We start from the raw sequence: 72089 nt of genomic DNA, 5'->3' as shown, positions 1-72089 counted from the left end.
TTCTTTAACCATACAGGTTATTATACAATAGAAGAACTGGATACATTAGTCAAAGAAAATGTTACATCTAAAAATTCTGGACAAAGAAAAATCCATAAAATAAGGGATAGCATGAAATGACATAACCTAAGAATAATAGGAAAGAAGAAGGTGAAGAGTCCTAGCTCAAAAGCCTAGAAAATAATTTCAACAAAATTATAGAAAAAAAGTTCCCAATCACTCTGTAGTACAGCTTGAGGACAGTAAAAGTGATTCCCGGAAAAGTTCTTTTATTGTTGATGACAGCTTTCTCTATCCTGAGTTTTTTGTATTCCAGATGAATTTGGAAATTGCTCTTTCAAAATCTATGAAGGATTGGGTTGAAATTTTGATGGAGATTGCATTGAATCTGTAGATTGCTTTTGGCAAGATAGCCATTTTTACTATATTAATCCTACCAATCCATGAGCATGGGAGATCTTTCCATCTCCTGAGACCTTCTTCGATTTCTTTCTTCAGAGATTTGAAGTTCTTATCATACAAATCTTTTACTTCCTTAGTTAGAGTCACAACAAGGTATTTTATATTATTTCTGACTATTGTGAATGGTGTTGTTTCCCTGATTTCTTTCTCTGCCTGATTATCATTTGTGTAGATAAAAACCATTGATTATTTTTGAATAAATTTTATATCCAGCCACTTGCTGAAGTTGCTTATCAAGTTTAGGAAATTGGGGTCACTTAAGTATACTATCATATCATCTGTACATAATGATATTTTGACTTCTTCCTTTCCAGTTTTTAATCCCCTTGATCTCCTTTTATCTAATTGCTCTGGTTAGGACTTCAAGCACTATATTGAATAGGTAAGAAGAGAATGGGCAGCCTTGCCTAGTACCTGATTTGAGTGGGATTGTCTCAAGTTTCTCTTGGTATTAGGTCCTCTTTGAAGGTTTGAAAGAACACTGCACTAAACCCATCTGGTCCTGGGCTTTTTTGTTTTTTCCAGTTGGGAGACCATTAATGACAGTTTCTATTCTTTTACCGGGATATGGGACTGTTTAGATTATTAATTTGATCCTGATTTAACTTTGGTACCTGGTATCTGTCTAGAAAATTGTGCATTTCATCCAGGTTTTCCAGTTGTGTTGAGCATAGATTTTTGTAATAGGGTCTGATTATTTCTTTGGATTTTCTCATTTTCTGTTGTAATGTCTCCCTTTTCATTTCTGATTTGCTAATTAGGGTACTGTCTCTGTGCCATCTAGTTAGTCTGGTTAAGGGTTTACCTATTTTGTTGATTTTCTCAAAGAACCAGCTCCTGGTTTGGTGGATTCTTTGTATAGTTCTTTTTGTTTCAGCATGGTTGATTGCAGCCCTGATTTTGATTATTTCCTGCAGTTTACTCCTCTTGGATGAATTTGCCTTTTTTTGTTCTAGAGCTTTCAGGTGTGCTACCAAGTTGCTAGTGTATCCTTTCTCTAGTTTCTTTTTGGAGGCACTCAGAGCTATGAGATTTCCTCTTGGCACTGCTCTCATTGTGTCCCATAAGTTTGGGTATGTTGTAGCTTCATTTTCATTAAACACTAAAACATCTTTAATTTCTTTATTTCTTTTTTGACCAAGTTATTGTTGAGTAAAGTGTTGTTTGTTTTTCACGTGTATGTAGGCTTTCTACTGTTTATGTTCTTATTGAAGACAAGCCTTAATCTGAAGTGATCAGGTAGGATGCATGGAATAATTTCAATCTTCTTGTATCTGTTGAGGCCTGTTTTATGACAGATTATATGGTCAATTTTGGAGAAGGTACCATGAGGTGCTGAAAAGAAGGTATATTCTTTTGTTTTAAGACAAAATGTTCTATAGATATCTGTTAAATACAGTTGGTTCATAACTTCTCTTAGTCTCACTGTGTCTATGCTTAGTTTTGTTTCCATGATCTGTCCATTGATGAGAATGGGGTGTTGAAGTCTCCCACTATTATTCTGTGCAGTGCAATGTGTGCTTTGAGCTTTACTAAAGTTTCTTTAATGAATGTGGATGTCCTTGCAGTTGGAGCATAGATGTTCACAATTGAGACTTCATCTTGGTAAAATGCTATCTTTGATGAATATGAAGTGACCCTCCTTATCATTTTTGATAACTTTAGGTTGAAAGTCGATTTTATTTGATATTAGAATGGCTACTCCACTTCTTTCTTGAGACCATTTGCTTTGAAAATTGTTTTCCAGCCTTTTACTCTGAGGTAGTGTCTGTCTTTGTCCCTGAGGTGGGTTTCCTGTATGCAGCAAAATGTTGGGGCCTGTTTCAATAACCATTCTGTTAGTCTATGTCTTTTCATTGGTGAATTGAATCCATTGATATTAAGAGATATTAAGGAGAAGTAATTGTTGCTTCCTGTTATTTTTTGTTGTTAGAACTGGAATTCTGTTCCAAATATCTTCCTTTGGGTTTGTTGAAAGATTAAATTCTTGCTTTTTCTAGGGTGTAGTTTCCCTCCTTGTGTTGGAGTTTTCCCTTTATTATCCTTTGAAGGGCTGGATTTGTGGAAAGCTATTGTGTAAATTTGGCTTTGTCATGGAATATCTTTTTTCTCCTCCATTGCTAGTGGGATTGCAAGCTGGTACAACCACTCTAGAAATCAATTTGGCAGTTCCTCAGAAAATTGAACATATTACTACCTGAGGATCCAGCAATACCACTCTTGGGTATATACCCAGAAGATGCTCCAACATGTAATAAGGACACATGATCCACTATGTTCACAATAGCCTTATTTATAATAGCCAGAAAATGGAAAGAACCCAGATGTCCTTCAACAGGGTATAGATACAGAAAATGTGATACATTTACACAATGGAGTACTACACAGCAATTAAAGCCAATGAATTCATGAAACTCTTAGGCAAGTGGATGCATCTGGAGGATATCATCCTGAGTGATGTAACCCAATTACAAAAGAACACACATAATATGCACTCACTGATAAGTAGATATTAGCCAAGAAATTTAGAATATCCAAGATACAATTTGCAAAACACATGAAACTCAAGAAGAAGGAAGACCACAGTATGGATACTTTGTTCCTTCTTAGAATGTAAGAACAAAATACCCATGGAAGGAGTTACAGAGACAAAGTTCAGAGCTAAGATGGAAGGAAATGCCATCCAGAGACAGCCCTACCTGGGAATCCATCCCATATACAACCACCAAACCCAGACAGTATTGCATATGCCTGAAAGATTTTGCTGACAAGACTCTGACATAGCTCTCTCTTGTGATTCTATGCCAATGCCTGGCAAATACAAAAGTGGATGCTCACAGTCATCTATTGGATGGAACACAGAGCCCCTAATGAAGGAACTAGAGAAAGTACTCAAGGAGATAAAGGGGTCTGCAACCCTATAGGTGGAATAATGATATGAACTAACTAGTACCCCCAGAGCTGTGTCTCTAGTTGCATATGTAGCAGAGGATGGCTTAGTTGACCTTCAATGAGAGGAGAGGCCCTTGGTATTGTGAAGATCATGTGTCCCAATACACAGGGCCAGGAAACGAGAGTGGGTGGGTTGGGGAGCAGGATGTGGGGGTAGGGGGCTTTGGGGATAGCATTTGAAATGTAAATGAAGAAAATATCTAATAAAAAAATAATGAATCTATGAAATTCATAGGCAAATCAATGGATCTGGAGTATATCATTCTGAGTGAGGTAACCCAATCAGAAAAGAACATACATGATATTCACTCACTGATAAGTGGATATTAGCCAAGAAGCCCAGAAGCTCTGAATACCCAATATACAATTCACAAACCACATGAAACTCAAGAAGACAGAATACCATGTGTAACTACTTCTATCCATCTTGGAAGGTGGGAACAAAAAACCCTTGGAAGAAGTTACAGAGACAAAGTGTGAAGTAGAGACTAAAGAAATGATCATCTAGAGACTAACTCACCTGGGGATCCATCCCATTTACAATCAACAAACCCAGACACTGTTGTGGATGCCAACAAGTGCTTGCTGACAGGAGCCTGATATAGCTTTCTCCTGAGAGGCTCTGCCGGTGCCTGACAAATACATAAGTGGATGCTCACAGACATCTATTGGACTGAGCATAGGGTCCCCAATTGAATAGCTAGAAAAAGGGCCTAAGGATCTAAAAGGGTTTGCAGCCCCATAGGAGGAACAACAACATGAACTACCCAGTTCTCCCAGAGCTCCCAGGGACTAAGCCACCAACCAAAGTGCACACTTGGTAGGACTCATGGTTCCAGCTGCATATGCAGCAGAGGATCGCCTAGTCATACATCAATGGGAGGAAAGGCCCTTTGTCCTATGAAGGCTCTATGCCCCAGTGGGGGGGAAATGCCAGGTCCATGAAGTGAGAGTGGTGAGTTGGGGGGGGGGGTAGGGGAGGTGCTTTTTGGAGGGGAAACCAAGAAAGGGGATAACATTTGAAATGTAAATAAAGAAAATATCCAATAAAAGAAGAAAAAAGAAAAAGAAAAAAATTTTCCAGTGAAAGGAAAGAGATGCTGATAAACATACAAGATGCTTATAGAACACCAATCAGTCTAGACCAGAAAATAAAATCCTCCTGCCACATAATAATAAAAACACAAAATCCCCAAAACAAAGAAATATTAAAAGTAGCACATGAAAAAAGACCAAGTAACATAGAAAGGCAGACATATTAGAATTATATCCAACTGCTCATGAGAGACTTAAAAAGCTGAAAAGTTCTGGGACAGATAACTTGCACTCCTTTAAAAACTACAGAGACCAATCTAGACTACTATACCTAGCAAAACTCTCAATCAACCTTTATGGAGAAAACAAGATATTTCAAGAGAAATCCAAATTTAAATAATATCTACATGCAACTCCAGCTCTACAGAAAACACTAGAAGAAAAACTCCAAAAACCATATGAAAGAAAGCACAAGAAGTAAATAATTCCATACCAGGAATAGAAAGAGAAGCACACACACACACACACACACACACACACACACACACACACACACAAAATCATCAACATCAAAATAACAGGAATTCACAATCACTAGTCACTAATATCTCAACATCAATGGACTCAATTCCCCCAAAAAGAGCACAGACTAACAGACTACATGCTACAACTGGACCCATCATTCTGCATACAGGAAACATACCTCAGGAATAAAGTTAGACGTTATCTTAGAGTAAAGAGCTGGAAAATGTTTTCCAAGCAAATGAACCCAAGAAGCAAGCTTGTATAACCATTCTAACATCTACAATAAATTGGCTTTCCAACAAAGTTAACCAAAAGAGACAGGGAATTTCACTTAAAACCCATCAAAAGGAAAATCTATCAAGAGGATATCTCAATTCTGATCATATATGACCCATATACTGGATTTTAATGTATAATTCTACCAGAGCTTCAAAGAAAACAAACCAATATTCCTCAAACTATTACACAAAATACAAAGAGAAAAGACATGCCAAACTTATTATATGAAGCCACAGTCTCCCTGATACCTAAACCATACAAAGACTCAACAAAGAAAGAAAATTTCAGATCAATTTCTCTTACATACATTGATGAAAAAAGAATCAATAAAGGTCTTGAAAATGGAATCCAAAAACACATAAAAAAATCATCCATTATAAGCAAGTAGGTTTTATTCCAGGGATGCAGGGATGGTTCAATATATGAAATTCCCTCACTGTAATGCACCATAGAAAACAATCTGAAACAAAAAAAATAACATGATTATTTGATTACATGTTGAAAAAAGCCTTTTACAAAATTCAAAATCCCTTCAAATTAAAAGTATTAGAGAGATCAGGGATATAAGGCACATGAATAAACATAATCAAACCAATATACAGCAAGCCAATATTTAGCATCAAGCTAAATGGAGAGAAACTTAAAGCAATACCACATAAATCAGGGTCAAGGCAAGGCTGCCCAATTTTCCCCTATCTATCTAATATAGAACTTGAACTTCTAGCCAAAGCAATAAGGCAACTGAAAGACATTTAGGGAATACAAACTGGAAAAGAAGTTAAAGTATCACCATATATAGAAGATTTCTCAGTATATATATATATGCATCCCCAATAATTCTGCCAGAGAACTCATACACCTGATATGCAATGTGGCTTGACCCACAATACAATCAAAGATATCAGTAGCCCTCCAGTATACATATGATATATATATATATATATATATATATATATATATACACAAAAGAACACACTTTAAAAGCAATATAAATAATTTTATAATATTATAATATATAATACACAAATAATATAAAATATCTTGCTGTAACTCTAACTAAGCACATGAAAGACATAAAGGACAAGAACTTCAAGTTGCTGAAGAAAGAAACTGAGGAAGATATCAGAAAATGGAAAGATCTACATATTCATGGTTCATTAGGATTAACATAGTGAAAATGGCCATCCAACAGCAAGCAATTTTCAGATTCAATGCAAATCACATAAAAATTCCAACACAATTCTTTACAGACCTTGACAGAGCAATTCTCAATTTCATATAAAAAGAGGAAAACAAAACAAAAAAACAAGAAAACCAAAACAATCCTGAACCATAAAAGAATGTCCACAGGTATGACCATTCCTGACCTCAGAGCAATAGTAACAAAAACTGAAAGATATTGTTATAGGAACAGACAGGTTGATGGATGTAATCAAGTAGAAGGTCCCAAATAAACCCACACACCTAGTTAGACCTGTTTGTTTGTTTGTTTGTTTGTTTGTTTGACAAAAATGGCAAAACCACACAATGGAAAATGAAAGCATCTCCAACAAAAGTTTCTGGTCTAAATGGATGTATGTAAAATAAAAAATGTAAATAGGTCCATATGTATCACCCTGGACAAAACTGAGGTCCAAGTGGATCAAAGACTTCAACCTAAAACTAATTACACTAAATCTAATATAACAATAAGAGGGGAATAGCCTTGAACTCATTGGTGCAGGAGGCAACTTTCTGAACAGAACACCAGTGGCTCAGTCTCTCAGATCAACAACTGATTAATGGAATGTCTTGAAATTGAAAAGCTACTGTAATGCAAATGATACTGTCATTAAGACTAAACAGCAACTTACACATTAGGAATGTACCTTCACCATCCCTACATCTGAAAGAGGACTAATATCCAAATTTTACAAGGAAACCAAGAAGTTTGACACTGTATATGGTTGGCAAAGGAAGTGGCACTATTAGGAGGTTTGGCCTTGTTGGAGTAGGAGTATCAATGTTGGCATGGGGTTAAGTCTCTCACCCTAAATGCCTAGAAGTGAGTATATGGCTAGCAACCTTCAAATGAAGATGTAGAACTCTCAGATCCTCCTGTACCTTGCCTTCCTGGATGCTGCCTTGGTGATAATGGACTGAACCTCTGAACCTGTAAGCCAGCCCCAATTAAAAGTTGTTTTTGTAAGAGTTGCCTAGGTCACGGTGTCTGTTCATAGCAGTAAAACCCTAAGACAGACACCAACAAGCCAAATAACCCATTTTTAATAGGTGGACAGTGCTAAACAGAGACTTCTCAAAAGAAGAATATCATATGGCCTATGAATACCTAAAGAAATATTGAAAACATTATTAATTAGGGAAATGTGAATCAAATCAAGTCTGAGACTCCATCTTATTCAGAACAACTAAGTTCAAAAACTCAAGTGATATAGTACATACTTCATAGAATGTAGAGCAAGAGGAACACTCCTACATTGCTAGTGGGTTTGTATAGTTGCACAACCATTTTGGGAAATCAATTTAGCAACTTTTCAGAATACTGAGAATAGTTCTACCTCAAGATCCAGCTATACCATTTGTGGTGGTTTGAATGTGCTTGACCCAGGGAGTTGGAGCCTGTTGGAATAGGTGTGGTCTTGTCGGAGGAAGAAGTATACACTGTGGCAATGGGCTTTGAGAGTTTCTCCCAAACTTCTTCAAGCCAGTTATTGGTTTGCCTTCGAAACAAGATGTAGATCTCACAGCTTCTACAGTGCCATGCCTGCCTAAATGCTGCCATGGTGCCTGAATTGAAGATAATGGACTAAACATATGAACACATTCTTCACCCCCAATTAAATGTTTTCCTTTGTAAGTGTTACCTTGGTGGTCTGTGTGGTTTGATATGCTTGGTCAAGGGAGTGATACGACTTGGAGGTATATGACCTTCTTGATGTAAGTGGGGCCATGTTGGAGGAAGTGTATCACTGTGGGCATGAGTTTAAGATGCTCATCCTAGCTTCCTGAAAGTCAGTTTTCTCCTACCTGCTTTCAGATGAAAATGTAGAACTCTTAGCACTTCCACCCCCATGTATGCCTGGATGCTGCCATGTTCCTGCCTTGATGATAATGGACTGAACTGTAAGCCAACCCTGATTTAAATGTTAGCCTTTATAAGAGTTGTCTTGGTCATGGTGTCTGTTCATAGCAGGAAAACCCAAACTAAGGTTATCACATCAATGCAAATCCTACGGCACAAGTTGTGAGGTATTGCTGTGATAGGCTGAATGATGCTGTTGTGTGGAGAAACGTGGATTTGGGGACTTTGGAAAGCAGTGAGATGTGCTCAGTTGAGCCTAGTGAATGGGCTATCCCAAGAGAGATATGGAAGACATTGGTGCTGAGGGATATTTCAACTGTGCAGACCTGGTCCAAGAGGTTTCAGTGGAGAAGGATTTCAGTATGTGACCTTCAAACTGTTTTGTGGCATTTTGGTGAAGAATGTGGCAGCTTTTTGCCCTTGTCTAAAGAGTCTACTTGAGGCTAATATAAATAGACATACATTAATTTCTTTGAGAAAGAAGTCGCAAAAAAAAAAAAGCTCAGTAGAGATTTGTTCTATTGTTCAAGTCTCTTGAAGAGCATTTTGATCAAGTGTAGCAAGCTTCAAAAGGAAAAGTACAAACTGAGTGGTTCAATGAATAAAGGAGCACTAAGAAGTAGAATGCAGCTGAATTCTATGTTCCAGAAGATAAAAGAAAATAGAATGGTGAAAATCACACCCAGCTAACATATTGTTTATGTGCTTACAATTGAACAGTAAATACCTATTTCATTTTAGACATTACTGCCTAGTTATTGTTTTCATTTGGATTTTTAATTTGAAATGAACTACAATCCAGAAAGAGAGGATACAGGTTTTTTATCCAAATCTTAAGAACTAATGACCATGAAAATCTTGGGTGCAGGCAGGTATTACACTCCTTTAATTCCAGAAGACAGAGGGAAGCAGATGTCTGATAATAAAACCACACTGGTACAGAGCAAGTTCCAAGTAGAAAAAGCTTAAGTCCAGCAACAGTGATACAAGCCTTCAGTCCCAGCATACAGGAGACAGAGCTGTGCAGATCTCTGTGTTCAAGAACAGTTTACAGAGCAAGTTCCATGACAGTCAAGCTTAAGCAATGAAGGATAAAATAGAAAAAGGGGAGAAGTATTTGAGTTATGGAAAGGAGTAAAACTTGCCAGGTTCTGCCATGTGGCTCTGACTTTAGAGTCAAAATTGGAAGAGACTACTAAGACATTGATGCTGGTCAGGTGTAGCTAAGAAATTAGATGTGATTAAGATGAGACCACTGAAGTGAAAACTCCTTGAAGTATTTTCTGAGAGCACACAGAAGCTCTCTTCCATAGATAGCCAAAGTTATACCTTGTGTGCAGCTTGCCTTGGTAATGTTTATGAATCACCCAGGTTGTACTGGCTTTGAAGACATGAAGGGATCATGGAGTGCAGCTGAGGCTTGGCACTGTAAGAGGCCAAGTATGTAATTGGTGAAGGTAAAGCCTCATTTGCAGTTGATGGCCCAGGACTCAAGGGGTCATGCAAAGAATTTGAGGTGTGGTACCGTGAAGGGAGCCTATGGTTGTTATTAATGAAGCCTCGTTGTAGCATAAGACCATGGTATATTATAGATGCCAGTACCCTGAGGAGTGCAATCAAACAGACCCTTGAGTGCTACAGAGAACATTGCTGGAGACATGACCTAAGCATGTTGGAGAAAAAAATAAGATCGCATATCATGTGTGGATCCCAGGCATCGAAACAAAAAAAGTGTAAAGATGAAGTCGCGTTGTATACCTCATTATGTAAGAGATATCAGAGATCTGGACTACATGCTGAGAAACGATACTAACAAGAAGTAGAACAAGAGCAAGAAAAGGAAGTTTTTAGCAGTCAATAAAGGTGAATAAAGTTGAAGATATAGTATTTTTACATCAGATATACAGAGTGTTTTTACATCAGACAAGGAGATACATTGCTTGGAATTTGTATAGGTGGTTTTGAGTCTTTGGCAGAGAGGCAATTGCTCCCATAAAATTTCTCTACTGTCAAGTCAGGGTGACTCCATCAGCTCATGACAAATGGGTCACATGAAAGGGTTCACTGAAGGAAGTTCTCAAACTCAAACAATATGTAAAAGCAAAGAGCATTTATTCTGCAGAAACAACCAGCATTCAAGGATCAGTCATTCATATTAAACAGCAACCGCTGATGAGCTCATAGGTTCCATTTAAGGTCAGCTAAGAGAATTTTAAGGATGGTTAGGTCATATTTAATATATTTGGCTAGGAAGGAGCAGGTACATTAACTCATTTCAATATGATGTTCTACTACTTTTATCATTTTTGGTAATGGCTTAGAGGAATTTCAGGAATTGTGCATGGATGTGGGACCATTTACTGTACCATGTGCAATTTACCAATGGTCAATAGCAGAAAGAAGGATTTTCATTCCCCCGTAGCCATCAGCTTTCAGAGAATCCTTATCTAGAATCTATTCTTGGCAGGCCCTCCTTACCTCAGTACTACCGTTTTAATCTTGTGCAGTGTGGAAACTAATGGGGTACAGGGGAAAGAGGGGGTGGGAGGATAGCCCACATCCTATACTCTGGGCAGGCAGATGCGGGAGAGCTGCCAGACGCTTTCCACTTGGCTCGGGGAGAGGCATCTAAGCCACTGACCCCACTCAAATGGGGGGGGTGTACAAGGGGCAGCCCCCGACCGGGGACCCCAGGGTGACAACCTCAGTCCCAGGGTTATGGGAGAGAAGGCTGAGGGAGATATGTTCCCACACAGGCATGAGTCCTTAGTCTGAGCCTTGACTGAAGCACAGAAAGGCTTTCCATCAGATTAGAAATGGCTCATTAGGAAAAAGCCTATCCCATCATCCAAGAGCAGAGAGCCTTGAATAATAGATACAGTCTATGGTTTTAGAGCTTTATTGTAGAAAGGCAGGGGGAAAGAGAAAAGATAAAAGAGAGACAGACCAGCCATGGCCAAAATGAGAGAAGGGGGAGAGAGAGAAAAAGAAAAGAAAGGCTAGAGTAAGAGGGAGAGAACGAGAAGGAGAGAGAGTAAGAGAGTGAGAGGGGAAAGGAGAAGAGAGGATGAGGAGAGGAGAGGAGAGGAGAGGAGAGGAGAGGAGAGGAGAGGAGAGGAGAGGAGAGGAGAGGAGAGGAGAGGAGAGGAGAGGAGAGGAGAGGAGAGTCAGAGGAGAGTCAGAGGAGAGTAAAGGGAGTAAGAGAGTGAGGTGGGACCAACCAGCCCCTCGATTTTTTTCCAATTTTTTATTACATATTTACTTCATTTAAATTTCAAATGCTATCCTGAAACTCCCCTATACCCTCCATGCCCCCGCTCCCCTACCCACCCACTCCCACTTTTTGGCCCTGGTGTTTTCCCTATACTGGGGCATTATAAAGTTTGCAAGACCAAGGGGCCATCTTCTGATACATATACAGCTAGAGACACGAACTCTAGGGGTACTGGTTAGTTCATATTGTTGTACCACCTATAGGCTTTCAGACCCCTTCATGTCCTCGAGCGCTTTCTCTACCTCCAACATTGGGGGCCCTATGTTCCATCCAAAAACTGACTGTGAGCATCCATTTCTGTGTTTGCGAGGCACTGGCATAGCCTCACAAGAGACAGCTATTTCAGGGTACTTTCAGCAAAGTCTTGCTGGCCTATGCAAAAGTGTCTGCCTTTGGTGGCTGACTATGGGATGGACACCCAGGTGTGGAGGTCTCTGGATGGTCCATCTTTTGTCTCAGCTCCAAACTTTGTCTCTGTAACTCCTTCCATGGGATATTTGTTCTCAATTCTGAGACAGGCCAAATGTCCACACTTTGGTATTCTTTCTTTTCTACTTTCATGTATTTTTCAAATTGTATCTTAGGTATTCTAAGTTTCTGGGCTAATATACACTTATCAGTGAGTGCATATCATGTGTGTTTTTTGTGATTGGGTTACCTCACTCAGGATGATACCCTCCAGATACATCCATTTGCCTAAGAATTTCATAAATGCATTGTTTTTAATAGCTGAGTAGTACTCCATTGTGTAAATATACCACATTTTCTATATCCATTCTTCTGTTGATGGACATCTGGGTTCTTTCCAACTTCTGGCTATTATAAATAAGGCTGCTATGAACATAGTGGAGCATGGGTTCTTATTATCAGTTGGAACACCTTCTGGATATATGCTCAGAAGAGGTATTGGGGATCCTCTGGTAGTACTTTGTCCAACTTTCTGAGGAGCCACCAGACTGATTTTCAGAGTGGTTGTACAAGCTTGCAATCCCATCGACAATGGAGGATTGTTCCTCTTTCTCCACATCCTCACCAGCATCTGCTGTCACCTGAATTTTTTATCTTAGCCATTCTGACTGGTATGAGGTGGAATCTCAGGGTTGTTTTGATTTGCATTTCCCTGATGATTAAGGATGTTGAACATTTTTTCAGGTGCTTCTCAGCCATTCAATATTCCTCAGTTGAGAATTATTTGTTTAGCTCTGTGCACATTTGGTTTTCCGGAGTCCACCTTCTTCAGTTCTTTATATATATTGGATATTAATCCCCTATCTGATTTAGGATTGGTAAAGATCCTTTCCAAATCTGTTCGTGGCATTTTTGTCTTATTGACAGTGTCTTTTGCCTTACAGAAGCTTTGCAATTTTATGAGGTCCAATTTGTCAATTCTCGATTTTACAACACAAGCCATTACTCTTCTATTCAGGAATTTTTCCCCTGTGCCCATATCTTCCAGGCTTTTCCCCACTTTCTCCTCTATAAGTTTCAGTGTCTCTGGTTTTATGTAGAATTCCTTGATCCACTTAGACTTGACCTTAGTACAAGGAGATAAGAATGGATCAATTCACATTCTTCTACATGATAACCTCCAGTTGTGCCAGCACCATTTGTTGAAAATGCTGTCTTTTTTCCACTGGATGGTTTTAGCTCCCTTGTCAAAGATCAAGTGACCATAGGTGTGTGGGTTCATTTCTTTGGTCTATTTGTCTGTCATTATACCAGTACCATGCAGTTTTTATCACAATTGCTCTATAGTACAGCTTTAGGTCAAGCATGGTGATTCCACCAGAGATTTTTTTATCATTGAGAAGAGTTTTTGCTATCCTAGATGTTTTGTTATTCCAGATGAATTTGCAAATTGCCCTTTCTAATTTGTTGAAGAATTGAGTTGAAATTTTGATGGGGATTACATTGAATCTGTAGATTACTTTCAGCAAGATAGCCATTTTCACTCTATTGATCCTGCCAATCCATGAGCATGGGATATCTTTCCATCTTCTGAGATCTTCTTCAATTTCTCTCTTCAAAGACTTGAAATTCTTATCATACAGATCTTTCACTTCCTTAGAGTCACATCAAGGTATTTTATATTATTTGTGACTATTGTGAAGGGTGTTGTTTTCCTAATTTCTTTCTCAGCCTGTTTATAATACTTTGTGTAGAGAAAAGCTACTGAGTTGATTGAGTTAATATTATATCCAGCTACTGCACTGAAGCTATTTATCAGGCTTAGGAGTTATCTGGTGGAATTTTTAGGGTCACTTATATACACTATCATATCATCTACAAATAGTGATATTTTGACTTCTTCCTTTCAAATTTGTATCCCCTTGACTATCTTTTGTTGTCCAATTACTCTTGCTAGGACTTTAAATACTATATTGAATTGGTAAGGAGAAAGTGGGCAGCCTTGTCTAGTCCCTGATTTTAGTGGGATTGCTTCCAGCTTCTCACCATTTACTTTGATGTTAGCTACTGTTTTACTGTAGATTGCTTTTATTATGTTTAGGTATGGGCCTTGAATTCCAGATTTTTTCCAAGAATTTTATCAAAATCGGTGTTGGATTTTTTTTCAACTGCTTTCTCAGCATCTAACAAGATGATCATGTGGTTTTTGTCTTTGAGTTTGTTTATATAGTGGATTACTTTGATGGATTTTCATGTATTAAACCATCCCTGCATCCCTGGGAAGAAGCCTACTTGGTCATAATGGATGATCGTTTTGATGTGTTCTTGTATTCTATTTGTGAGGATTTTATTGAGTATTTTTGCATCGATATTCATAAGGGAAATTGGTCTGGAGTTCTCTATCTTTGTTGGGTCTTTATGTGGTTTAGGTATCAGAGTAATTGTGACTTCATAAAATGAATTGTGTAGAGGACCTTCTGTTTCTATTTTGTGGAATAGTTTGAGAAGAACTGGAATTAGGTCTTCTTTGAAGGTCTGATAGAACTCTTCATTAAACTCACCTGGTCCTGGGCTGTTTCTATTGCTTTAGGGGATATAGGACTGTTTAGGTCATTAATCTGATCCTGATTTAACTTTGACACCCGGTATGTGTCTAGAAATTTGTCTATTTCTACCAGGTTTTCCAGTTTTGTTGAGTATAGCCTTTTGCAGAAGGATCTGGTTTTCCTCAGGATCTGTTGTTAGGTCTCCCTTTTCATTTCTGATTTTGTTAATTAGGATGCTGTCACTGTGCCCTCTAGTTAGTCTGGCAAAGGGTTGGTTTATCTATCTTATTGATTTTCTCAAAGAACCAATTCCTGGTTTGGTTGATTCTTTGAATAGTTCTTTTTGTTTCCACTTGGTTTATTTCACCCCTGAATTTGATTATTTCCTGACCTCTACTCCTCTTTGGTGAATTTGCTTCTTTTTGTTCTACAGCTTTTAGGTGTGCTGTCAAGCTGCTAGTGTATGCTCTCTCTACTTTCTTTTCGGAAGCACTCAGAGCTATGAGTTTTCCTCTCCGGAATGCTTTCTTTGTGTCCCATATGTTTGGATATGTTGTGGCTTCATTTTCATTTAACTCTAAAAAGTCTTTAAATTTCTTTCTTTATTTCTTCCTTTAACATTGTATCGTTGAGGAGAGTGTTGTTCAATTTTCACGTGAATGTTGGCTTTGTATTATTTATGTTGTTATTGAAAATCAGCCTTATCTGGGGCACAAGTCCCTTCCGCTCGACTCGTGACTCGAGCCCCGGGCTACCTTGCCAGCAGAGTCTTGCCCAACACCCGCAAGGGTCCACACAGGACTCCCACGGGACCCTAAGACCTCTGGTGAGTGGATCACAGTGCCTGCCCCAATCCAATCGCGCGGAACTCGAGACTGCGGTACATAGGGAAGCAGGCTACCCGGGCCTGATCTGGGGCACAAGTCCCTTCCGCTCGACTCGAGACTCGAGCCCCGGGCTACCTTGCCAGCAGAGTCTTGCCCAACACCCGCAAGGGTCCACACGGGACTCCCCACGGGACCCTAAGACCTCTGGTGAGTGGACCACAGTGCCTGCCCCAATCCAATCGCGCGGAACTTGAGACTGCGGTACATAGGGAAGCAGGCTACCCGGGCCTGATCTGGGGCACAAGTCCCTTCCGCTCGACTCGAGACTCGAGCCCCGGGCTACCTTGACAGCAGAGTCTTGCCCAACACCCGCAAGGGCCCACACGGGACTCCCCACGGGACCCTAAGACCTCTGGTGAGTGGAACACAGCGCCTACCCCAATCCAATCGCGTGGAACTTGAGACTGCGGTACATAGGGAAGCAGGCTACCCGGGCTTGATCTGGGGCACAAACCCCTTCCACTCCACTCGAGCCCCGGCTACCTTGCCAGCTGAGTCGCCTGACACCTGCAAGGGCCCACACAGGATTCCACACGTGATCCTAAGACCTCTAGTGAGTGGAACACAACTTCTGCCAGGAGTCTGGTTCGAACACCAGATATCTGGGTACCTGCCTTGCAAGAAGAGAGCTTGCCTGCAGAGAATACTCTGCCCACTGAAACTAAGGAGAGTGCTACCCTCCAGGTCTGCTCATAGAGGCTAACAGAGTCACCTGAAGAACAAGCTCTTAACAGTGACAACTAAAACAGCTAGCTTCAGAGATTACCAGATGGCAAAAGGCAAACGTAAGAATCCTACTAACAGAAATCAAGACCACTCACCATCATCAGAACGCAGCACTCCCACCCCACCTAGTCCTGGGCACCCCAACACAACCGAAAATCTAGACCCAGATCTAAAAACATTTCTCATGATGATGATAGAGGACATCAAGAAGGACTTTCATAAGTCACTTAAAGATTTACAGGAGAGCACTGATAAAGAGTTACAGGCTCTTAAAGAAAAGCAGGAAAACACAGCCAAACAGGAGATGGAAATGAACAAAACCATACTAGAACTAAAAGGGGAAGTAGACACAATAAAGAAAACCCAAAGCGAGGCAACGCTGGAGATAGAAACCCTAGGAAAGAGATCTGGAACCATAGATGCGAGCATCAGCAACAGAATACAAGAAATGGAAGAGAGAATCTCAGGTGCAGAAGATTCCATAGAGAACATCGACACAACAGTCAAAGAAAATACAAAATGCAAAAGGATCCTAACTCAAAACATCCAGGTAATCCAGGACACAATGAGAAGACCAAACCTACGGATAATAGGAATTGATGAGAATGAAGATTTTCAACTTAAAGGGCCAGCTAATATCTTCAACAAAATAATAGAAGAAAACTTCCCAAACATAAAAAAAGAGATGCCCATGATCATACAAGAAGCATACAGAACTCCAAATAGACTGGACCAGAAAAGAAATTCCTCCCGACACATAATAATCAGAACAACAAATGCACTAAATAAAGATAGAATATTAAAAGCAGTAAGGGAGAAAGGTCAAGTAACATATAAAGGAAGGCCTATCAGAATTACACCAGACTTTTCACCAGAGACTATGAAAGCCAGAAGAGCCTGGACAGATGTTATACAGACACTAAGAGAACACAAATGCCAGCCCAGGCTACTATACCCGGCCAAACTCTCAATTACCATAGATGGAGAAACCAAAGTATTCCACGACAAAACCAAGTTCACACAATATCTTTCCACGAATCCAGCCCTTCAAAGGATAATAACAGAAAAGAAGCAATACAAGGACGGAAATCACGCCCTAGAACAACCAAGAAAGTAATCATTCAACAAACCAAAAAGAAGACAGCCACAAGAACAGAATGCCAACTCTAACAACAAAAATAAAAGGGAGCAACAATTACTTTTCCTTAATATCTCTTAATATCAATGGACTCAATTCCCCAATAAAAAGACATAGACTAACAGACTGGCTACACAAACAGGACCCAACATTCTGCTGCTTACAGGAAACTCATCTCAGGGAAAAAGACAGACACTACCTCAGAGTGAAAGGCTGGAAAACAATTTTCCAAGCAAATGGACTGAAGAAACAAGCTGGAGTAGCCATTTTAATATCGGATAAAATCGACTTCCAACCCAAAGTTATCAAAAAAGACAAGGAGGGACACTTCATACTCATCAAAGGTAAAATCCTCCAAGAGGAACTCTCAATTCTGAATATCTACGCACCAAATGCCAGGGCAGCCACATTCATTAGAGACACTTTAGTAAAGCTCAAAGCATACATTGCACCTCACACAATAATAGTGGGAGACTTCAACACACCACTTTCTTCAAAGGACAGATCGTGGAAACAGAAACTAAACAGGGACACAGTGAAACTAACAGAAGTTATGAAACAAATGGACCTGACAGATATCTACAGAACATTTTATCCTAAAACAAAAGGATATACCTTCTTCTCAGCACCTCACGGGACCTTCTCCAAAATTGACCATATAATTGGTCACAAAACAGGCCTCAATAGATACAAAAATATTGAAATTGTCCCATGTATCCTATCAGACCACCATGGCCTAAGACTGATCTTCAATAACAACATAAATAATGGAAAGCCAACATTCACGTGGAAACTGAATAACACTCTTCTCAATGATACCTTGGTCAAGGAAGGAATAAAGAAAGAAATTAAAGACTTTTTAGAGTTTAATGAAAATGAAGCCACAACATACCCAAACCTATGGGACACAATGAAAGCATTTCTAAGAGGGAAACTCATAGCGCTGAGTGCCTCCAAGAAGAAACGGGAGACAGCACATACTAGCAGCTTGACAACACATCTAAAAGCCCTAGAAAAAAAGGAAGCAAATTCACCCAAGAGGAGTAGACGGCAGGAAATAATCAAACTCAGGGGTGAAATCAACCAAGTGGAAACAAGAAGAACTATTCAAAGAATTAACCAAACGAGGAGTTGGTTCTTTGAGAAAATCAACAAGATAGATAAACCCTTAGCTAGACTCACTAAAGGGCACAGGGACAAAATCCTAATTAACAAAATCAGAAATGAAAAGGGAGACATAACAACAGATCCTGAAGAAATCCAAAACACCATCAGATCCTTCTACAAAAGGCTATACTCAACAAAACTGGAAAACCTGGACGAAATGGACAAATTTCTGGACAGATACCAGGTACCAAAGTTGAATCAGGATCAAGTTGACCATCTAAACAGTCCCATATCCCCTAAAGAAATAGAAGCAGTTATTAATAGTCTCCCAACCAAAAAAAGCCCAGGACCAGATGGGTTTAGTGCAGAGTTCTATCAGACCTTCAAAGAAGATCTAATTCCAATTCTGCACAAACTATTTCACAAAATAGAAGTAGAAGGTACTCTACCCAACTCATTTTATGAAGCCACTATTACTCTGATACCTAAACCACAGAAAGATCCAACAAAGATAGAGAACTTCAGACCAATTTCTCTTATGAATATCGATGCAAAAATCCTCAATAAAATTCTCGCTAACCGAATCCAAGAACACATTAAAGCAATCATCCATCCTGACCAAGTAGGTTTTATTCCAGGGATGCAGGGATGGTTTAATATACGAAAATCCATCAATGTAATCCATTATATAAACAAACTCAAAGACAAAAACCACATGATCATCTCGTTAGATGCAGAAAAAGCATTTGACAAGATCCAACACTCATTCATGATAAAAGTTTTGGAAAGATCAGGAATTCAAGGCCCATACCTAAACATGATAAAAGCAATCTACAGCAAACCAGTAGCCAACATCAAAGTAAATGGAGAGAAGCTGGAAGCAATCCCACTAAAATCAGGGACTAGACAAGGCTGCCCACTTTCTCCCTACCTTTTCAACATAGTACTTGAAGTATTAGCCAGAGCAATTCGACAACAAAAGGAGATCAAGGGGATACAAATTGGAAAAGAGGAAGTCAAAATATCACTTTTTGCAGATGATATGATAGTATATATAAGTGACCCTAAAAATTCTACCAGAGAACTCCTAAACCTGATAAACAGCTTCGGTGAAGTAGCTGGATATAAAATAAACTCAAACAAGTCAATGGCCTTTCTCTATACAAAGAATAAACAGGCTGAGAAAGAAATTAGGGAAACAACACCCTTCTCAATAGTCACAAATAATATAAAATATCTTGGCGTGACTCTAACTAAGGAGGTGAAAGATCTGTATGATAAAAACTTCAAATCTCTGAAGAAAGAAATTAAAGAAGATCTCAGAAGATGGAAAGATCTCCCATGCTCATGGATTGGCAGGATCAACATTGTAAAAATGGCTATCTTGCCAAAAGCAATCTACAGATTCAATGCAATCCCCATCAAAATTCCAACTCAATTCTTCAACGAATTGGAAGGAGCAATTTGCAAATTTGTCTGGAATAACAAAAAACCTAGGATAGCAAAAAGTCTTCTCAAGGATAAAAGAACTTCTGGCGGAATCACCATGCCAGACCTAAAGCTTTACTACAGAGCAATTGTAATAAAAACTGCATGGTACTGGTATAGAGACAGACAAGTAGACCAATGGAATAGAATTGAAGATCCAGAAATGAACCCACACACCTATGGTCACTTGATCTTCGACAAGGGAGCTAAAACCATCCAGTGGAAGAAAGACAGCATTTTCAACAATTGGTGCTGGCACAACTGGTTGTTATCATGTAGAAGAATGCGAATCGATCCATACTTATCTCCTTGTACTAAGGTCAAATCTAAGTGGATCAAGGAACTTCACATAAAACCAGAGACACTGAAACTTATAGAGGAGAAAGTGGGGAAAAGCCTTGAAGATATGGGCACAGGGGAAAAATTCCTGAACAGAACAGCAATGGCTTGTGCTGTAAGATCGAGAATCGACAAATGGGACCTAATGAAACTCCAAAGTTTCTGCAAGGCAAAAGACACCGTCAATAAGACAAAAAGACCACCAACAGATTGGGAAAGGATCTTTACCTATCCTAAATCAGATAGGGGACTAATATCCAACATATATAAAGAACTCAAGAAGGTGGACTTCAGAAAATCAAATAACCCCATTAAAAAATGGGGCTCAGAACTGAACAAAGAATTCTCACCTGAGGAATACCGAATGGCAGAGAAGCACTTGAAAAAATGTTCAACATCCTTAATCATCAGGGAAATGCAAATCAAAACAACCCTGAGATTCCACCTCACACCAGTCAGAATGGCTAAGATCAAAAATTCAGGTGACAGCAGATGCTGGCGAGGATGTGGAGAAAGAGGAACACTCCTCCATTGTTGGTGGGAGTGCAGGCTTGTACAACCACTCTGGAAATCAGTCTGGCGGTTCCTCAGAAAACTGGACATAGTACTACCGGAGGATCCAGCAATACCTCTCCTGGGCATATATCCAGAAGATGCCCCAACAGGTAAGAAGGACACATGCTCCACTATGTTCATAGCAGCCTTATTTATAATAGCCAGAAGCTGGAAAGAACCTAGATGCCCCTCAACAGAGGAATGGATACAGAAAATGTGGTATATCTACACAATGGAGTACTACTCAGCTATTAAAAAGAATGAATTTATGAAATTCCTAGCCAAATGGATGGACCTGGAGGGCATCATCCTGAGTGAGGTAACACATTCACAAAGAAACTCACACAATATGTATTCACTGATAAGTGGATATTAGCCCCAAACCTAGGATACCCAAGATATAAGATATAATTTGCTAAACACATGAAACTCAAGGAGAATGAAGACTGAAGTGTGGACACTATGCCCCTCCTTAGATTTGGGAACAAAACACCCATGGAAGGAGTTACAGAGACGGAGTTTGGAGCTGAGATGAAAGGATGGACCATGTAGAGACTGCCATAGCCAGGGATCCACCCCATAATCAGCATCCAAACGCTGACACCATTGCATACACTAGCAAGATTTTATTGAAAGGACGCAGATGTAGCTGTCTCTTGTGAGACTATGCCGGGGCCCAGCAAACACAGAAGTGGATGCTCACAGTCAGCTAATGGATGGATCATAGGGCTCCCAATGGAGGAGCTAGAGAAAGTAGCCAAGGAGCTAAAGGGATCTGCAACCCTATAGGTGGAACAACATTATGAGCTAACCAGTACCCCGGAGCTCTTGACTCTAGCTGCATATATATCAAAAGATGGCCTAGTCGGCCATCACTGGAAAGAGAGGCCCATTGGACTTGCAAACTTTATATGCCCCAGTACAGGGGAATACCAGGGCCAAAAAGGGGGAGTGGGTGGGCAGGGGAGTGGGGGTGGGTGGATATGGGGGACTTTTGGTATAGCATTGGAAATGTAAATGAGTTAAATACCTAATAAAAAATGGAAAAAAAAAAAAAAAAAAAAAAGAAAATCAGCCTTAGTCGGTGGTGCTCTGATAGGATCAATGGTGTAATTTCAATATTTTTGTATCTTTAAATGCCTGTGTTTTGTTCAATTATATGTTCAATTTTGGATAAGGTACCATGAGGTGCTGAGAAGAAGTTATATCTTTTTTAGGATAAAATGTTCTGTATTTATCTGTTAAATCAATTTGTTTCATAACTTCTGTTAATTTCACTGTGCCTCTTTTTAGTTTCTGTTTTCAGGATCTGTCCATTGATGAAAGTGGTGTGTTGAAGTCTCCCACTATTATTGTGTGAGGTGCAACGTGTGTTTGAGCTTTACTAAAGTTTCTTTAATGAATGTGGCTGCCCTTGCATTTGGAGCATGGATATTCAGAATTGAGAGTACATCTTGGAAAATTTTACCTTTGATGAGTATGAAGTGCAACTCTTTGTCTTTTTTGATAATTTTGGGTTGGAAGTCAATTCTTTTCAAAATTAGAATGGCTATTCCAACTTGTTTCTTTAGACTGTTTGCTTGGAAAATTGTTTTCCAGCCTTTCACTCTGAGGTAGTGTCTGTCCTTTTCCCTGAGGTCTGTTTCCTGTAAGCAACAAAAGGTTGGGTCTTGTTTGTGTTGCCAGTCTATTAGTCTATGTCTTTTTATTAGGGAATTGAGTCCATTGATATTCAGAGATATTAAGGAAAAGTAATTGTTGCTTCCTGTTATTTTTGTTTTTAGAGTTGGAATTCTGTTCTTGTGGCTGTCTTCTTTTAGGTTTGTTTGTTTGTTGAAGGATTACTTTCTTGCTTTTACTAGGACGTGGTTTCCCTCTTTGTATTTTTTTTTCCTGTTATTATTCTTTGAAGGGCTGGATCCGTGGAAAGATATTGTGTGAATCTGGTTTTGTGGTGGAATACTTTGATTTCTCCATCTATGTTAATTGATAATTTTGCTGGGTATAATAGCCTGGGCTGGCATTTGTGTTCTCTTAGTGTCTGTATGACATCTGCCCAGGATCTTCTGGCTTTCATAGTCTCTGGTGAGAAGTCTGGAATAATTATAATAGGTCTGCCTTTATAAGTTACTTGACCTTTTTCCCTTTATGCTTTTAATATTCTATCTTTAATTAGTGTGTTTGTTGTTCTGATTATTTTGTGTTGGGAGGAATTTCTTTTCTGGTCCAGTCTATTTGGAGTTCTGTAGGCTTCTTGTATGTTCATGGGCATCTCTCTTTCTTTAGGTATGGGAAGTTTTCTTCTATAATTTTTTAAAGATATTTGCTGGCCCTTTAATTTGAAAATTTTCATTCTTATCTACTTCTATTATCCATAAGTTTGGTCTTCTCATTGTGTCCTGGATTTCCTGGATGTTTTGAGTTAGGATCTTTTTGCATTTTCTTTGATTGTTGTGTCCATGTTCCCTATGGAATCTTCTACACCTGAAATTCTCTCTTCCATTTCTTGTATTCTTTTGCTAATGCATGCATTTATGGTTCCTGATTTCTTTCCTAGATTTTCTATCTCCAGAGTTGTCTCCTTTTGGGTTTTCTTTACTGTTTCTACTTTCATTCTTAGTTCCTGGATGGTTTTGTTCAATTCCTTCACCTCTTTGGTAGTGTTTTCCTGTAACTCTCTAAGGGATTTTTGTGTTTATTCTTTAAATGATTCTAGCTGTTTACATGTATTTTCCTGCATTTCCTTCTTAAAGTCGTCCATCATCATCATGAGAAGTGACTTTAGATCCATGTCTTGCTTTTCTGGTATGATGGTGTATCCAGGACTTGTTATGGTGGGAGAGTTTGGTTCTGATGATGCCAAGTAACCTTGGTTTCTGTTGCTTCTGTTCTTAAGCTTGCCTCCTGCCATCTGATTATCTCAGGTGCTTACTGCCCCCAATATATCTGATTGGATCGAGTCCTTCCTATAATCCTAGTTGATTCAGGACTCCTCAAAGTCCAGCTTTATCTGTGATCCTTTGATTGTGGGCTCCTGTGAACCTGAGATTCTGGGGGTGTCAGAGTTTTTGCCAGTCAAGCTTCCTCTGAGACCCTGAAATACTGGTGTGACCCAGCTCCTGTTATCCTGGGATTCTGTTGCCCTAAGATCTTGGGTGTGTTACAGTGCCTAGAAGTGGTGTCTCCTTTGAGGACCATGGAGCTGTCTGGTCTGTTTGAAACTAAGGTTAACCAGAACTGATCCAGAGGAACCCGAGCCTCTGGTTAGGAAGGGCTCTAGTATCCTTGTTCCTGTTGTCACAGACCCATCACAATTTGATTGGTACAGATGTTGTGTTCCACTTACCAGTGATCCTAAGATCATGTGGAGAGTCCTCTAGGGGCCATGTGGGTTGTCTGCCAACTCCGCACCCTAGATGACCCCAAGGAGCCCGTCTTATGGTGGGCTGTTATCTATGGTGTTGCTAGGTAACTGGGGAGGAGTGTAGCCTGAAGTTCAGAAGCTTGAGACATTGTCTAAGTGACTAGTAACCACACTTCTCCTGTGGGGGCTGTGGGGGCAGTAACTTTGACAGGAGCCAGAGTTGCAGGAGATAGGAGGGAACGTCTATCATGCCATGTAGGTGAATTATCACCACTCCGGGGTTCAGAACTCTGCTTGACTAGAAACAAGCCTGTCTGTGAATAGTCTAGTGCCCAACAGTGCAGAACTTAGTAGCCGCTGCGTCTCTGTATTTGTGACTAGATTAGCTCTGTCATATACAGAAGATACTTTTTCACTGTATTCCTCCTGACACTCTGGTCCTTACACTTTTTCAACAATGGGAGACACTTGCAAAATAAAAAAAATGTAAAAAAGAGATGGCTATGCACACCACATGAAGTGCCTGATAAAAGTCTACAATACATTATGTAACAGACAAGCATTAAACAGGAAAGCATGGAAAAATATAAGCATGGATCTTACATACACACAAAGTCTGTAAAATAGTAAGAGAAAATATGGATGTTCTAAAGAGCCACCATATCATTGTGAGATTGTAGACTTTTGCTGCATAGAAATACAAGAACCAGGCTTAATTGCCTCCTACAGCAGTAAGTAATCCACATACTTCTTTATAAACACCCCAGGAAATGACAGTGAACCTTACCTGCAACAACATTGCCCCTGCCTGCATCTGTATTAGTGGTGCAAGAAATATGGATCATAGTGAGCCAGCCACCTATATCACAGATCATCAATAGGTGTTTTATGTTACTAAAGATCAGACTATATTAATGACAGGTGGGCAGTAATTTTCTAATTTTTTGAGATTAGCAAAAATTGTAAATATATATATATATAATGAATATATATATATATATTTCTCAGGTATATATATATATATCTGAGAAAGGCACCAAGCATATAAGATGGGCTGACTGTCAGCATATTCAAAAGTATGTTTGGAATTCTGACTGATGTGGAACAGTTGTCCGTGAAGACCAAGTGGCTGAGAAAGAAGTACAAAGGGGTGTGGATGTGAGAGTCCAGCCTGATAAGCAGGATGATGGGCAGGTTCCCCAGCACAGTTGTCAGGTACATGGTCAGAAACAAGTACACAGCTTGGTCCTCTACTAGAATGGGGAGCCCCAGGAGGATGAACTAAGGCATAATGTTCTCATTATCTCTCCTCATGTTCTTTCTCTTCTGCTGAGAATGAAAGAATAAATGAGGAAAAAAGAGATGTGATTTTGCCTACAATGTTGTTGAAACATTTTATGAATCACCAGTACTGCAAACAACACTAATTTAATCCAATTAGTACATCAGTTTTAATCTTAATATAAACATTTTGTCACAGTAATCTGATGATAATGGTTGGGATGGGATGTAATTTAAAAACAAGTGTATGTGTTTTAGAGGGAAACAATAAAACAGCAGAACAATTTTCAAATCAGGCCCAGTTACAGATCAAGATGCCTGGATTTCACAAAACTATATTAAATTAAGGAACTAGTGTGTAATTGTAACCAGCCAGTAGAATATTCAACATGATTTTAATGTTTTGTATGTCTTTTAAGTTTTCTTGACTGTATTTGCCTAATGCTGTCTTTCTATTAATTGCTTCTAGACAGTGGTCCCCATGGAGCTACTTTAGATCTGTGAGATACCAGGACCTGCATAATTACTGAAAGTAGGATGTTAAAGGCATTAAGTGCATGAGTCTGCATCAACAATATAAAGTACCAATATCAGCTTGCAAGCAGCTATGAGTTCTTCCCATAACACTGCTTATCAGTCTGTGTACTCATTCTTCCATCATTCTTCCTATACTGGATAAATGACCCCAATTCCATAACACCCACCCAGAGCTCCTAGATACTGAATCACACACCATAGAGTACACATAGGGGGACCCAAGGCTTCAGCTACATATATATCAGAGAATTGCCATATCTGGTATCAGAGGGAAGAGAGGCTTTCGGTCCTATGGAGGCTGATACCCCAGTGTGAGGGCATGCTAGAGTGGTGAGGCAGAAATGGGTATGGATAGGAGAGCACTTTCATACTGGCAAAGGGGAGGGGGTTTGGGATAGGATGGTTATAGAGGACAATCAAGGAAGGGGTACAACATTCAAAATGTAAATAAATAAAATGGCCAATTCAAAAATAAAAATCTTTTTTTAGAAAGTGAAAGCAATCATAAGCTACAATTAACAAGAAAAAGACGGAGGAGGAGGAGGAGAAGAGGAAGAGGAAGAAGAGGAAGAGGAAGGAGAAGAAGAGAAAACACAAAAAGAGGCAATTCTGGAGATATAAATGCTAGGAAAAACAGAGGAATTACCAGAAACAAACATCACCATCATAATACAAAATAATAAATAAAAAGTAAAATTAAAAACGGAAGAATCTCAGACACAGAAGATATGAAGAAGAAATTGATACATCCCTTTAAAAATGATAAATCTAAAAAGTTCATGATGTAAAAAAAAAAAACAGTCCAGAAAATTTGGGGCACCATAAAGAGGCCAAACCTACCAATAATAGTTATAAGAGAAAGAGAATATTCCCAGCTCAAAGGCCAAGAAAATATATTAATCAAAATCATAGAAGATAACTCCCCTAACCTAAAGAAAGAGAATGCTCTAAATATTCAAGAAGCTTACATAACAATGAATAGATTGGACCAGAAAAGAAAATCTTCCTGCCTCATGATCATCAAAATACTAAATATAAAGAACAATGACAGAAAATTAGAAGCTGCATGAGAAAAAGGCCAAGTAAAATATAAAGTCATACGTATTAATATTACACCCAACTGTAAAAGCTAGAAGGACCTAGTCAGATGTCTTGCAGGCCCTAAGAGACCACAGATGTCAGCCAAGAATATTACACCCAGCAAAATCTTTCAATCATCAACCATGGAGAAACCAAGATATTCCATGACAAAACCAAATTTAAAAAAAAAAATCTTTCCATCAATATAGCCCTATGGAGAATACTGAAAGAAAATCTATAATACAAGGAAGGTAACTGCACACAAAACAAGAAATTAAAATTTCCACCCCAGACAAATCAATCAAAGAAACACACACACACACACATTAACACCACCAACATCAGCATAATAGAAACACACAATCATTTGTATTAATATCTCTCAATATCAAAGGACAATCAATATCTCAATTGTCCAATAAAAAGACACAGACTAACAGAGTGGATTTGTAAACAGGATCCATCATTCTGCTGCATACAAACAACAACAACAAAAATAAAATAAAATAAAATAAAATAAAATAAAATAAAACACCTCACCAACAAAGATAAACACTATTTCAGAGTAATGCTGCTGGAAAAAAGGTTTTCCAAACAAACTGAACCAAGAAGCAAGATGAAGTAGCCATTTACTAAAGTAAATTGTCAAACAAAAGTAAACAGAAGAGTAGGGGAAGAACAATTCATATTCATCAAAGGAAAGATTCATGAAGATGACTCAATTCTGAATATCTATACCCCAAAATGCAAGGCCACCCATGCTCATAAAAGAAACATTACTAAAGCTTAAATCATACATTGAAAGGAACTCATTAATAGTGGCAGACTTAAATACCTCACTGGCATAAATGGACAGGCCATCATAAACAGTGAAATATTGAAACTAACAGATGCTACTAATCATATGGTCCTAAAAGAGATCTACAGAAAATTTCACCCCCCAAAACTAAAACCCATGGAACCTTCTTGAAAACATTGCTTATATTCAGTAACAAAGCAAGCCTGTACAAATACAGGAATATTGAAATAATCTCTTGCATCAAACACTTCCTAGAATTCAATGAAAATGAATGTACAACATACAAAACCAATGTGACACAATGAAAGCAGTGCATAACGGAACATTCATAGCACTAAGTGCCCACATAAGGAAATTAGAAAGATGAAGCACACACCTGAGAGTTCTAGACAAAAAAGAAGCAAACACACTCAACAGGAGTAAACAGTAGGAAATAATATAAATCCAGGCCGAAATAGAAAAAATAAAAATAAAAATGATGAGAACAATACAAAGAATAAATATAACAAATAATTGCTTCTTTGAGAAAATCCATAAGATTTTCTAAACCAATTAAGAGACACAAAGAGATTATCTAAATTAACAAAATCAGAAATGAAAAGTGGGAGGCAACATGCACCAAAGAAATTTTAAGAATAATTCTTCATCCTTCAAAAGGCCTTTATCCATAAAGTTGAAAAATCTAAAAGAAATTGACAATTTTCTCATTAGATACCACTTACCAAATTTAAATTAAGATCAGGTAGACAATACAAATACTATTGTAATCCCTAAGGAAATGTAAGCAGTCATTAAAAGACTGTCAAACAAAAAAAGGCCAGGTTCAGATAGCTTTAACACAATATTCCATGAGAATATTTTACAAAAGGCCTAACACTAATACTCTTTAAATTATGCAACAAAATAAAGACAGAAGGATCACAGTGAAATTCATGTTATGTGGCCACAATCATGCTGATACCCAAGCCATACAAAGACCTAACAAAGGAATAATTTTTGCCTAATTTCACTCATGAACATGAATGTAAAAATATTGACTAAAATACACACAAGCTGAATCTTAGACCACATCATAAAGATCATCCACCATGAACAAGTAGGCTTAACCACAAAGATGCAGGGGGTGTTCAACACAGGAAAATCTGTCAACACTGTCCACCATATGAACAAACTAAAAGGGAAAAAACTCATCATTTTCTCATTTGATGCTGGAAGGGCCTCTTACAAGTCCAACACCTCTTCCTCATAAAAGTCTTGGAGAGATAGGCAATAAAAGAGACAAACTTAAATGTAATAAAATAAATTTACATTAAGCTGATATCCAATATCAAATTAAGTGAAGACAAATTCAAATTAGGAACTAAAATCAGGAATAAGATGAGGCTGTTCACTCTCTTCATTCAATATAGTACTTGAAGTTTTAGATAGAGCCTTAAGGCAACTAAAGTAGAACAAGGGATATGAATTGGAAAGGAAGAATTCAAAGTATTAGCTATTTGAAGATGATATGATAGTATACATAAGAAAACCCAAAAATTCTACTCGGGAACTCCTATATCTGATGAACACATTAATTGATGCTTCTGGATATAAGATTAACTCAAAAAATCAGTAACCCTCCTATGCACAAATGACAAAAACACTAAGAACAAAATTAGGGAAAGAAGCTCAGTGATGGTAGCACATGCCCAGAGCACTTGCCAGGCCAAGTAGGTGGGTCTCTGTGAGTTTGAGGCCAGCCTTTTCTACCGAGCTAGCTCCAGGACAGCAAAGACTACACAGAGAAACCCTGGCTCAAGAAGCAAACAAACAACAAAAAAAATCACATAAACAACAACCTTAAAAATATCTGCAATTAATGCAAAATATTGTGGGGTAACCAAGCAAGTGGAAGACTTGTATGACAATAACCTTAAGTCTTTGAAGAAAAAAAAATGAAGAACGTATTAAAAGATGGAAAGATAATCTCATTCTCAGAGATCAATAGGATTAACATCATAAAAAAAAAAATCCCATCTTACCCAAAGCAATCTACAGATTCAACACAATTCTCATCAGTATTTCTCACCAACAATTCTTTACAGACCTTCAAAGATCAATATTCAACTTTATATAGAGGAATAAAAAAACCCAGGATAGGTAAAGCAATCCTGTGCAGTAAAAGAATTTCTAGATGTATCATCCTCACTGATCTCAAGCTGTACTACAGAGCTGTAGTACTAAGATCACATGGTATTAGCATAAAAACAGTTTGACCAATAGAATCAAACTAAATACCCAGATATACATCCAGAAACCATGGACATGTGATTTTTATATTTTAAAAACTATATCAGAAATTCATAATTGTTGAGGTTTTGTCTTTTGTGGCCCATTGTAATGCTAAGTAAGATACGCCAAGATCTGAAGTCTGCACATAGACCCTGGGACACTGCTCCCAAGTTCATTCAGATTGGTGAGTAAAGATGCTGACAGCCAATAGCTGGGCAGAGGAGAGATAGGCAGGGTAGAAAATTTGCAGGCATGTAGAGAAAGAGAACAAGAAGGAGAAGGTAAGATAAGGAGAGCTGCCATGGGCTAAGGTGCCAGAGAATGTTGCCCAGAGTGCTGACCAATTGAGTTAAGAGCAGCCCAGATGGAACATGGTAAATAGTAAGTGATAACTTAGAGTTAGATTCTATCATAGAGGATAGGTAGCTCCCTGTCTTTCATTCAGGAAAATAAATGTCTGAGGCAGGGAAGAAACCCCATGTCAGAACTTTTAATATTTTCTATTACTCACAATGGGGAAGGGGACTCAGGGGGAGAGGCATCTTCAACATATGCTATTGGTATAACTGGATGTTGGCGTATAGACAAATACAAATAGATCCACATGTAACACTCTGCACAAAACTCAATTCCATGTGGATCAAAGCCCTCAACATAAACATGATACACTAAACCTAATAGAAAAAGAAATTGTGGGATACTTTTGAGTGTGTTGACACAGGAGACAACTTCTTGAGCAGAATACCAATACTGCAAGCACTAAGAAAAACAATTAATAAATGAGATACACACACACACACACACACACACACACACACACACACACACACACACCTAACAAAAATAACTAAATAAGAAACCATGTAATTGAGAGGGGGTAAGCATGCCCATAGCAGATGTGTGAGGAAAAGGGAAGTAGAAATGGTGTAAATACAGTACTTACATATAAAATGTTGAAAAGCAATTTTTAAAAAGAATGTGTTTTAATAGACATATAGATAAACAAAGATCAGGTGTGAGTGGGCACCTTCATGTGTAAGTTGCATAGGAAATATACTTATGCAACAAACAACTGAGTGAAGAAATAATATCCTATATTCCTTTATGGTGACCCTTCTAAAGAGTTTTTCCACATGTAAGCCACATTTTTATTCTATTGTCATAATTTGCCTAATGTATATAGGTCAGAATAAAATTATATTCTCAGAATAATTCATTATAAAATGATATAATCAGGTAATAATGGACCAGTTATTTGATTTAGGCAAATATAAACCAAAACAAAACCATTATGATCATTTTAGTGAGTAACCTAACAGGCCATTCCAGCCAATATCATCCAGAGGCAACTGCTAATGTCTTTTTATTTACCACATGTTAATTCAAATCTGGAGGTAACTCTAGACAGGGCACAAAAGTTTCATCATTTCCAATATAGTGCATCAAACTGTACTACTGGTGGAGTTTGTCGTGGAGTGGTGGTGGGGATAGCTCTATTTTGATTCTGCCAGGAACTCAACTGTACCTGGTAATAAGCCATCAGTACTGGATCTGTATCTAAGAAAGTTGCAGATGTCAGACAAATGTCAGGAGTGTTCCTGAATTGAGGTCTAGAGAAGTCATTACATGAAGCTGTGAAGGTATAGCCAGGATTGTATTGGAGACCCTAAGATGTTGGAGATGCCAGAGTCATATGATACATTCAGAGGTGATGTACCTAACCCTCAAGAGACTGGAGGCCCCAGGGAGTTTAGAGGACAGATGGAGTGGGGGGTGGGGACATCCATGTGGATGCAGGGAGGTGGGGAGGAGGTATGGGATATGGAACAGTCAGAGGGTGGATGGAGGGAAGAATAAAATGCAGAACATAAAATACATACATACATACATACATACATACATACATACATATATACATACATACATAGAAAATTGTCATTTACCAAGTATCACCTGAAAGATAACATAAAAAGACAGTCATTGTCTCATATATTTGAGTGATTACTCACAAGTTAGCAGAGCTATTGGAGAGGTAGTAGGAAGTGCAGGCTTGTGAGAGGCCATTATGTCACTGGAAATGGGCTCTAAAGTTTCAAAAGTGTGTGTGTCTCGTCCAACTTCTCTAAAAGTGTAAATAATCTCCAAATAAATGCTATCATTTGTAAGAGATGCTTTGGTTGTTGTGTCACTTAACAGCAATAGAACACAATGAAACACTACTATTAACAGCTTGTATTGGTATGATACATCACTTTCATTTGAACTAATATTAGCTCATAATGATATACTAAAGCTTGCTTAGTGTTCAATCTTTTATTCTACAGTATTGTTTGGGTGTTTTCCCTCTCTGTTCATTTGGATTTGAAAAGAATGCATAGTAATATTTATCCACAATTACAGCATTATATGAAAAGTATTTTCTACCCTAAAATCCATTTTGCTCAAACTATTCAACCCTCCTTGCCCCCACAGCAAATCATTAGAAACCAGTGATCATGTTTATTGGCTTTATTATTTTGTGGTTTCTTGGATACCATGCAGAAAAACCTAGAATCTTCAAACTGGCTTCTATTAATCTATTATAACTTTAATTTTTTACAGTCTACTTTTAATCATGATTCTTAAATGCTTTAACCTTCCTTCTAGCTCTCCACCCACAAAAAGTAGTGGAAAAGAAAAGATACAGGGGAAATATCTATTTAGAAATGGTTTTGGAGCAAATACCATCTACAGTCTCAGGAAATGAGCAGTTCAGTTCCCAGGTCAGTACCTGCAGCTCAATCCAATAGAAAACACTTCTGAATATACCAGCAGCCCCATTTGGTAGTATTTGGATAGCAGCAGCAGTGGTATAACCTAGCAGGAAGAGCCAGGCCTCAGCCAAATCAGCAGTAGAAAACAGGAGAGATCGCCAGAAATGCCAGAAGTTCTCAGTTGTGCCTCTCTCAACAAAGCAAAGATCAGTGAAGACTCAAGACCAAGTGTTGCACAGCTAGCTCTATAAGTACACCTAGCCTAGCCATCTTCACTGTCCATGCAGTCCTATTTATTCTCCCTCCAAAGATCACATGTTTCCATGGGTCTTGTCTCACCAGTGTTCTTGCCTCAGCATGTGAGTCTGTCTCAGCTGACATCACTCTGCCAATTGACTGGAGTCCAAAGAAACTGCAAGAAGATGCAGCATACTGTGAGAGGTTTTTGGCCCATTTCTCTCTACGGAGTCCTGACAAAATGAGCTCAACTATGAAATGTATGGTGCACAAATATATGTGTGTCATTAGTGAAGTATCCTTCATCATGTGTCCTTTCAAGTGTTTACTTTAGCAGAATATCCTTCTACCTGTGTCTGCTTCAGGAAAATGTTCTTTACCTGTGTCTGCTTAAGCAAAATGTTTCTTCACTTGTGAGATTTAGCAAAATATCCTTTGACTTGTATCTACTTCATAAAAATACTACTTCACGTGTTTGCCCCAGCAAAACAACCACCCAACACTTTACAAACCTTAAATTTCCACTTATATCTATTTGGCAGGAAAAACTTAGCATTGATGTTTAAACTAAGTATACATATACTCTACAGTCCACAACTCTAAGTGTTCAGTTTATAGGATATCCTGCATATACAGTATAATATACATAGCGAGATGCTTGTAGCATCTTTGTTTAAGAACAAAATCAACCACTGTGTCTTGAGTTACTTTTCTATTGCTTTTATTAAAACACCACAACCAAGGTAACTTAGCAAACAAAGAGTTTATTTGGGGCTTACAGTTTCAGACATGTCAACTCTACAACCATCATGGTGGTGGGAAGCATAGAGGCACCAGGCATGGCACTGAAGTAGCAGTTGAGAACTTGTATACATGATTCACAATGAAAATATAAACAAAGCAACCCTGGAAATGATATAGCCTTTTGAAATGACAATTTCTACTCCCCCCCCACCCCCCAGTGACAGAACTCCTTCAACAAGGCCATACCTCCTAAACATTCCTAAACAGTCACACAAACTAGGTACCAAATATTTAAATATATGAACCTCTTGGAGCCATTCTCATTGAAACCACCACACACTGAAAGCAAAGATAAGGGTGTTCTCATCTTGAAGTAGAGTTTGAAAATGGAGAGTACTTTTCTCAATAGTACACAACAGAAGGAACATTTAAGAAAATAAATATAGATATTTCTTTTATAAAAAGGAAATCTCGAGACCCGGTAAATTTAAACACTGCTAAGCTGCTAAAAATTTAAGGTAAATATTAATAATAGGCAGGAAACTGGTTAGTTTAAAGAGAAACTATAATAAAACTGCAGCGAGAATAAAGGAACATCAACAATACTGCCAGTTTTCTAATATCAAACTATAGAGATCAATGAGTACTTTGTTTAATATTATTTTAAAAAGTGTTATAAGTATAGGGATACAAACACATCAATGTACAATAGAGCACACATATCTAAACTATGTGTAGCTCATATCACTTGCCTCTTTGTATATTACTTCTAAATCTGTGTAATAACTAAATAAAGTATCCAATAAGTATATAAAATATTACTTCTTTAAAAAAAATAATTAGCAGAAATTTAAGGCACATGCACACACTCACAATAGCTTAAGTTCTGCTAAGTACTAGGTAGCATTTAGGTACCTAGTACTAGGTAGCATTTAGGTATATTTTAGGTAGCTAGTACTAGGTAGCATTAGTACTAGCAGCATTTAAGTAGCCCTTAAATTTGCCTGTTCTACTTTACTGAAATATTTGTCTTACTGTCAACTACTATCAACTGAAATTAAGTCCCTCTGCTTTGGGAGAGGTTGATACTCAGGGACATAATGCAAAATCTCTTCATGCAATGTGAAATTTTTGTAGTTGAGCAAGTAGCATTATTTCTTGTTAACATAATAAAATATATTTGGATTAAACTGCTCTGAAAACCTACTTGAAGTTGATTCAAAGGTTTCAAACTTCTTGATACCTACCTAGCCATTCTTCATCACACACTCAGAAAATCAGAGCCTCCTTCTTAGCATGGAAAAAACAGTCTATAACCACAGCACCCCTGGAGGCTCATGTCACAGTTCTGCCACTATGATACCTCAGCTTATTTCCTCTCCACAGGACCTTCAAGCCCCACAAAGGGCTTGTCCTTATCCTTGTTTTTATGTTTTACAGAGAACAGTTTCATTTTAGTTAGTGACTAAGGCCATGCACTTGTCAAAAAACACAATGAATTGAGTACCTGATTACTGCTATGCTAATACAAATAATAAAAATTTGAGTAAAATGGGTAATTTTACAAATAAAATGGGAAATAAAGTTGGGCATAGGTTGGTCAGTAGTTACCAAACTACAGATAAGCAGGAAAAATAAGAGTTTTTCATACCTTTCACTCTACAGTGATTATAAATACTATACATTACACCAAAGGCAAAAATAAAGAATTTCATCATAAGACACAGTGGGTCTTAGAATAAGTTACTACAGTTTTTTTTATTTTGATATTATGAACTATTTACACATATGAAAACATCACATCACGTCCTATAAATGTCCACCACATTTGAATGTTGACTATAAAAAGTGAAAGAGCAGAAAAGATGGTTCTGTGATTAAGAGTACTAACTGTTCTCCCAAGAGACACAGGTTTGATTTCCCTCACATGTATGATGTATTACAAACATCTCTATGCCATGTCCCATGGAATCTGACACTCCCTTCTGAACTTTGCAGGCACTCAGCACACACATAGCCCACAGACATACATGTGAGCAAAATACCAATACATATACACAAAGAAATGCTAATAGAGACATTGCCAAAAATCAGCCTACATTATAGGACTAAATGCAAATAATTAACTTAAAAGAAGATATAGTTTCAATCATCTTCAGAGAAGAAAAGGATGTTTTCTATGAAAACATAAACCTGTCTAATAAATGGCTTTGTATTGACTATATAAACAATTAAAATGTCTGTAAGTCAAAGAAAAATATGTAGAATATTTGTGAGAAACCTTCCCAAGATGACAAGATACTAAATACCAGCATGAAAGTTAAATAAAGAAGAAAACTGTGCCAGGAAAAGTGAGTGAAGGAAAGAGCCATGTGGAGATTCCCTGACAGAGAACAAAAGATGGATGGGAGAAGAGGAGAAAGAAGTAGAGATGCTAAGACAGAAGACCATGCCCATCATTGTGAGCACAGTCTCCTACTGAGGACATTTCTAAGTGCTCCTTTCATATCCCGATTCCTCAAACTATAAATAAAGGGATTCAGCATGGGGGTGACCACAGTGTACATCAAAGCCACAATGACATCCTTGTCATTAGTGTTATTAGATGAGGGGACAAAATACAGTGCAATTATGGCTCCATAGTACAAGGAAACCACACAGAGGTGAGAGCCACATGTGGACAAGGCTTTGCAGATTCCCTTGATGGAGGGAGTTCTCAGAATTGTGACACCTATACGGACATAAGAGACCAGAATGCATATGAATGGTGGGATAGTGACCATAGTACCTAAAGTAAGGATAAGCAACTCATTGATGGTGGTGTCTGAGCTGGAGAGTTTCAGCATGGCAGAGAGGTCACAAAAGTAGTGCGGAACGGTATTGTTTCTAAAGTGAGATAGTTTAGCCAAGAGAAGGGTGTGCACAAGGGCATTGCCTGAAGATAAGGCCCAAGACACAACTACTAGAAAAAGACAGAGGCTCTGACTCATGATGGTAGTATAGTGCAGAGGATGGCAGATGGCTACATACCTGTCATAGGCCATGGATGTCAGAAGAAAGTTTTCAAGATCAGCAAAAACTATGTAAAAATACATCTGTGAAACACACCCAGCATATGAGATAGATTGGCTATGTGTCAGCATATTCATGAGCATCTTTGGGGCTGTGACTGATGAGAAAGAGATGTCCGTGAAGGCCAAGTGGCTAAGGAAGAAGTACATGGGGGTGTGGAGGTGAGAGTCCAGCCTGATAAGTAGGATGATGAGCAGGTTCCCCAGCATAGTTGTCAGGTACATGGCCAGGAACAAGGCAGAATACAGGCCTTGGTCCTCTGCTCGAATGGGGAGCCCCAGGAGGATGAACTCAGACACAGTACTCTCATTATCTCTCTTCATGGTCTTCCTCTTCTTCTGTGAGTGAAAGAAAAAATGGAAAAAAAAGAGACGTGATCTTGACTATTCATTGTGGAAACATTTTATGAATCACCAGTACTGAATATAACATTAGTTTACACCACTTAGTACATCTATTTTTATCTTAATATGGAGCTTTTTGTCACAATAATGGGCTAGTGATGGTTGGTTTGGAAAGTGATATATGTGCCCACCTTGAAAATAACTGAATGTTTCTTAGAGGGAAACAGTGATACATCAGAACAATTATCAAATAAGACCTTGTTCCTCCTCAAGTTGCCTTGATTTCACCAAGAAATAGTATGTAAATTGGTGCCAGCAAAAAGGAGAATCATCAAGATTTCAATGGCCGTTCATTGCTTTTAAACTTCCTTGAATCCAGTTGCCCAATGCTTTTTCTATGAATTACATCCAGAGAGTGAAACCCAGGGAGTTTCTTTGGATCTGCAAAAGAAAAAAAAATAGACTCTGGGGAATTAGTGGAAGCAACACGTGCAAATGGTCAAAGCATCTGGCCAGGAACAGAATAGAGTATAACACTTGGTCCTCTGCCCAAAGGAGGAGGCCGAGGAGGATGTGTCAACAATATACAGACCAATTGCAGATTGCAAAGTGCTATGAGTTCCTCCCATAATAACAAATTCTCAGTCAATGTGCTCACTCTTTCATCATTTTTCCTAGGTCACAAACTGACTCTGATTACGTATTAACACCTTCAACTCAAGTATAAGCATCTCAAACAAGTCAAAATATCTACTGATAATATTTGACTTCCCACCACCTCTTAGATCAGTCAAATTCCTTGTGTTTTTCTAGAAAAAGCATATGTCACCTGCTTTATTCTTAACCTTGGTTTTTAAGCCAAAGGAAGATACTTTATATGTGTTTACTACCCATTTTCTTTGTAGCTAACCTGGCATTCTTTCCTTTTTCATTTAATCATTTGCTACCATTGTGATCAATCACTAAACAATAGTAACATGATAAAATAGAATTGATATCCTAGAGGCTGAGATATCTCTGTGGTTATGTTTTATTGGAAGACTTTTTAGTGGTCAGTTATATACTAGATGGCTCTTTCCCTCTTTACACTTTCCAAGCTTTCACTCCAGTTCCCCCAACTTAACTAATGATAGTCAAGACCATCATTAAAATGTCAATACATCATTCATCTCACTCTGTAAAAATATAAGTTAATGTGGCATTGCCTGAAATTAATTAAAATTCATTTTTTTACTTATTTCTGTGTTAGTAGTAATTAATTGATCACAATTAAAATGCTAATTATCAGTATGTGGATAGATTCATTCTAATATTTTGTTATATTGAATAATATTGCAATAAGCAATATTTCCTCATGTTATTTTATATAGTATATATGTGATATATTCAGAAATGAATTTAAATAAAAGACATCCATAGTTTTGAGAAAATATCAGGTCACAAGAGGCCAAGGGAATGAAGAAGCTGATATATGCTCTATAAGGTATCTTTAATGGAAGAACCTTTGTAGGGAGATTATAAGAATGAATCGCTAGGTAAGTGTTTGGAAGCAGAGCTTGGAAGAAGAGTTTGGAGAAAGTTATAGAAGTTTTGGAAACAAGGAAAGCCTAAGGTAATGACTAATCACAGATATATAAAGGTTGGAGAAAATAGGAGCAGCCAGATATGATGTATAATTGGTGATGATGAAAAAGTTTCAATCTATTCAAGGAACAGTAACATGCAAGAAAAATAAAGTAGGAGAAAACAGGAAATTGCATGCTGGTTGCTATGTAAAAAGCAGATTGTAGAAGACATTTATACTACCTGTAATATGAATATTTGGTGCTTATTATGGCAAAAGTCACAGATATTTGGGAAGTAGTTGAATGAAAACAAAATAAAAATTGTGTGTTAACATTAAATGTAAGCAATGAAGATGATTTTCCTTCTTTATTCTATTTTTAAAAAATATCCTATGAAGTGGTCTTTGAGGGAGGGAGTGCCCTTTCATCTCAAAGTATGGGCAGATTTTCAGTGCAAGGTAAGTTGTTGTATAGAGAACTGTTTGTCGTTTGATGGTGTGATCCTTGCAATTTAAAATATATGCTGACAAGAGAGATGGACAATGAGAAAGACACACAAAACAAGAGAGCAACAGAGACACAGAGACAGACAGAGACATATGCAGTGATACAGATGAGTGTACATTCTATGCCTTATCAGATAGCCTAACTTACATGATAAACACAGATAACTTCAGCCAAAAACCATGGGAAGCTCTTCCAGCACACTCCAGAAGGAACACAACATAGTGAAACAGTTGGATCCTCTCGTTGCAACGATCAGAAGAGCAATTAGTTTGGAATTAGATATGATAAATACATGAACATATACATTGTCCACATTCCAGTGAAGTCCGTGTGAGTTCTAATTTTGAAAATTATGTAGAAAACCTAGGGTGTAACCTCTGTCCCCAGGTTCAAATTAGAGGCATACAGGATAAAATTGCATCATTGTCATTGACTCCCTTAGGGAAAGAACCTTTGTTGAAACAGGCAGAAGTGTGTGTCCCTTCACTCTTGAGAACTAATGGTAGCAACTATATCAAGATTCCTAACATCTCATTCTGTTTAACACATGACACCTGTGATTACTTGACTTTTTATTACAAAATATACACAGACAGAAAAAAGTTGAAAACAGACTTTATCATAATTTTGGAGATAATAATTCAAAATAGGCTTACTACCATAGTAAGAGATGGTCAGTCTATATAATAATAGGGGAAGACTTCTGGAAATATCTGTGGAGTTTTTCCACTTCACCTCAAGATATTAAAATTTTACTCTTGAATGCATTTTTCATTAGTTTCAAATCTTAGACACTTCTACCAAAGAAATAGAGTGGTGTTATTTTCATTGAAAATATACATTTATAACAGCTGTGTATTGTAGTATTAGATGTATCCCCAAAGATATTTGCACTGGAACAATTAGGGGCAGATTAATGTCTGTATCAACCTTGCTCATAAAAGCAGAAATAGTCCAACAACAAATAAATTTGATTCTTAGTATAAAGAATAATCCAAATGAATAATATAGAAAAAAACATATAAAAAGAAATCTAATGATGAAGGAACTATAGGTCCTTTCAACAGTGCGGGAAAACATAAATATTAAAACAATAAAACCAAACAAAAATACTTCCACTTGAAAAAGATTCTTATAATAAAGTAATGAATATTAAATTAAATGATTAAGATAGGTCCTTAATCCAATGAGATTAGGCTTTCTCTCAGAAAAGACACTAGGATATCCTGTCCATTCCACAAAATGAGGCCATAGCAAGCATACTGCAGTATGGAGTCAGTAAGATACTGACAGGTTTGCACCATCAGAAGGAAAAAGAGAAAAATATTGTGTTGCCCTTTTGATTTTTAAATTCTAGCTTCCAGAACTGTGGGAAAAATGTATTCTCATTAAGCCACTCTGTGGCATAATCGTTAGGACAGTGCATGAAAATTTGGCAATGTAAATCTGTGTTTGTAAATAAAGATGATAACCAGAGATTTCCTGCTCTACTAGAAATCTCTTAAACTGAGAGAAGTCCAGATAGGCTGTCTGCCTGCAAAATTGCCCCACTCTTAACCTCTGCCCATCCTATTCCAGTCTCCTCCTCTCCATACTCCAGTGCCCAACTAAGCAGAGATTACCTTCTGTAACAGACAACAGACTGATGTAGAGATTCCCTTCTCTGCTAAAGACCAAACGGGCCTGGAAAATCCCAGGTAGGCTGCCTTCTCCCCAAACTTCCCTATTATCTCACCATCTCAATGCCCCTGATGTGGGTCCCATCCCTGCTCTAGTGGATATCTGGCAGTTTGGGAGAAATCCATGTAGGATGCCTGTCTAACATACTCTCCCACTCTTGGTCTCTGCTTATACTCTCTACAGTTGTCCACCGTTCTGGTTGCTATACTCCAGCCCCCAACTGGGCAAAAAGTCGCTGCCATACCAGAGACCAGCCTAGGGTAAAGACTCCCAGCTCTACTAGAGCCTTTTAAGACTTAGAGATGTCCAGGTAGTCTCCCTGTCTGCCTGACTCTCCCCTATCTCATTACTTCAGCATGCCCCCACCCTAGCCCTGTCCTGTGCCCTCCTAGTTGCCATATTCCAGCCACCTGCTGGGGCAGAGAATACCTACTGTGTCAGAGAACAAGCAGATTAGATGTCCAGGTATGTTGCTTCCTGGGCAAACTTCTCTCTTTTACTATCTTGGCATCCCTCAAACCTATCACAATTCCTACACCTTCCCACTTGTCTTTACCTGCCTCCAACTGGGGTGCATTCTCCCTGTTCTATGAGAGACCAGACAGAATTAGAGAATCCCAGGCCACACAGATCAGAAGTAGAGAGAAATCAGAAACCAAGGTACAAAACACTCATCCAACAAGGATAAACTTAGAAATCAGGACCTAAATCTTTAATTACCCCAAATCCAGATGTCTGGAGGCCAGTGTAAAAAAAAAATCCAAGAAGCAACAGCCAATGCATAAAGTTGTCAGATGTTACATTGTTGCAGAGAGTGCTGCATGACATGGTTTCAGCTATAGGAACACTGTGAACCTGAATAATGTATCTCTGGCTTTCTAGTATACAGATGGCTTTGCTTTTTGCTTGTATGCTTGTTTGTTTTGTTTTGTTTTGTTTTGTTTTTCTATATGATATTTGTCCTCAAATATAATTTTGGTCAAAATTTCTGGGAAAGGAGTTGAGGGCATTGCTAGAGAAGGAAATGGCTTTGATGTTTATTATGAACAAACTGCTCTGGCCCTGGCCATTCAAACAGTTAACCCAGGCATAACGGGACAAGGGGTTCTGGATGTGAGGGCTAACAGCCTTAATTGTTTTGATAAGAATTTTAGCCAACTTATGATGATTAAGTTGTATGAGGAAACATTTGAAGCAGGAAGTGTTTGGGGGAAATCCAAAGTCTTAGTAATTAAGAGAATTGAAGACCCCCTACAAGGAAAAAACAAGTGGGCCTGGGTCAGTCACTAAGGACAGGGAAATCCATGGAAAGTACAAGGCACACAATAAAGGAAGAAATAGCTGGGTCTACTGGATTAGTAAACAATGGTGAGAGCCCCCATAACAATAGAAAGTTTGATCCAGAATATTATTGGGGAAGATTGGAAGATATATGTATAATTTAAAAAGTTAAAAAGATGAGTCGAAGAATGTGGACCACTCAAGGGGGCAGGGATTGGATTAGTGAAGTGACCTTCCTGGAAAGATTGAAACATGCTCATTTGACCCTCTGGCATTGACTACCTACATAAATTAAGATACAAATTCTAAGAAACAGAATTTAGACTTGTGAAAGAGCCCTGGAGGAAGCTGCAAGAAGAATTAATATTGTATATGAAAAGGAGTTTGAAAAGCATTGTAGAATAAATATTTGGATAATATCTATTTATTTACTTAATAAAGAAATGATGCAAATTTAAGACAAGTTAAAAATATGAACATTATCTTGACTTATTTACCATCTTCCTGTTTTCATGCTAATGTTGTAACAAGTTTATGCCCAGATAGTCTGTGATTTGGAGGGTTTTCCTGAGAGTTAAAATTTCATACAAATGCTTTAGCATTGAACTATGACTTTGTGTGTGCATTGTGCTTTCTGGAGATCTAGTTATGTGGGGGCTTTTTCAGAGACAATAATGGGTTTGAGGAAAATAATGGGCTTTTAATTATGTATTATTGTATAACAAGGAAGTATGTAACCAATAAATGACTGAGGTGAAATCAGATAAAAAGGAAGGGAGGGGGAAGAAGGGAGGGAGGGAGAGAGAGGGGAAGAGGGAGAGGGAGAGGGAGAGAGAGAGGGAGAGGGAGAGAGAGAGAGAGCAATCTGTCTATGAGTACAGCTTCAGAACAGCAATGAGTCATTTGTTAGACTGCACCAGCATCATTGCCTGAGATTTCGATTTTGTGTCAGTCTAATCCTCTCATTCTTGAGAACCCCAAACCGACTGAGGCTAGTCTTCAGCATGGGGTCACCACGATGACCTACCTATCCTAATGCAAGCAAGCCCTCAAATGTTCCAACACAACAAAACACACACAAAAAGACCATAAAATCAACTTTTTTGGAGATGACTGAAGCTCTTAAGGAGGAAATGAACAAATGCTTTAAGGAAATTCAGAAAAACTCGAATAATTAGAGGAAATTATGAAATTCCTTTTAAAGGAATTCCTTTTAACTTATTCTGTAAAATGGAAATAAAAAGACTTCCAAACTCTTTTTATGAAGGAAATATTACCCTGGTATCAAAACCAATTAAATTCAAAAATAAAAGAGAATTCTAAGACAATCTCCCTGATGAACAAACATCTAAAATTCTCAATAAATTCTTGGAAATCAAATTTAACAATGTATCCAAAGAAGCATTTGCCATAGATTCAAGTGGGCTTCATATTAGGTATGCAGAGATGGTTCAACACACATAAATCAACAAATGTAACTCATAATATGAATGGGCTCAAAAACACAAATCATCTGGTTTTTTAAAATAATGCATAAAGGACCTTGGAAAAATACAATATTCTTTCATGATAAAAAAAAACTGGTGATGCTAGGGATAGATGAATCATATCACAACATAATGAAGACTCTCTATGACAAGCCAATAGCCACCATCTTGTTACATGAAAAAAAAACTGTATGACTGAGCACAAGACAAAGTTGTCATATTTCTAGTGAAGTTCTAGCTAGAGCATAAGGGAAGAAAATAGGAAAGGAAAAAATATTAATGCAAAAAAATAGAACATGTTATATCTAGAAAGTTCTTGACACAAAACATCCAGGAAATCTGAGATATTTAAAAAAATAAAACTAAGAGGGTGAAAACAGGATCCAGTATTCTCCTGCATACAAAAAAACACATTTCAACATCAAAGATATATATTACCTAAAAATTAAGGGTTAGAAAAGATTTTCCAACCAGATGGAAACAAGATGGTATAGCAATTCTAATATCTACCAAATAGACTTTCAACCAAAATTAATAAAAAAAAAATGATTGGAAAGGATATTTCACATGCATCAAAAGAAAAATCCACCAGGATCACAACTCAATTCTCAATATCTATGCTCCAAATGCAAAGGTATCCACATTCATAAAAGAAACATTACTAAAGTTTATAACACATATCAACCCTCAGACATTTGTCATGGGAGGCTTCAATACCCCATTCTCACCAATAGACAGGTCATCCAGACAGAAACTAAACAGATAAATAATAAAACTAATACGTTATTAACCAAAGGACCTAATAGATATATACAGGTCATTTCACCCAAAGATAAAAGCCTATGCCTTCCTCTCACAACCTATTGTAGTCTTCTCAAAAATTTAGAATATACTTTCTCAGAAAACAAGTCTCAACAGATACAACAAAAATTGAAACATTCCTCTATATGTTATCAGATCTGTGTGAATTAAATCTGGACTTCAACAACAACAAAAACAATGAAAAGCCTACAAACTCATGGAAACTGAAAAACTCTCTAATGAATGACCTCTGGGACAAATAAGAAATAAAAAATTAAAGGTTTCCTTGAATTCAATGAAAAAGAAGGCACAACATACCCAAATTTATGGGACACAATGAAAACAGTGCTGACAAGAAATACATAGCACTAAGTGAATTCATAAAAAAATTAGAGGGGCTACAATACTCAGAGGAAATTCAAATTCCAAGTGCTCTTACATGCCCAGGACCAATGGATGAGGCCACAACATCTGCACCAACAACCAGAATTACTGGGACTCCTGAGATTCAGGGACAGAGGAACTCCAACCCAGCCAGAGGCACGGGTTCATTTCGGTTTGAACTTGCACACAGAGCAAATCTGGTGTGTTGGCTCTGCAATCACGCCTACAACACCCAAAGGGAGTCTGCCTCCCAGGTTCTCTGAAACTTTCAGGATCACAGGATCATAGGTGCTCTAACATGCCCAGCCACAGGATCACCAGATCATAGAGGAAGATTATGTCAACTCCCAGGAGATTGGACACACCCAGAATCACTGGAGCTCTGACACACTCAAGATAATTGTTGAAGTCACATCTTTCCAAACACCCAGCATAACTGGGATCCCCATAGGAATCAGGAAAACACACTCCCCCACCAAGCCAGAGACACGGGCTCCTTTCAGTTTGCACCTGTGCTGGGAGCAGACCCAGGGTCTGGCTCCTTATCAACTCTTGCAACCCAGAAAAACCTTGACTCCCAGGAAATCTGACACAACAGGATCTTAGAAGCTTGATCACACCAGAATTTCAGGATCCCAGGGGCAGTTTGACACCCAGGAGGTCTGAAACACACAAGACATCAGGATCACAGGATCACAGAATCAGAAAATCACAGAGACAGCTGGACTCCAAGGAGTTCTGACACAACCAGGATCACAAAAGGGACAAGCTCCAGTCAAAGACAGCAAGGACAGGTAGCAGTACAGATAACCAGATAGTGAGAAGCAAGTACAAGAACATAAGCAACAGAAACCAAGTCTACATGTCATCATCAGAACATAGTTCTCCCACTATGGTGAGTGCTGGATAACCCAACACACCAGAAAAGCAAGATTCTGGTTTAAAATCACATCTCATAATGATGATACAGGACTTTAAGAAGGACATAGAAAAACTCCCTTGAAGAAATACAGAACAATGGTAAACCAGTGGAAGCACTTAAAGAGAAAACACAAAGTCCCTTAAAGAATTACATAAAAACACAAATAAGTGGAGGAATTGAACAAAACCATCCAAGTTCTAAAAACAGAAATGGAAACAATAAAAAAAAATCGCAAAAGGAGACAACACTGGAGATAGAAAACCTAGGAGAGAGATTGGGAGTCATAGATGCAAGCATCACCAACAGAATATGAGAAATAGAAGAGAAAGTTTCAGGGTCAAAAGATACCACAGAAAACATTGACACAACAGTAAAAGAAAAAGCAAAATGCAAAAAGTTGCTAACCAAAACATCCATGAAATCCAGGACACAGTGAGAAGACCAAACCTAAGAATAATAGATATAGAAGAGAGTGAAGATTCCCAACTTGTAGGGCCAGTAAATATCTTCAACAATATTATGGAAGAAAACTTTACTTACCTAAAGAAAGAGATGGCCATGAACATACAAGAAGCCTACAGAACTCCAAATAGACTGGACCAGAAAAGAAATTCACCCGTCACATAATAATCAAAACACCAAATACACAAATCAAAGAAAGAATATTAAAAGCACTAAGGGGAAAAGGTCAAGTAACATATGAGTGTAGACCAATAGAAATTACACCAAACTTCTCACCAGAGACTATAAAAGCCAAAATATCCTTGGCAGATGTCACACAGACCCTAAGAGAACAAAGTTCCTAGCCCAGGATACTATACCCAGCAAAAGTCTCAATTACCATAGATGGAAAAACAAAGATGACAAAATGAAATTTATAAAATATCTTTCCACAAATCCAGCCCTACAAAGGATAATAGATGGAAAATTCCAACACAAGGAGGAAAACCACAAGCTAGAAAAAGCATAAAAGTAATCTTCTTTCAACAAACCCAAAAGGAGATAGCCACACGAACCTTACTCAACCTAAAACAACAAAAATATCAGGAAGCAACAATCACTGGTCCTTAATATCTTGTAACATCATTGGACTCAATTCCTCAATAAAAAGACAAAGACTAACAGACTGGATATGTAAACCATAACCATTATTTTGCTGTATACAGGAAATGTACATCAATGACAAAGACAGACACTACCTCAGAGTAAAACGCTGAAAATAATTTTCCAAGCAAGTGGTCCCAAGTTACAAGCTGCAGTAGCCATTCTAATATCAAATAAAATTGACTTCAACCAAAAGTTATCAAAAAAAGATATAGAAGGACACTTAATAATCATCAAAGAACCCTTCCACTCAGCTCCAGCCCCGGGCTACCTTGCCAGCAGAGTCTTGCCCAACACCCGCAAGGGCCCACACGGGACTCCCCACGGGATCCTAAGACCTCTGGTGAGTGGAACACAGCGCCTGCCCCAATCCAATCGTGCGGAACCTGAGACTGCGGTACATAGGGAAGCAGGCTACCCGGGCTTGATCTGGGGCACAAACCCCTTCCACTCCACTCGAGCCCCAGGCTACCTTGCCAGCGGAGTCGCCTGACACCCGCAAGGGCCCACACAGGATTCCACACGAGATCCTAAGACCTCTAGTGAGTGGAACACAACTTCTGCCAGGAGTCTGGTTCGAACACCAGATATCTGGGTACCTGCCCTGCAAGAAGAGAGCTTGCCTGCAGAGAATACTCTGCCCACTGAAACTAAGGAGAGTGCTACCCTCCAGGTCTGCTTATAGAGGCTAACAGAGTCACCTGAAGAACAAGCTCTTAACAGTGACAACTAAAACAGCTAGCTTCAGAGATTACCAGATGGCGAAAGGCAAACGTAAGAATCCTACTAACAGAAATCAAGACCACTCACCATCATCAGAACGCAGCACTCCCACCCCACCTAGTCCTGGGCACCCCAACACAACCGAAAATCTAGACCCAGATTTAAAAACATTTCTCATGATGATGATAGAGGACATCAAGAAGGACTTTCATAAGTCACTTAAAGAATTACAGGAGAGCACTGCTAAAGAGTTACAGGCCCTTACAGAAAAGCAGGAAAACACAGCCAAACAGGTAGAAATCATTAAAGAAAAACAGGAAAACACATCCAAACAGGTGATGGAAATGAACAAAACCATATTAGAACTAAAAGGGGAAGTAGACACAATAAAGAAAACCCAAAGCGAGGCAACGCTGGAGATAAGAACCCTAGGAAAGAGATCTGGAACCATAGATGCGAGCATCAGCAACAGAATACAAGAAATGGAAGAGAGAATCTCAGGTGCAGAAGATTCCATAGAGAACATCGACACAACAGTCAAAGAAAATACAAAATGCAAAAGGATCCTAACTCAAAACATCCAGGTAATGCAGGACACAATGAGAAGACCAAACCTACGGATAATAGGAATTGATGAGAATGAAGATTTTCAACTTAAAGGGCCAGCTAATATCTTCAACAAAATAATAGAAGAAAACTTCCCAAACATAAAAAAAGAGATGCCCATGATCATACAAGAAGCCTACAGAACTCCAAATAGACTGGACCAGAAAAGAAATTCCTCCCGACACATAATAATCAGAACAACAAATGCACTAAATAAAGATAGAATATTAAAAGCAGTAAGGGAGAAAGGTCAAGTAACATATAAAGGAAGGCCTATCAGAATTACACCAGACTTTTCACCAGAGACTATGAAAGCCAGAAGAGCCTGGACAGATGTTATACAGACACTAAGAGAACACAAATGTCAGCCCAGGCTACTATACCCGGCCAAACTCTCAATTACCATAGATGGAGAAACCAAAGTATTCCACGACAAAAACAAATTCACACAATATCTTTCCACGAATCCAGCCCTTCAAAGGATAATAACAGAAAAGAAGCAATACAAGGACGGAAATCACGCCCTAGAACAACCAAGAAAGTAATCATTCAACAAACCAAAAAGAAGACAGCCACAAAAACAGAATGCCAACTCTAACAACAAAAATAAAAGGAAGCAACAATTACTTTTCCTTAATATCTCTTAATATCAATGGACTCAATTCCCCAATAAAAAGACATAGACTTACAGACTGGCTACACAAACAGGACCCAACATTCTGCTGCTTACAGGAAACCCATCTCAGGGAAAAAGACAGACACTACCTCAGAGTGAAAGGCTGGAAAACAATTTTCCAAGCAAATAGACTGAAGAAACAAGCTGGAGTAGTCATTTTAATATCGGATAAAATCGACTTCCAACCCAAAGTTATCAAAAAAGACAAGGAGGGACACTTCATTCATATCAAAGGTAAAATCCTCCAAGAGGAACTCTCAATTCTGAATATCTACGCACCAAATGGAAGGGCAGCCACATTCATTAGAGACACTTTAGTAAAGCTCAAAGCATACATTGCACCTCACACAATAATAGTGGGAGACTTCAACACACCACTTTCTTCAAAGGACAGATCGTGGAAACAGAAACTAAACAGGGACACAGTGAAACTAACAGAAGTTATGAAACAAATGGACCTGACAGATATCTACAGAACATTTTATCCTAAAACAAAAGGATATACCTTCTTCTCAGCACCTCACGGACCTTCTCCAAAATTGACCATATAATTGGTCACAAAACAGGCCTCAATAGATACACAAATATAGAAATTGTCCCATGTATCCTATCAGACCACCATGGCCTAAGACTGATCTTCAATAAAAACATAAATAATGGAAAACCAACATTCACGTGGAAACTGAATAACACTCTTCTCAATGATACCTTGGTCAAGGAAGGAATAAAGAAAGAAATTAAAGACTTTTTAGAGTTTAATGAAAATGAAGCCACAACGTACCCAAACCTATGGGACACAATGAAAGCATTTCTAAGAGGGAAACTCATAGCTCTGAGTGCCTCCAAGAAGAAACGGGAGAGAGCACATACTATCAGCTTGACAACACATCTAAAAGCTCTAGAAAAAAAGGAAGCAAATTCACCCAAGAGAAGTAGACGGCAGGAAATAATCAAACTCAGGGGTGAAATCAACCAAGTGGAAACAAGAAGAACTATTCAAAGAATTAACCAAACGAGGAGTTGGTTCTTTGAAAAAATCAACAAGATAGATAAACCCTTAGCTAGACTCACTAAAGGGCACAGGGACAAAATCCTAATTAACAAAATCAGAACTGAAAAGGGAGACATAACAACAGATCCTGAAGAAATCCAAAACACCATCAGATCCTTCTACAAAAGGCTATACTCAACAAAACTGGAAAACCTGGACGAAATGGACAAATTTCTGGACAGATACCAGGTACCAAAGTTGAATCAGGATCAAGTTGACCTTCTAAACAGTCCCATATCCCCTAAAGAAATAGAAGCAGTTATTAATAGTCTCCCAACCAAAAAAAGCCCAGGACCAGATGTGTTTAGTGCAGAGTTCTATCAGACCTTCAAAGAAGATCTAATTCCAGTTCTGCACAAACTATTTCACAAAATTGAAGTAGAAGGTACTCTACCCAACTCATTTTATGAAGCCACTATTACTCTGATACCTAAACCACAGAAAGATCCAACAAAGATAGAGAACTTCAGACCAATTTCTCTTATGAATATCGATGCAAAAATCCTCAATAAAATTCTCGCTAACCGAATCCAGGAACACATTAAAGCAATCATCCATCCTGACCAAGTAGGCTTTATTCCAGGGATGCAGGGATGGTTTAATATACGAAAATCCATCAATGTAATCCATTATATAAACAAACTCAAAGACAAAAACCACATGATCATCTCGTTAGATGCAGAAAAAGCATTTGACAAGATCCAACACCCATTCATGATAAAAGTGTTGGAAAGATCTGTGGGGAGCCGCCCTCACATTTGCCATTATAAGATGGCGCTGACAGCTGTGTTCTAAGTGGTAAACATAATCTGCACACGTGCAGGGGCAGTTTTCCCGCCATGTGTTCTGCCTTTCCCGTGATGACAACTGGGCCGATGGGCTGCAGCCAATCAGGGAGTAATATGTCCTAGGCAGAGGATAATTCTCCTTAAAAGGGACGGGGTTTTGCCATTTTTTTTCTCTCTCTTGTTCTTGCTTTTTCTCTCTCTTGCTCTTGCTTTCTTGCTCTCTCTTGCTTTCTTGTTCTTGTTCTTTTTCTTGCTCTTGCGCTCTTGCTCTCTTGCTTCTGAAGATGTAAGCAATAAAGCTTTGCCGCAGAAGATTCCGGTTTGTTGCGTTCTTCCTGGCCGGCCGAAACGTGTGTAAGAGTTGGTGCTGAGACCTGGGACGAGAAAACCTGGGACGAGAAAACCTGGGACGAGAAGACCTGGGACGAGAAGCCCTGGGACGAGAAATCCCGGGACAAGAAGACCTGGGACGAGAAATCCTGGGACGAGAAAACCTGGGACGGTTACCATCACCGGCGCAAGGAAGATCCCTCATTCCGGAACCAGAACTGCGGGTCACGGTCATAAAGGTTCCCGTAAAACAGACTGTTGAGAAGGATTCAACTGCGTGAATTCAGAACTCTTCAGCTGGGGAACGGTGGTAATGAAGTGTTCCCACAACACAGACTGTTGAGAAGGATTCAACTGCGTGAATTCAGAACTCTTCAGCTGGGGAACAGGGTACCCGTAAGTATAGCTTTACAAGGTAAGTCTGGTCTTGAACTTTCTAACGAAATTCAAGACAGTCTATCAGAAGTAAAGTGGGAAATAGCTTTACAAGGTATGTTTGACCTTGAACTTTTTCTAGTGTTAGGAGCCCTTTTGTTCCTTTTCACATGTTATCAAGCAGTTAAGGCAGGACTGAAAATTCTGGATGAAATTCAGGGCAATCTATCAGAAGTAAAGTGGGGAGAGAGAGTAGGAGCAAAGAGGAAATATGGTACACAAAATAAGTATACAGGCCTTTCCAAGGGTCTTGAACCCAAGGAAAAGTTTAGGTCAGGTAAGAATACCTGGGGAGAGATTGGAAGGAAGGAGAAGGAATAAGAAAAGAAAAAAGATCAATCAGCGGAGGCTTCTAGGAGAAGGAGCCTATACTCATCACTAGATGAGCTCAAGGAGCCAGTTCTTAATAGTTCTGAATCAGATGAAAAGGCTATTAGGGCCTGGAAGGCGCTCTCCCGAGCAGGTGAAGCCACTGGACAACTAACAAAGATCGTCCAGGGACCTCAGGAGTCATTCTCAGATTTTGTGGCCAGAATGACAGAGGCAGCAGAGCGTATTTTTGGAGATTCAGAGCAAGCCGCACCTCTGGTAGAACAGCTCATTTATGAGCAAGCCACGCAGGAATGCAGAGCGGCCATAGCCCCAAGAAAGAACAAAGGTTTACAAGACTGGCTTAGGGTTTGTCGGGAGCTTGGGGGACCTCTCATTATGCGTTACTTCCATTCAGTATGAGAAATTTACTAGGGAAGCTAATTTGTCAAAAAGTCTTTCTCAGTATATGTTACAGAATTGGACGGCTGAATTTGAACAGACCCTTCGGGAATTGAGAATTGCCATTATTCAGGTCAACTCCACGCGCTTGGACCTGTCCCTGATCAAAGGATTACCCAATTGGATCTCCTCAGCATTTTCCTTCTTTAAAGAATGGGTGGGATTGATATTATTTGGAGATACACTTTGCTGTGGATTAGTGTTGCTTCTCTGGTTGGTCTGTAAGCTTAAGGCCCAAACTAGGAGAGACAAGGTGGTTATTGCCCAGGCACTTGCAGTACTAGAACATGGTGCTTCCCCTGATATATCTATGCTTAAGCAATAGGTCGCTGGCCATTCAGCTCTTGCACCCCATGAGGCTAGTCTCATTGCACGGGATAGAGTGAGTGTGCTTCAGCAGCCCGAGAGAGTTGCAGGGCTAAGCACTGCAGTAGAAGGGCTCTGCGGCACATATGAGCCTATTCTAGGGAGACATGTCATCTTTCATGAAGGTTCAGTGTCCTAGTTCCCTTCCCCCAGGAAAAACGACACGGGAGCAGGTCAGGGTTGCTCTGGGTAAAAGCCTGTGAGCCTAAGAGCTAATCCTGTACATGGCTCCTTTACCTGCACACTGGGGATTTGACCTCTATCTCCACTCTCATTAATATGGGTGGCCTATTGCTCTTATTAAAAGAAAAGGGGGATCTGTGGGGAGCCGCCCTCACATTTGCCATTATAAGATGGCGCTGACAGCTGTGTTCTAAGTGGTAAACATAATCTGCACACGTGCAGGGGCAGTTTTCCCGCCATGTGTTCTGCCTTTCCCGTGATGACAACTGGGCCGATGGGCTGCAGCCAATCAGGGAGTAATATGTCCTAGGCAGAGGATAATTCTCCTTAAAAGGGACGGGGTTTTGCCATTTTTTTTCTCTCTCTTGTTCTTGCTTTTTCTCTCTCTTGCTCTTGCTTTCTTGCTCTCTCTTGCTTTCTTGTTCTTGTTCTTTTTCTTGCTCTTGCGCTCTTGCTCTCTTGCTTCTGAAGATGTAAGCAATAAAGCTTTGCCGCAGAAGATTCCGGTTTGTTGCGTTCTTCCTGGCCGGCCGAAACGCGTGTAAGAAAGATCAGGAATTCAAGGCCCATACCTAAACATGATAAAAGCAATCTACAGCAAACCAGTAGCCAACATCAAAGTAAATGGAGAGAAGCTGGAAGCAATCCCACTAAAATCAGGGACTAGACAAGGCTGCCCACTTTCTCCCTACCTTTTCAACATAGTACTTGAAGTATTAGCCAGAGCAATTCGACAACAAAAGGAGATCAAGGGGATACAAATTGGAAAAGAGGAAGTCAAAATATCACTTTTTGCAGATGATATGATAGTATATATAAGTGACCCTAAAAATTCTACCAGAGAACTCCTAAACCTGATAAACAGCTTCGGTGAAGTAGCTGGATATAAAATAAACTCAAACAAGTCAATGGCCTTTCTCTATACAAAGAATAAACAGGCTGAGAAAGAAATTAGGGAAACAACACCCTTCTCAATAGTCACAAATAATATAAAATATCTTGGCGTGACTCTAACTAAGGAAATGAAAGATCTGTATGATAAAAACTTCAAATCTCTGAAGAAAGAAATTAAAGACGATCTCAGAAGATGGAAAGATCTCCCATGCTCATGGATTGGCAGGATCAACATTGTAAAAATGGCTATCTTGCCAAAAGCAATCTACAGATTCAATGCAATCCCCATCAAAATTCCAACTCAATTCTTCAATGAATTGGAAGGAGCAATTTGCAAATTTGTCTGGAATAACAAAAAACCTAGGATAGCAAAAAGTCTTCTCAAGGATAAAAGAACTTCTGGCGGAATCACCATGCCAGACCTAAAGCTTTACTACAGAGCAATTGTGATAAAAACTGCATGGTACTGGTATAGAGACAGACAAGTAGACCAATGGAATAGAATTGAAGACCCAGAAATGAACCACACACCTATGGTCACTTGATCTTCGACAAGGGAGCTAAAACCATCCAGTGGAAGAAAGACAGCATTTTCAACAATTGGTGCTGGCACAACTGGTTGTTATCGTGTAGAAGAATGCGAATCGATCCATACTTATCTCCTTGTACTAAGGTCAAATCTAAGTGGATCAAGGAACTTCACATAAAACCAGAGCCACTGAAACTTATAGAGTAGAAAGTGGGGAAAAGCCTTGAAGATATGGGCACAGGGGAAAAATTCCTGAACAGAACAGCAATGGCTTGTGCTATAAGATCGAGAATTGACAAATGGGACCTAAAGAAACTCCAAAGTTTCTGCAAGGCAAAAGACACGTCAATAAGACAAAAAGACCACCAACAGATTGGGAAAGGATCTTTACCTATCCTAAATCAGATAGGGGACTAATATCCAACATATATAAAGAACTCAAGAAGGTGGACTTCAGAAAATCAAATAACCCCATTAAAAAATGGGGCTCAGAACTGAACAAAGAATTCTCACCTGAGGAATACCGAATGGCAGAGAAGCACCTGAAAAAATGTTCAACATCCTTAATCATCAGGGAAATGCAAATCAAAACAACCCTGAGATTCCACCTCACACCAGTCAGAATGGCTAAGATCAAAAATTCAGGTGACAGCAGATGCTGGCGTGGATGTGGAGAAAGAGGAACACTCCTCCATTGTTGGTGGGAGTGCAGGCTTGTACAACCACTCTGGAAATCAGTCTGGCGGTTCCTCAGAAAACTGGACATAGTACTACCGGAGGATCCAGCAATACCTCTCCTGGGCATATATCCAGAAGATGCCCCAACTGGTAAGAAGGACACATGCTCCACTATGTTCATAGCAGCCTTATTTATAATAGCCAGAAGCTGGAAAGAACCTAGATGCCCCTCAACAGAGGAATGGATACAGAAAATGTGGCACATCTACACAATGGAGTACTACTCAGCTATTAAAAAGAATGAATTTATGAAATTCCTAGCCAAATGGATGGACCTGGAGGGCATCATCCTGAGTGAGGTAACACATTCACAAAGAAACTCACACAATATGTACTCACTGATAAGTGGATATTAGCCCCAAACCTAGGATACCCAAGATATAAGATATAATTTGCTAAACACATGAAACTCAAGAAGAATGAAGACTGAAGTGTGGACACTATGCCCCTCCTTAGATTTGGGAACAAAACACCCATGGAAGGAGTTACAGAGACAAAGTTTGGAGCTGAGATGAAAGGATGGACCATGTAGAGACTGCCATATCCAGGGATCCACCCCATAATCAGCATCCAAACGCTGACACCATTGCATACACTAGCAAGATTTTATTGAAAGGACCCAGATGTAGCTGTCTCTTGTGAGACTATGCCGGGGCCTAGCAAACACAGAAGTGGATGCTCACAGTCAGCTAATGGATGGATCATAGGGCTCCCAATGGAGGAGCTAGAGAAAGTAGCCAAGGAGCTAAAGGGATCTGCAACCCTATAGGTGGAACAACATTATGAACTAACCAGTACCCCGGAGCTCTTGACTCTAGCTGCATATATATCAAAAGATGGCCTAGTCGGCCATCACTGGAAAGAGAGGCCCATTGGACTTGCAAACTTTATATGCCCCAGTACAGGGGAACACCAGGGCCAAAAAGGGGGAGTGGGTGGGCAGGGGAGTGGGGGTGGGTGGATATGGGGGACTTTTGGTATAGCATTGGAAATGTAAATGAGCTAAATACCTAATAAAAAATGGAAAAAAAATCAAAACAATAAAAAGAAATAAAAAGAAAAAAAAATCATCAAAGAAAAAAATCTAACAAGATGAAATCTCAATGCTAAACATCTATGCTTCAAATGCAAGGGCACCCATATTCATAAAAGAAACTTTACTAAAGCTCAAAGCACACATTGAACTTCACACAATAATAGTGGAAGACTTCAACACCCCACTCTCACCAATGAACAGATCATGGAAACAGAAACTAAACACAAATGAAGTGAAAATAACAGAAGTTATGAATCAAATGGATTTAACAGATATCTATAGAACATTTTGTCCTAAAACAAAAGAATATACCTTCTTCTCAGCACTATGGTACCTTCTTTAAAATTGACCATATACTTAGTCACAAAACAGGCCTCAAAAAATAAAAGAAGATTGAAATAATCCCCTATCAGATCACCACAAACTAAGTCTGGTCTTCAATAACAGAAAGAAAAAAATGAAAGCCCATATACACATAGAAGCTGAACAACACTCTACTCAATGATAACTTGGTCATGGAAGAAAGAAATAAAGAAGTTAAAGACTTTAGAATTTAATGAAAATGATAGTACAAGATACCCAAACTTATGGGACACAATGAAAGAAATGCTAAGAGACAAATTCAAAGCTCTGGGTGTCTCCAGAAAGAAATTAGAGAGAGAGCATACAGCTTGACAGCACACCTGAAAGCTCTAAAACTAAAAGAAGCAAGTATATCGAAGAAGAGTAGATGGCAGGAAATAACCAAAATCAGGGCTGAAATCAACCAAGTAGAAACAAAAAGAACTATACAAAGAATCAACAAAACTGGAAGCTAGTTCTTTGTAAAAATCAAAAAGATAGATTAAACGCTTATGCAGACTAACCAGAGGGCACAGAAACAATATCCAAATTAACAAAATCAGAAATGAAAAGGGAGACATAATAACATAAACTGATGAAATAAAAAAAATCACCAAATCCTACTACAAAAGCTTATACTCAACAAAACTGAAAAATCTGGTTGAAATGGACAATTTTCTGGATAGATACCAGGTACCAAAATTAAATCACAATCAGATAAACCATGTAAACAGTCCCATAACCCCCTAAAGAAGTAAAAGTAGTCATTAAAAGTCTCCCCACCCACAAATAAAAAATAAAAATAAAAAAAGGCCAGGACCAGATGCGTTTAGTGCAGAATTCTATCAGACCTTCAAAGAAGACCTAATAACAATAATCTTCAAACAATTTCACAAAGTAGAAACAGAAGGAACATATTCTTCAAACTATTCTACAAAGTAGAAACAGAAGAAACACTACCCAATTTGTTCCGTATAGCGACAATTATGCTTATACCTAAACCACACAAAGATCCAACAAAGATAGAGAACTTCAGATCAATTTCCTTTACAAATATGGATGCAAAAAAATACTCAATAAAATTCTTGAAAAGCAAATTCAAGAAAACATTAAAACAAACAGCATTATGATCAAGTAGGCATCATCTCAAGGATGCAGGGATGATTCAGTATATGGAAATCCATCAACATAATCTACTATATAAACAAAGTCAACCAAAAAAACCCCACATGATCATCTCATTGGATGCTGAGAAAGCATTTGACAAAATTTAAGACCCGTTCAAAATTTTAAAAATCTTGGAAAGTTCAGGAATTCAAGACCAATGCCTAAACACAGTAAAAGTAATATATAGCAAACCAGTAACCAACATCAAACTAAATGGAGAAAAACTTGAAACATTCCCACTAAAATCAGGGACTAGACAAGATTGCCCACTCTCGCCCTACCTATTCAATATAGTACTTGATATTCTAGCTAGAGCAATTAGACAACAAAAGGAGGTCAAAGGGATACAAATTGGAAAGGAAGAAGTCAAAATATCACTATCTGCAGATGAAATGATAGTATAATTAGTGAACCCAAAAATTCTACCAGGGAACTCCAAACTTGATAAACAACTTCAGCGAAGTGGCTGAACATAAGATTAACTCAAACAAATCAGTAGCCTTCATCTACTCAAAGGATAAACAGGCTGAGAAAGAAAGTAGTAGAAACAACAGCCTTTACAATAGTAACAAATAATATAAAATACCTTGTTGTGACTCTAACCAAGTAAGTGAAAGATCTGTATCACAAGGACTTCAAGTCTCTGAAGAAAGAAATCAAAGAAGATCTCAGAAGATGGAAAGATCTCCCATGTTCATGAATTGGCTCATTAACATAGTAAAAATGGCCACCTTGTTGAAAGTAATCTACACATTCAGTGCAATCCCCATCGAAATTCCAACTCAATTCTTCAAAGAGCTAGAAAAAGCAATTTGCAAATTCATTTAGGCTAACAAAAAACCCAGGATAGGGCTGGTAAGATGGCTCAGCAGTTAAGAGCACTGACTGTTCTTCCGAAGGTCCTGAGTTCAAATCCCAGCAACCACATGGTGGCTCACAACCACCCATAATGAGATCTGATGCCCTCTTGTGATGTGTCTAAAGACAGCTACAGTGTATTTACATATAACAATAAATAAACCTCATATACATAATAAATAAATAAATCTTAAAAAAAAAAACAGGATAGCAAAAACTATTCTCAAAAATATAAGAACTTCTTGAGGAATCACCATCAAGCTAGGAAATAGTGATAAAAACTAAATGATACTGGTACTTAGGCAGGTAGATCAATGGAATAGAATTGAAGACCCAGAAATGAACCTACACATCTATGATCACTTGATCTTTGACAAAAGTGCTAAAACCATCCAGTGGGAAAAAAAGACAGCATTTTCAATAGAGGTTGTTTCAACTGGTAGTCATCATGTAGAAGAATGCAAAGCAATCCATTCTTATCTCCTTGTACAAAGGTCAGGTCCAAGTGGATGAAGAACCTCCATATAAAACAGCATACACTGAAACTATTATAAGAGAAAGTGGGGAAGAGCCTCGAACACATAGGTACAGGGGAAAATGTCCTGAACAGAACATGAATGGCTTATGCTCTAAGATCTAGAATCAACAAATGGGACCTCATAAAATTTCAAAGCTTCTGTAAGGCAAAGGACACTGTCAATGGGGCAAAATGGCAACCAATAGATTGGGAAAAGTTCTTTACCAATCCTATATCCGATAGAGGGCTAATATCCAATATATTCAAAGAACTCAAGAAGTTAGTCTCCAGAGACTCAAATAACCCTTTTAAACATGGGGTGCAGATCTAAACAAAGAATGCTCAACTGAGGAATATTGAATGGCCAAAAAGCACCTAAGGAAATGTTGAACATCCTTAGTCATCAGGGAAATGCAAATCAAATCAAAATAACCTTGAGATTCCACCTCACACCAGTCAGAGTGGCTATGATCAAAAACTCAGGTAACAACAGATGCTACAAAGAGGTGGAGAAAGAGGAACACTCCTCCATTTTTGGTAGATTGCAAGCTAGTACATCCACTCTGGAAATAAGTCTGGTGGTTCCTCAGAAAATTGGACACAGTATTAACTGAGGACTCAGCTATAACACTCCTGGGCATATACCCAAAAGATGCTCCAACATATAACAAAGACACATGCTCCACTATGTTCATAGAAGCATTATTTGTAATAGCCAGTAGCTGGAAAGAACACAGATGTACTTCAACAGGATTGGATACACAAAATATGGTACATTTATACAATGGAGTACTACTTAGCTATTAAAAATAATGACTTCATGAAATTCTTAGGCAAATCGATGGAACTAGAAAATATCATCGTGGGTGAGGTAATTCAGTCACAAAAGAACACACATGGCATGCACACTGGTAAGTGGATATTAGCCCAAAAGCTTGGCATACACAAGATACAATTCACAGACCACATGAAGCTCAAGAAGAAGAAAGACCAAAGTGTGAATGTTTCTGTCCTTCTTATAAGGGGAAACAAAATACTCATGGGAGGAAATAGAGAGATAAAGTATGGAGCAGAAACTGAAGGAAAGGCCATCTAGAGACTGCCCGACCTGGGGATCCATCCCATATACAGACACTATTGAGGATAAGAATAAGTGCTTGCTGACAGTAGCCTGATATGGCTGTCTCCTTAGAGGCTCTGCTAGAGCCTGATAAATATGGAGGCAGATGCTTAGAGTCAACCATTGGACTGAGCTCAGGGTCCCCAATGGAGGAGTTGGGAGAAGGAGTGAAGGAGCTGAAGGGGTTTGCAACCCCATAGGAAGAACAACAATATCAATCAACCAAACACCCCAGAGCTTCCATGGGCTAAACCACCAACCAAAGAGTACACATGAAGGGACCCATGGCTCCAGCCGCACATGTAGCAGAGAATGACCTTGTCAGGCATCAATGGTAGGAGAGGTCCTGGATTCTGTGAAGGCTAGATGTCCCAGTGTAGAGGAATGTCAGGGCAGGGAGGCAGGAGTGTATGGGTTGGTGAGGGAGCACCCTCATTGAAGGAGATGGAGTGGGGACAGGATGGAGGTTTCCAGAGGTCAATCTAGGAAAGGGCAGAAGATTTGAAATGAAAATAAATAAAATATTCAGTTAAAAAATAAAGAAAAAAAGGAAATTATAAGGATCTCATACTAACAACCTAACAACATACCTGAAAAAATCTAGAAAAAAAATAAGAAAACACACAAGAGTAGTAAATAGCAGGAAATACCCAAACTCCGGGCAGAAATCAACAAAATAGAAAAAAGAGAAAAATACAAAGAATCCAGAAAGGAACAGTTGGATCACTGAGAAAAGGTACACTATGGGCAAACACTTTTCCAAAGCATCAAAAAGACAGACAGAATACCCATATTAACAAAATCAGAAATAAAAATCAGGGACATAAACAACACCGAGGAAATCCAAAGAGTCATTAGCTCATACTTTTAAAACCTGTACTCAACAAAATTGGAAAATCTAAAATGGATAATTTTCTCAATAGACAGAGCTCACAAAATTTAATCAAGATCAGATGAATAGTCCTATAATGCATAAAAAAAATAGAAGTAGTCATTAAAAGTCTCCCAACCAAAAAATGTCCAGGCTCAGATGAGTTTAATGCAGAATTCTACCAGATGTATGAAGAAAAGATCATACCAGTACTCCTCAAATGTTTCAGTAAATTAGAAAAAGAAATAACATTTCCAAATTCATGTTATGAGGCCACATTTACCAGAACCATACAAAGATTCATTGACAAAGGGAATTTCAGACTAATTCCCCTCATGAACATTGATGGAAAAATACTCAACAAAATAATGCCAAACTGAATCTTAAAATAAATCAAAAATATCATCCACCATGAACTAGTAGGCTTCATCCCAGAGATGGAGGGATAGTACAACATCTGAAAATCTCTCTATGTAATCCACCATATTAAAAAAATAAATACAACAACAAAAGAGCATTGAGTTCTGTCCTGTCTCCTCTTCACTCCATTCCTTGAGTCACAGCTCTGTCTGTTTCTCTAGAGGCCTGTGGCCACCCTAGACAAGCAGGTAAGATTCCCATGCTCCAATCCTCTGCCTGATGGGTCAGCTGACAAGCCCAACAGCCATGAGGTCTTCTGAGTACCCTCTGCATGCCATCTTTCAGTCCATACCTCTACCCGGAATCCTGGAGGCCTGCAGACATTAGGGACTGCCAGGTAAGACTTCTACCTCAACTCAATGACTGCCTGCAGCCCATATGGGCAAAGTCCAGAGTTCTTCTCTGTGCCCCCTGCATGATATCTCTGAGTTACAGCTCTGCCTAATATAATTTTTACATGCATTATATCCAGACCTCAGTTTCCCCTGGAGTTTTGATTTCTTTTTAAAACAATGAAATATCGTAAATGTATGTTTTGTTTTATTCCCAGGCTTGAGATATGGGACTGTTTCAGATTGTCCACTGCAGCTGACTATGATTCATGCTTTAGCAATGGCATGATAGTTTCTCTTATTTTGTAACTTTGGGATTCTAAGGACTACCTAGAAGGTATAGAAATGCTAGGGCCTGAAAGGTGGGGTTGATTATATTTGGTTATTCAGTGTGGGTTGTTGAGTAGCTGTTGATTGTTTTTAGTCATGGTTTAAGTGGTTGTGCACAAAGAAGAAACAGAAAGAAAAAAAATGGTTATCTCATGGTGAAGAACAAACTTGCCCAAGAAACTCATTGCCGCTAATCAGCTGGAAAATCTAAGGATAACGTTGAACCTTTTCTGACCTCTCACTTTATTCATGGATCTCTTTACTTCCCTCATTATTTGTTTTTCTACCTTATCTTGTGTTAGAGGGTTGGGAAGGTGGGAAAAAATGTAGAAGGGTAGAAGAAAAAAGAAATCACAAAATAGGCAAAGACCAGTTACACAATCCTCCTCAGTTTCCCTTCAAAATAAAAGTACAGAACTCCCAGACACATCAATCAAATCTGGAGTAACAAATTAGAACAAGACTCAATAAGACAGGCTGAAACCTTCATATTACCATAGGGTGAGGTGACCCAGTAGGTGGAAGATGGTCTCAAGCATAGCAAAAAAGTCAGAGATATGTGACCCCACTCCTGCTTTTAAGAGTTTCAAAAGAACAACAAGCTACACAACAACAAGATATATGCAGATGACCTAGCTCAGATTCGTACAGGCTCCCCAATTATCTGTCAGTCTGTGTGAGCTCCTATGAGTCGTGCTTAGTTAATTCTGTGCAACATGTTCTCACAGTGTCCTTGATCCCTCTGGCTTCTTGAATCTTCTGTGAGGTTCCTCTGCTTCCACTTAGTGTTTGGCTGTGGGTCTCTGCATCTGCTCCCATCAGTTGCTGGATAATGCTTCTCTGATGACAACTGGGCTAGGCACCCAATCTATGGGTATAGCAGAATGTCTTTAGAAATCATTTCATTGATTTATTTGCCAGTCATGTTTGGATCTATTCTAGGTCTCTGTATTATCCAGCCTGTGGTTCCTTTCCATCTAACAAAAATCAGGCATGACCTCAAGTTAGACAGTGATTGGTTGACCACATCCACACTTCTGGGCCACCTCCTTCTATAACAAGGTAAGTCTCCCAGTAGTGGGATGGGGAACATCAACCCAACCTGAAAACTCGTTCCCATCCCACTACTGGGAGACTTACCTTGTTATAGAAGGAGGTCAGTTTTGGTTCCTTACTTCCCATTACTATGAAATTTTAGTAGGGTCACCCTCATTGATTACAGAGTGTTTCCACTGTACTAGGTTTCTATATCGCACCCCAGTTCCAGTTATCTCAGTACTCACTCTACATTTCTCCCATCACCACATTAACCCTCCTATACCCATCCACAACCACGCCCCTCAGTCCACTCACAAAGTCTAATGTATTTCACCTCCCCAGGAAGACCCTTGTATCTTTCCTTGAGCCCTTCTTATTAGTTAGCATCACTGGGTCTGTGGATTGTAGAATGCCTATCCTTTACTAAAGAACTAAGGTCCTCTTAGAAGTGAGTAAATACCATGTTTGTCTCTCTGGGCCTGGATTACCTCACTCAAGATAACTTTTTTCTAATTCCATTTCTTTACAAATCTCATGTTGTCATTGTTTTTAACAGGTGAGTAATACTCCATGGTATAGATATACCATATTACCTCTTCTCATTCTTCATTTGAAGGACATTTAAGTTGGTCTAAGTTTCTAAGTAATATGAATAACACTGCTGTGAATAAATTTGAGCTGGTGATCTTCTGGAAGGATAGGTCACACTTTGGGTATATGACCAGGAGCAGTATAGCTGAGTCTTGAGGTGGATCAATTACTAATTTTCTGAGGAAACTTTATATTGATTTCCACAGAGGCTGTACAAGGCTACACTCCCATCAGCAATGGAGCAGTGTTCCCCTTGCTCCAAATCCTTATGAGCATGAGTTGTCACTTGGATTTTCAATCTTTGCCATTCTGACAGGTGTAGGGTAGTATCTCAAAGTAATTTGACTTGCATTTCCCTAATGGCTAAGGATGTTGAATGTTTTTAAGTATGTTTCAGCAGTTTGAGATGTCCCTGTTGAGAATACTGTTTAGATCAGTATGCCATTTTGATTGGGTTATTTGGCTTGTTAATGTCTAGTTTTGTGAGGTCTGTATATATTCTGGATGTTAGCACTTTGTTGGATATGGAGTTGGTGAAAATCTTTTCCCATGGCCTAGACTCATGTTTATCTTGTTGACATCCCTTTACCTTACAGAAACATTTCAGTTTCATGAGGTCCCATTTATTCATTGTTGATTTTTTTTTCGTTTTTTCAAGACATGGTTTCTCTGTGTAGCCTTGGCTTTCCTGGAACTCACTCTGTAGACCAGGCTGGTCTCGAACTCAGATATTCGCCTGCCTCTGCCCCTGCCTCCCAAGTGCTGGGATTAAAGGTATGTGCCACCACACCCAGCTCATTGTTGATGTCTGGGCTGCTGGTGTTCTGTGCTAAGTTATTTTCTGTGTTGATGAATTCAATGTTATTGCTCACTTTCTCTTCTATCAACTTCAGCAGATCTGGATTCATGTTCATGTTCTTGATACACTTAGACTTTAGAATTGTCCAGGGTGATATGGATCTATTTTCATTCTTCTCAATGCTGAAATTCAAGTAGACCAGACCATTTGTTGAAGATGGTTCTTAGCTATTGTGTATTTCTGGGTTCTTTATTAATAAAAACATGTGTATGTGAATTTATGTCTAAATCGTTAAGTCTACTCCAAGGACCAATGTGTATGTTTTTATACCAATGCCATGTGGTTCTTATTACTATAACTCTGTAGTATAGCTTGAAATCAGAGATGGTGATAAGTCTAGATGTTCTTTCAAGGTAAAATATAGTTGTCGCTTCTTGAATTTTTTTTTCTTTATAATTGTAGGGAATCCTTTATTCTGTGTTTTCTCTTGGATATTTTCTTTACATTTCAAATGTTTTCTTCTTTCCAGGTGTCCCCTTTGGGAGCCCCAAATCCCACCCCCTCCCTCAAAGAGGGTTATCCCCCACTCACCCTCTCCCATCCTCCCTCCCTTGCATTCCCCTACATTGATTGCAGCATCAAACACCCTCAAGCCCAAGGACCTCTCCTCCCACTGAAGTCCAACAGGACCATCTTCTGCCAAATATTTGGCCAGTACCATACATCGCTCCATATGCATTTGGTTTGTGGTCTAGTCCCAAGGAGCTCTGGGCCATCTGGACTTTTGACACTGTTGCTCCCTCCGTGGGGCTGCAAACCTCTTCAGCTCATTCTTTCCCTTCTCCAACTCATCCATTGGGGACACCCGAGATCAGTCGAATGGTTGGCTGTGAGCTTCCTCCTCTGCATTGGTCATACTCTAGCAGAACCTCTCAAGAGACAGCAATATCAGGCTTCTAACAGCAAGCACTTCCCAGAATCCATAATAACATCGAGGTTTGGTGGTTGCATATGGGATGGATCCCCAGGTGGGGCAGTCTCTGGATGGCCTTTCTGGATGGTTTCTGATCCACACTTTGTCTCAATATTTCCTTCTGTGAGTATTTTGTTCACACTTCTGAAAAGCAATGAAGCATCAACATTTTGGTCTTCCATCTTCTTAGGCTTAATATGGTCTGTGAATTGAATCTTGGGTATTCAGAACTTAGGGGCTAATATCCACTTATCAGTGAGTACATGCTGTGTTTCTTCCTTTGTGACTGAGTTGCCTCACTCAGGATGATATTCTCAAGTTCCATCCATTTGCCTGTGAATTTCACTAAGTCACTATTTTTAATGGCTGAGTAGTACTCCATTATGTAAATATACCATATTTTCTGTATCCATTCCTCTATTGAGGGACTCTGGCTATTATAAATATGGCTGCTAAGAACATAATGGAACATGTGTCCTTTTTACATGTTGGAGTATCTTCTGGGTATATGCTGGGTATATCTAGCTGGGTCCTCAGGTAGTACTATGTCCAATTTTCTGAGGAACTGCCAGACTGATTTCTAGAGTGGCTGTACCAGCTTACAATCCCACCAGCAATGGAGGAATGTTCCTCTTTCTCCACATCCTCGCCAGCATCTGCTGTCACCTGAGTTTTTCAGTTTAGCCATTCTGACTGGTGTGAGGCAGAATCTAAGGGTCGTTTGGATTTGCATTTCCCTGATGACTAAGGATGTTCAGTATTTCTTTGGGTGTTTCTGAGCCCTTTGAGTTTCCTCAATTGAGAATTCTCTGTTTAGCTCTGTTCCCAATTTTTTAATAGTGTTATTTGGTTATTTGGAATCTAACTTCTTGAGTTCTTTGTATATACTGGATATTAGCCCTCTATCAGATGTAGGACTGGTAAAGATCTTTTCCCAATATGTTGGGTTGCCATTTTGTCCTATTGACAGTTTCCTTTGCCTTACAGAAGCTTTGAAATTTTATGAGGTCCCATTTGTTGGTTCTAGATTTTAGAGCATAAGCCATTGGTATTCTGTTCAGAAACTTTTCCCCTGTGCCCATGTGTTTGAGACTTTTTCCCACTTTCTCTTCTATTAGATTCAGTGTATCTGGTTTTAGAAGGAAGTCCTTGATCCACTTGGACTTGGGTTTTGTACAGGGACATAGGAATGGATCAATTTGCATTCTTCTACATGTTGAATACCATGTGAACCAGTACCATTTGTTGAAAATGCTGTCATTTTTGCACTTAATAGTTTTAGTTCCTTTGTCAAATATCAAGTGACCTTAGGTGTGGAGGTTCATTTCTGGGTCTTCACTTCTATTCCATTGATCTACCTACCTATCATTGCAGCAATACCATGTTGTTTTTATGACTATTGTTTGACGTCCAGGATGCTGATTGGCCTAGACGTTCTTCCATCATTGAGAATAGTTTTTGCTATCCAGGGTTTTTTATTATTCCAGATGAATTTCAGAATTGCTCTTTCTAACTCTATGAAGACTTGAGTTGGAATTTTGATGAGGATTGCATTGAATCTGTAGATTGCTTTTGGCAAGATGGCCATTTTTACTATACTTATCCTGCCAATCTGTGAGCATGGAAGATCTTTTCATCTTCTGAGATCTTTGATTTCTTTCTTCAGAGACTTGAAGTTCTTGTTACACAGACCTTTCACTTGTTTGGTTACAGTCACACCAAGATACTTTATGTTGTGACTATTATTAAGGGTGTCCTTTTCCTAATTCATTTCTCAGCCTGATTATCCTTTGAGTAGAGGAAGGCTACTTTGAGTTAATTTTATATCCAGCCACTTTGCTGAAGTTATTTATCAGGTTTAGGAGTTCTGTGGTAGAGTTTTGGGGGGTCACTTAAGTATACTATCATTTTATCTGCAAATAGTGATATTTTGACTTCTTCCTTTCCAGTTTGTATCCCTTGTACCTACTTTTATTGTCTAATTGCTCTAGCTAGAACATCAATCACTATATTGAATAGGTAGGGAGAGAGTATGCAACCTTGTCTAGTCCCTTATTTTAGTGGGAAGGTTTCAAGTTTCTCTCCATTTAGTTTGATGGTGACCACTGGTTTGCTTTATATTGCTTTTACTATATTTAAGTATGGGCCTTGAACTGCTGATCTTTCCAAGACTTCTAATATGAAGAGATGTGGAATTTTGTCAAATGCCTTTTCAGTATCTAATAAAATGATCATGTGTTTTTTTTTCATAGAGTTTGTTTGTATAGTAGATTACATTGGTAGATTTCTGAATGTTGAACCATCCCTGAATCCCTGGGATGAAGCCTACTCAATCATGATGGATGACTGTTTTGATGTGTTCCTGGATTTGATTTGCGAGAATTTTTTTAGTATTTTTGCATAGATATTTATAAGGGAAATTTCTCTGAAGTCCTCTTTCTTTGTTGGGTCTTTGTGTGGTTTAGGTATCATCATAATTGTAGCTTCATAAAACAAGTTGGGTAGTGTTCCTTCTATCTCTGTTTTGTGAAATAATTTGAAGAGTATTGCTTAGGTCTTCTTTGAAGGTCTGACAGAATTCTGCACTAAACCCATCTGGTCCTGGACTTTTTTTGGTTGGGAGTCTTTTGATCATGCTTCTCTTTCTTTAGATGTTATGGAACTGTTTACATGGTTTATCTGATCCTGATTTAACTTTGTTAACTGGTATCTGTCTAGAAAATTGTCCATTTCATCCAGATTTTCCAGTTGTGTTGAGTATAGGCTTTTGTAGTAAGATCTTATGATTTTTTTTTTAATTTCCTCAATTTTGTTGTTATATCTCCTTTCTCAATTCTGATTTTGTTAGTTTGGATACTGTCTCTGTGCCCTCTTGTTAGTCTGGCTAAGGGTTTATCTATCTTCTTGACTTTCTTAAAGAACAAGATCCTGGTTTTGTCAATTCTTTGTATGGCTCTTTTTGTTTCTACTTGGTTGATTTCAGTCCTGCATTTGATTATTTCCTTTCATCTGCTCCTGTTTGATGCATTTGCTTCTTTTTGTTCTAGAGCTTTTAGATGTGCTGTTAAGCTGCTCTCTCCGGTTTCATTTTGGAAGCACTCAGAGGTATAAGTTTTCCTTTTAGCACTGCTTTTATTGTGTCCCATAAATTTGGGTATGTTATGTCTTCATTGTCATTGAATTCTAAAAATTCTTTAATTTCATTCTTTATTTCTTCCTTGACCAATTTATCATTGAGTAGAGCTTTGTTCGGGTTCCATGTGTATGTCCTGTTATTTTGGATGCTACTGAAGACTAGCCTTAACTCAGATGATCTGATAGGGGTCATGGGATTATTTCAATCTTCTCATATCTGTTGAGGTCTGTTTTGTGAACAATTATATGGTCAACTTTGTAGAAGGTACCATGAGGTGCTGAGAAGAAGGTATATTCTTTTCATTTAGGATGAAATGTTCTATAGATATTTGTTAAATCCATTTGGTCCATAACTTCTGTTAATTTCACTCTGTATAGTTTGTGTTTCCCTGATCAGTCCACTGATGACAGTGGGGTATGGAAGTCCCTCACATTATTGTGTGAGGTGCAATGTGTGCTTTGAGCTTTAGTAAAGTTTCTCTTATGAATGCCCTTGCATTTGGAGCATAGATGTTCAGAATTAAGAGTGCATCTTGTTAGATTTTTCCTTTGATGAGTATGAAGCGTCCTTCCTTATCTTCTTTGATGACTTTGGGTTGAAAATCAATTTTATCCGATATTAGAATGGCTACTCCAGCTTGTTTCTTGGGACCATCTGCTTGGAAAATTGTTTTCCAGCCCTTTACTCTGAGGTATTATTTGTCTTTGACACTGACGTTGGTTTTCTGTATGCAGCAAATGCTGGGTCCTATTTTCATATCCAGTCTGTTAGTCTATGTCTTTTTGCTGGGGAATTGAGTATTCCATTGATATTAGGAGTGTTTAAGGAATAGTGACTGTTGCTTCCTGTTATTTTTTTCTGTTATTTTCATGATTGTGTGGTTTTGGGTTTGTTGAAAGATTACTTTCATGCTTTTTCTAAGGTGTAGTTTCCTTCCTTGTGTTGATGTTTTCCATTTATTATCATCTGTAGGGCTGTATTTGTGGAAAGATATTGTGTAAGTATGGTTGTGTCATGGACTATCTTGGTTTATATATCTATGGTAATTGAGAGCAGAGTAGTCTGGGCTGGCATTTGTGTTCTCTTAAGGTCTGTATGACATCTGCTTTTATAGTGGTGTATGTAATTCAAATAGGTCTGTCTTTATATGTTACTTGACCTTTTCCCCTTACTGCTTTTACTATTCTTTCTTTGATTTGTGTATTTGGTGTTTTGACTATTATGTGACAGGAAGAATTTCTTTTCTAGTCCAATCTCTTCTGTAGGCTTCTTGTATATTCATGGGCATCTCTTTCTTTAGGTAAGGGAAGTTTTCTTCTCTAATTTTGTTGAAGATATTTACTGGCCCTTTATGTTGGGTTCACTCTCTTCCATACCTATTATCCTTAGGTTTGGTCTTCTCACTTTTTCTGGATTTCCTGGTTGTTTTGAGTTAGTGGGTTTTGCATTTTCTTTTACTATTGTGTTAATGTTTTCTGTGGTATCTTCTGCACCTGAGATTCTTTCTTCTATCTTCTGTATCTGTTGGTGATGCTTGCATCTATAACTCCTGATTTCTTTCCTAGGTTTTCTTCTCCACTGGTGTCTGCCTTTGTGATTTCTTTATTGTTTCCATTTTCATTTTTATATCTTGCATGGTTTTGTTCAGTTCCTTCACCTGTTTGGTTGTGTCTTCCTGTTATTTTTAAGGCATTTTTTGTTTCCTCTTTAAGGTCTTCTACCTATTTAGCAGTGTTCTCCTGTATTTCTTTAAGGGGGTTACTTATGTCCTTCTTAAAGTCCTCTACCATCATCATAAGATGTGACTTTAAATCGCATTCTTGCTTTTCACTTGTGTTGAGGTATCCAGGACTTGATGTGGTGGGAGAAGTGGGTTCTGGTGATGCTAGGTAGCCCTGGTTTCTGTTGCTTTTGTTCTTGTGCTTGCCCCTAGCCTTCTGGTTATCTGTGGTGTTAGCAGGTTTTGCTCTCTTTAACTAGAGCTTGTTGCTCCTGTGAGCCTGTGAGCCTGTGAGCCTGTGAGCCTGTGAGCCTGTGAGCCTGTGAGCCTGTGAGCCTGTGAGCCTGTGGTGCTAGGTGTGTCAGCATTCCTATGATTTTTAGTGTGTTAGCACTCCTGGGAGACCTTCTCTCTCTGGGTAGGACTGGAGTGTGGGGCTGGTCTGTGGTCTAGATAGTTGTGGCACAGGCTCAACCCCAGACAGAGAAGAAAACTGGAAGCCTCCTGTCCCTGGCTGCTTCCAAGTTACTGGGTTCTGTGGACTCTGGGCAGGTCCCACTTGGGCCTGATATTTGGGCAGCAGTGGTGGTCTCACCTATAATCTCTAGTGTGTTAACACCCCTTGGAGACTCTCTTTAACCTACTATTAATCCTACTTATCCATGACCATGTGAGATCTTTCCATCCATTGAAGTCTCCTACAATTTCTTTCTTTAGAGACTTGAAGTTCTTGTCAAACAGATCATTCACTTGCTTAATTAGAGTCACACCAAGATATTTTATATTATTAGTGACTATTGTGAAAGGTGTTGTTTCACTAATTTCTTGCTCAGCCCCTTTTATCCTTTGAGTAGAGGAGGGCTACTGATATTTTTGCATAAATTTTATATCTAGTCACTTTGCTTAAGTTGTTTATCAGCTGTAGAAGCTCTCTGGTAGAATCTTTGGGTCACTTATGTATACTGTCATATCATCTGCAAATAGTGATACCTTGACTTCTTCTATTTCGATTTATATCCCTTTGACCTCCTTTTGTTCTCTGATTGTTCTGTCTAGAAAATTGAGTACTGCTAATTGAATAGAGAGGGAGAAAGTGGGAAGCCTTGTATTGTCCCTGATTTTAGTGGGATTGCTTTAAGTTTCTCTCTATTAAATTTTATATTGACTGTTTGTTTGTTTTATATTGTTTTTACTATGTTTAGGTATGGTTCTTGAACTCCTGGTCCTTCCAAGACTTTTTACATAAAGGGGTGTTGAATTTTGTCAAATGATACTGCAACATCTTAATAATCATGTGATTTTTTTTTCTTGGAGTTTCTTTATATAGTGGATTACATTGGTGGATTTAGATGTATTGAAATATCTATGCATCCCTGGAATGAAGCCTAATTGAACATGGTTGTACTGGCCAGTTTTGTGTCAACTTGACACAGCTGGAGTTATCACAGAGAAAGGAGCTTCAGTTGAGGAAATGCCTCCATGAGATCCAGCTGTAAGGCATTTTCTCAATTAGTGATCAAGGGGGAAAGGCCCCTTGTGGGTGGGACCATCTCTGGATTGGCAGTCTTGGGTTCTATAAGAGAGCAGGCTGATCAAGCCAGGGGAGGCAAGCTAGTAAGGAACATCTCTCCATGGCCTCTGCACCAGCTCCTGCTTCCTGACCTGCTTGAGTTCCAGGCCTGACTTCCTTTGGTGATGAACAGCAGCATGGAAGTGTAAGCCGAATAAACCCT

General features: G+C 38.7%; 1 protein-coding gene and 1 pseudogene across 2 annotated transcripts; both read right to left on the bottom strand.

Moving 5' to 3' along the window:
- Olfr343-ps1 (olfactory receptor 343, pseudogene 1) lies at positions 24730-25481 on the bottom strand (annotated as a pseudogene).
- Olfr342 (olfactory receptor 342) lies at positions 36326-44548 on the bottom strand. 2 transcript variants are annotated; one of them, XM_030251538.1, is made up of 2 exons: positions 44534-44548; positions 36326-37258 (listed from the first exon to the last, which is right to left on the bottom strand). In XM_030251538.1, exons 1-2 carry the CDS (start codon positions 44546-44548, stop codon positions 36326-36328), a joined length of 948 nt encoding a protein of 315 aa, XP_030107398.1. The 2 variants fall into 2 exon arrangements, with proteins under 2 accessions (XP_030107398.1, NP_667159.1); NM_146948.1 differs by lacking the exon at positions 44534-44548 and having other exon boundaries at positions 36326-37264.
- Between the last annotated feature and the right edge of the window lie 27541 nt (positions 44549-72089).

Source organism: Mus musculus, chromosome 2 (genome assembly GCF_000001635.26).
Source record: "Mus musculus strain C57BL/6J chromosome 2, GRCm38.p6 C57BL/6J".
Lineage (NCBI taxonomy): Eukaryota > Metazoa > Chordata > Mammalia > Rodentia > Muridae > Mus > Mus musculus.
Note: the sequence above shows the minus strand (reverse complement) of the source record. Positions and strands in the feature narration are given on the sequence as shown.